The following is a 72,089-nucleotide window of genomic DNA, read 5'->3' as shown; positions in this document are numbered from 1 at the left end:
TGTGACGGGCATGAAACCGCTTCATCACGAGGTCTGTATTCAGTGGAAACATACTTTAAAGCAAAACTGTGATGTAACGAATTTGTCATAACGCATCTTTCACAAAAAAAAAATCATTTCACTTTTCCACTGAACAGAAGAAAAAATAATGTACCTATGTAAATGGCCAATGACCACATGGATGAGTTCTATCATCCTCCATGATGTGTTTGTTTAAACATTCAATAACAAATACTATGAAATATGGAACTTGCAGAAATTTGATATTTTAGGCTACTTGATGATATTTTTGGCTCAAAAAGTCATGGTTTGATTTGGACACAGAATAACCTTTTTGTTTTCAACAAAAAAGAATATCCTAGTTATGAATGACAAGTTAAGAGTGCATAATTGCTCGATTGCTCTGGGCAGACAAGTGCAACAAAACAACTCATTAAGTCTAAAAACCCAAAGTACTACTTCAGTTTACAGGACAAACTTAGCTGTAAAGATGGCAAAACATCTCGTTCAGCTCAGAGGAATTGTTCAACATTTGACAATGCGGCTTACTTTGGCATTTAGACAACAAACATTACAAGTAAGATTTAGGGAAATATAATATCAATGCCAAGCATGTATTTGCAAGTCTTGCTCGCACGTTGACCCTCAGGCTGTGTGTGGAAAAACGTGTTTTTTGACATGTTTACCTGTTTGGATCTTGCATGGGTTTTCCATTATCATATTCGTGCTTAGGAACAGATGCGTAAATTCTACAACAGGCATGAGTGACCACTAAGCCGCGTGGATCGAAATGAAGCAAGAAGCCGCTGTTTGTAGAGAACCTCGATTTGTGCATGCGGTGAGGATTTATCCTGTCCTGGTCCCTTTGCCTTTTGAGTCCTGGTGAGCCTTTTTCTACTACACCTTCGTTCGCACTGAAGTGGGTGCCGATGACTTATTATTACCTCCTGTGAATATGCAAATTGAGGCCCCTCGACAGTGTGTGTTTTTGATGGAAGAATACAAATCACAGGAGATGTGACACTTTTTTAATTTTCCTGATGAATGTAGGGCTTCAGAAAAGGGAAGGATTGATGACGGGGCGTAATGATCTCTTTAGCACGGCAAGACACACCGCCTTTTCATTACGCCGTCCCACGTGGAGACATTGTCCACAAATCTGTCCCGTCTGGAGACGTTCACTCCTGATCCGTCAGATACGGAAAGGATTAAAATTCACCTTCAGAGAAAAATATTCTCATTTATTTAGTTCCGTGAACTTAATATTTATAAATGGTTTCTTTGCAGACAATTTAAGATCTGAGCCTCTGAAGTAATATCTAACGTTCTTTGACAACTAGTATGTCAACCTTTGGTTTCCCAAAGAGAGATTATATTTGGGCAAAGAGAGAGTTTTTTTTTTTTCTCTAAATAAATATGAAAATGCATCCCTGCCATTGAATGTATGTCTGCTGCACACCAGTATTCCTGACAGCTCTGAGGGTTTACAACTAAAGCTGCTCAACCAGCTTGGTCCAGGCATTTGTGATGTTGACAAAGGCTATGTAAATGTGGCCTACATCAATTATAATATGGCTGGATACATCCAAAGGTCGAGGGCTCATGCAAAATATTTGGCAGCATCCGCCAAGTGCGATTTATCATCAGTTCTGAATTAGAGAAAGAGTCAACTTTACAGCAGGAAGATCTTGCAGTTGGGTCACAGTCTGAGTCATGTGTTGGAACAGATGAGTAATAATCTGACCAGGTTGCTAATTTAAGCCAGTCTGAGTGGGATGAGATGGAACAGATCACACACAGTTAGGTCTAAGTGTGACCCAGCAGTCCAAGTGATCAGATGGGTTCAGATGGTTGGTTCAGAAGTTGAGTGTGTTTCAAACAAGGTTCAGCGAGTGAGTCGGACTGAGTAGCCATTCAAGATTGAATATTTAACCTGTTTTAACTCAACCCTTGGACTGAGAATTACAGAACTGTTTTCCAGGACCTTTGATAGGAAACCTTTGCCTGCTGCCTGCTGTGTTTGTTTGTGTGTGTGTGTGTGTTGGTTGTGTGTGTGTGTGTGTGTGTGTGTGTGTGTGTGGCTCAAGCAGAGTAATGGCCTCCATTCATTATGAGGCCAGTTGATTTTCATTTACTCTCCGGGCTCTGACAATTAAAGGAAGCAGCTGAGGAGGTGATGGAGGGAGCGGGACGCCCAGAGGTCGCCCACCACTTTCCGTGATGAATTAAATACTATTATCAAAAGTCCTGGGTGCGAAACACAAGCACACACACACACACACACACACACACACACACACACACACACACACACACACACACGGCACTTTAGTTCATCATTGCAAAAAGAATATTTCGCCAGTTTTCCTGGGGTTCCATCAGGGTAGTCATCCCCTGAATGGATTGAAAAGCGCTCAGTGCCATACTGGGGTGTCATAGTGAGCTCCAGAGACCTGTAACAAGCCCAAGGAAACTTCAACAAAAACACTTTATTTCTCTTTTATTACAACATTGCTTTCATCCATCCTTCACAAATGTTTACCACTAATCTGAGTCAATGCTAATGTATTGCTAATTTTATTCACTTCATGCTGGATGGCCCTTCATCCCTGGATCTTGGCTTTGTGGTGGGGATCAGCCTATATGTTGACTCCACTGTGGACACTCTCCTCTTTCCTAAAACATGTCCCCACTGTAGTTTTAGACAATTTTGCCACTTCTGCTATCTCCACTGTGAATGCACTCTGTTCTTCTTGCCTGCAGTTAACATGGATGTAATCTTGTTTGATATGGTTGTAGATATCTGCTCTTAAGTTGTTCCCCTTTGGTGTTTGTGCAGTCACTCCAGTTCCATTCCACTATTGTGGTTATCATAGATGTCCCCTCTGCTGTTGTGGATTTATCCTCTTCTGTCTTTGCTTTGGCTGTTCAATCTGTGGTTGTGGACCCTCCCCTTCCTTGACATTTATGTACATTTATATTTTACATTACAGTCATTTGGCTGATGGTTTTATCCAAAGCGACTTACAAAAAGTGCAATTCAGTCACCGAAGATCAGAAGTACCAGTAGTCGGAAGTCAGAAGTGACCACTCAACCAAATAGCCATCTCAGAACCACATACATACATACATTCATTTCATCGTTAATGTTTTCTTTTTTGTTTTTTTTTTCCTGGAGGGGGGGGAGGTTGGGGGCTAAGTGCAATTAGTGGGGTAGTGCTTGGTGAAGGGGTATGTTTTCCCGCCATTGTTTTGGTTGTGCACGCCGTGGACGTCCCCTCTGCTGTCAGGACATGCCATCCGATGTCATGGCTGTGGACGTCCCCATGGTTGTGTTGCAGTTGTTGTGTATTGTCATCTCACCTCCCGGCGTGCGTCCGGTGGCGCTGCGTCCACAACAAAACACATATTAGCATTAGAGAGCAAACTAACACATTAGTGTTGAGTCGGTCTGATGGGACGGACGGCGCGGGACAATTACTCATGCGGCGGGGGGGGACAAACACAATTACTGGCAGGCAATCAGGGGGTGCAGAGGCACGACGAGGAGGAATAAACTCCTGACCTCTGCTTCTCGCCTCCATTTAAATGTTTGATGTCTCATTGAATTAGTATCACAGTGTGAAAGACAAAGCTAATGGAAATGAGTGGGTAAGGCGATACTGCTGATTGGGCCCAATATAATTAGAATAATATCACGTCCGGCGTTAATAACAAGGACAGGAAATAAATAACAGAGCATCATTTAATAGCCGCCACTGCACTAAAGCGGCCGTGTTTTAAATATGCCGAGGCCAGCGCTTCTTCCTGTTTACTCATGGGCCGCTGATCGGCTGAATATTGATGTGGCAAGCACCCAGCGATGAAGGATCCTCCACTCTTGGCGTCCAGGCAGGGAGTGTCTCTGTCTTGATTATTCATCTTGATAAACACAGCATGGCCCGCAGAATTATAGCCGTTTTTTACCGGCTGTGAATTAGCTGGGTTGATGGATGGCTGAACATCCTGGTTTGTTTTCAGCCTCAAGAGAGAGTTTAGATTTACTTCTCAAATGTCCTAGTTTAGTTTATTTTTCAGCTTTAAATCACTGGGTTTGGGATGGGAAGAATGGATTAAGAAATATAAAAAAATATCCCAGTCCCAGTCTTTGTCATCTTTGTTCTGTTTCCCTTTTAGTAGTTGTCCAAGTGATTGTTGTCCCTGCTGTCCTTGTGTTATTGTCCCACATCATCTTTATTTGTCCCTCTCATCTGAGCACATCTTCTTTTATTTCGGACCTAGTCCTCTTCTTCCCACTTCATGTTGGCCTCCCCGTCATTGCGTTGTGTTCATTTCTGCTGTCCCAGTTTTCTCATTGTGTCTTTTAGCGTTGTCATCTCCTCAAGATGCTCTGCATCAGGTTGACTTTGATTTGGTTTTAAATGCCTTGCTGTGACTCAAACTTTGCAGTCAGATAATAATCACTTCTAGGCAGATAGAAACCTGTCAAGATCATTAATCCTGTGGCGATTCGCCACCGTCACCATGACCTACTAGCAATAAATGAGGGGTGGTTGCAGAGAGTGCCTCTCTGCAACCACCAATAGTGTGGAGACGTGAATATCCATTGCACTTCAGATGTTATTAGCCAGCAGCGGCTGAAATGAGGCAGCAGCCGTGGCTTCCTTCATGTTGGAGATGTGACTCCATCAGTGCCGTTCTGATCACATGGCGTGGATTAGCAAGAGGGGCGGCGGACGTGCCCGGATACCAGCAATGCATTAATGGCAACCTGGCTGGTGGTGAAAGGGCTGGTCGAAGAATTTCTGATAATAATGCTCCCCATCTTGAATTGTTCCGCCGACAGCACCTGCACTGACCCCTTCCTCCCAAAATGACCTGCCTGGATTAAAAGAAGCCGGAACTCATATCCTGTTTCCATCCTCACTGTTTTATTATTTATATCTATTCTATTAACTCTCCTCTTGGCGAAATATTCTAAAATATCCCAATAAAAATGCACAGATTTAACATTTCATAATTCCTGTGACTTTCAACACAAAACAGTTTTTTTAGGCTCACTTGTCCGCCTAGTGGCCAGGATTATTCATGTTATCACAGAACAACTACCGGTAGTTGACTATAGTCACCTGCAGTATGACTTAGCAACAGAATTCGGGCATACAGGGGAAAATTGTAAATATAAATCATACAGGATGTAAAAGTTTGACAAAAAGTTATATATACACAATTATAGAATGACCCGATAATTTGAAAAACAGCATGAAAAATAGCTGGCAAATGACTTGTATAACAAAGAAGGACCAAGATGAGCCTTAAAAATTGACCAAATATATCTTAGCTAGATATTTTATGAATACATGTGTATTATAACTAGCTAATGTTGATAATGTGATTATTTACTTTTTTATCTTCTAATTTTATCATTCCAATAGCAAACGTTAGCAAGGGATTTGAAGATTATTTCTTGACATCCAACATGATTACCTAGAAATAAGCAAAACTAAGCAGAAGGAACTGACATTGAAATTGGACTAATGTTACTAGAAAATTTGCAAAATAACAAAATTAAATTAAATGAAAAACAGATGAATGATAATATGCAAAATATTTTATGAAATCCTTCTTTTCTTCTTCATTTTCCACATGTTGTTCATCGAACCCCCAAATATCTGATCTTTTTTTTCATCCTGTAATCCCGGGAATAAGAAAATACCCTCATAAACAACTGGACCTCCTGTGAAATATCTTTTTCTTCCTGAAATTTTATACAAATCCAAAATAGAAAGACATAATACTGGAACAAACCTGCATGTTCTCCACTCATGAGAGGAAATGAAGTGAGGCCTGCTTGAAGCAATGAAGACTCAACTTCATACCTTTAGGTCTTAAGCACTTGGCTAATTAGACAGAATACATGCGGTTAAATGGAGGAACAACTGGGATTGATAACAACAGAGCGGATGGAGGAGGCCTCAGGTGGTGTGGGAGGGTGGGAGGATTGGAAATGAAGCGAGAAGCGGGATATAATCCTCTCCGCGTAGAAACTGAGGCTGGATTCAATTAACATTTTGGTGATTAATTACTTTCTTTTGCAAACAATCAAACTGAGTCAGATTCAACAAGCTTTAATGATTTAATCATCACGATTTAACGGAAAAACAGCCAACTATCAGATCTGTCAACTTTACTCTCTTAATTTTGCTCTTCGCACAAGATGAGTTCATCACATGGAAAACTTATATCCAGCATTTTAAACTAAATTACTGACACAAACTATTTGTGACATTTCTAGTGCACCTGACAATACTACCATAAGATGTCACAGTTTAACCATCCACATGCACGCTGTTCCAGTCTCACAATGACCGCACCTCATACAGGAACTGTATCATTTTTCTCATTCCAACATCTTCATCTAATTTTTCTGATATTTTCTTTTTCCACTGGATGATTTTTAGTCTGTACTTTTTTTTTTAGGTGACTTCTTGTTGATTTAATCAAATGTAATGTTTTCTTCTTACATCATTATCACCATACCTCTCCATACCTCCTAGTTAATATAGTGGGTTCTATTGGAAGACTGGGGTTCTATTTCCCAATGGGGAGGAAACACTCTCACCCAGAGGTGCCTTTATCTTCACAGAGGGTTACAGAGGGTTAGCGCGCGGTTGTCATTAGAACCGAACATTTCTGGTTCAATTCCCAGCTCCTCAAGACATTGAACCCTTAGCTGCTTTCTGCTCATGGTTCATCAAATTTCACTGATGTTGTGCTCTATGTGACAATAAAGATAGTTCTTCTAGTTCTTCCTACAAGTACATATTAAATGTCAATTTAGAGGGAACTTTTTTATTTCATTCATTCATTATTCATACCTATTTTCTTGCACTCAGGGTCATTGGGGATCTGGAGCCCATCCCATCTGTCGTTGGGTGAGATGCGGGGTTAGTCCTGAACCGGTGACCACTCAATCTTAGGGCCACATATAGAAACATACAACCATTCACTATCTCACTCACACATTTAGGATATCTAGGTTGTCCAATTAAATGTTCTGCATGTTTTTGGACTCCAAGAGGAAACCAGAGAATCTGGAGGAAACCCTCAAAGACACAAGAACATGCAAACTCCACACAGGAAGTCTCCCTGTTAGGATTCAACCCGGGACTTTCTTGCTTATGGACAAAAGCGCTAACCACTGCGTCACCCTGCTGCCCCTTTTTATGAATCAATGTTAAATTTACATTGATCATTTAGATATTCTTCCATTATTTTAATATATTCATTTATTTCAGTTTGATCTGTTTGTCATTTCTAGCCGTTTTTAAGATAAACTCCCATCAGTTTTTACTGGTACTTTCTGGCTAATTTTTTTTCAGTCATTTCTTTTTTCAATTGTTACAGGCCATTTGAAACATAGTTGCAGACAATAAAATAGGATAGCCAGTCTCGGGCTGCAGTCTGGCTAACTGTGGGAGTGGAAGGACGGCGAAGTGAAAGTATTGTAGTGACTGGAATTCAGTGGAGTTTCACCGTGTTTCTCTGTTTCACAGCATCGACTCCAGCGCGTCATGTTTAATTCATGGTGCTCATCCCGCCACAGGCCGTGTTTATTTCTGCTTTGTACTTTTGTTTAAAGCCAGTTGTTGACAACTCTTGAACATGTCAAACTATCACCGCTAATAATTGCTTAAGGAGCTGGAACTTTCTGCAAATGTTGGTTCCAGCACGAAACCCTCCTCCTCCTTGACGCCTCCTCGCTGCCACACAAAGTCTCTCAGATGAATTTTTGATTTTCCCTCCACATCGCCCGGTGCTCAGCAGAAACATTCCTTCTTTAATTCAAAGTGAGAGGAAGAATAAAAAAGAATAATGTAGCGCCGCTGCTGCTTCTTCTTCTTCCGAGATAGCGGGAGAAAAAAAAAACTGTCAAGTACTGCTCTTTTTCTTTCTTTTTTGATTAGTTCACTTGCTTTTCTCTTGCTGCCTTTTTGTTCTTGACCCAGGAATCCTGAAGGGGCTCCTTCTTCTTCTGTGGTGAAGCTGGGAATAATAATGTAGTGCCAAGGAAGATGAATGGGAATGAGCGGCAGCCCCCGGGGCGGGACACACCTCGCTCTTTGGGGTCAACGCTGTTTCCTCTTCAGATCGTGACGCCGCTGCTCAACTGGAGCTGCCAGTTGATTAATCCCAATTAGACGGGCTGTCACTTTCCCGCCGAGAGGGAGGGTCTCCATGGCGGCAAGAAACAGGAAAGACAACGTTGGTAATAATGAGCTGCAAGGAAATCATCTTCTTCTTCGACGGTACTTTAGGTCTGTCACTGAAGAAGCAGGTGCATCTTGGTGCATTTTTAAGAGTGAACAAAATATATAATTGCTTTTTGTTGTAACCAGTAACGCAATTAATTTAATGACCTGGAAATATGGAAAACATCAGAAAATTGTCCCCAGAAGACTTGAAACATAGAAATGAATTTAAAATGATACGTCAATGAAATATTAAAAAGGATAAAAATGATCAATGGAAAATGAAATCAAAAATAAATGAAGTGAAAGTAGAATAAAATCACATGAAAACTGATAGGAAATAACCTGATATTGACGTGAACACCAAACTGGAAAATTTCTTTTGAATGAAAAAAAAAATGAAATAACATAACATAACATAACATAACATAACATAACATAACATAACATAACATAACATAACATAACATAACATAACATGACATGACATGACATGACATAACATAACATAACATAACATAACATAACATAACATAACATAACATAACATAAGGTTTCCCCTCTATTAGTCCTACCATGAGAAAACGGTGCAAACAATACTCCTGTTAAATAAATGACTAAAAACAAAACAAACATAGGAAGTGTTTAAAAGGGGATCAATATGATCAAAAAAGAATATACAAACAGCCGCGCTAAAATGTGGAGAGTACAAAAGTAATAATAAAAATGATAATGAGTCATTTGGCATGATAATTCAAATTACTTTGGGAACTTTATTTCCCAATCAAGGGAGGAGAAACTGAAAAAGACAAAACGAAAAAAAGAAGGATTTCCAGACTCTTAAAGTCTGAAAACGGAGGAAATGAAGACCTTCTTAGTTTTAGCTTTCATCAACCTTTTTTTTTTTGTCTTTGTGAGAAGAATTTAAATGGAGTGAGTTTTGACTAGAAGTTAACTAATGGTGTATAGGGTAGTTCAATCAGGTTAGTCCATGCAGGTAAGTCATCCAGGACATGGTCATCCAGGACATCATTATTAATCTATTTGCGTTAAGAAGTTTCTTGGATGAGATTTGGCAGAAATTAAACACAAGCAATTGCCACCAGTTGACACCCTTCAGTCCACTGACTGTATTAAAGTTTTGAGTGCGATAACAACTAAATTCTACTGGGTTGAAAACACCCGGTGGATAAAGTCGTTTTTAAAGTTAACAGCAGTTTGTATCGACCTCACCTGATTTTCACCTGAGGTTTGTAGCCTCACTGTTTATTTGCTGGTTGTGAAGCAACTGTGGCGTCACTCTGATCCTCCCAGTTGTTTCTGTGTTTTCCGGAGGCTGGAAACAAGCACTTTGTATTACTGCTCATCAAATATTCATGCAGCAAAACTGTCAGCAGGATTTTGACTTTCAAGCACCAAGACGACACGCAAATATTGAAATCTTAACACGCACGCTGCTAGTTTTCATGTAAGAGAATGTTTTGGTTTCGGCGGGATGAACACGTTCTCACGTTTTCACCTTCAGCAGGATTTGTTAATGGAAAAAAAACATCTTTCTGTGGACGGATATTTGATTGGATACATAGAAGAATACATCTTGGCACAACAACAATCACCATATTCAAAACCAGACAAGTTCGTAAAGAAATCAAATGTCATGGATCAAAATTGTAGCATAAATTTCAAATTCCTTGTTGTGGGACTCAGTAAGGATTACCTGTAGAACCTTCTCTTCAAAACACAAGCAATAACATTTAGCCTATAGCTATTTACACTTACATTTGTAGGTTTGTTGTTGTATATCCTCATCATGTTACTAGATAACAAGATTGAGTCCTACCTCCACCTAGAACATCTTTGTTACTCCAACAACACATCGCACCACTGTCTCACAGCAAGCTTACATGTCCTGCACCAGTCTAACACTTCTCTGCCACTCAAGATTTCCTCATACAATGCCAGTGTTCCTCTCTGGGCAGTGCCTTGTAAGGAACACTTTATACTACGAATCACTGAATAAATTTAACCATTTAATTTATTTTTTCATTTTACATTTTTTTCTATCCATGATGATAGGTGAGGCCTGGCCTCTCCTGCCTCTACTGACTGCCAGTCACAACTTGAAGCCTGCTCCTAAGCTTCTAGCCTTACTACCTTTCCACCTGGTCTCCTGGACACACACGATATCCACTTTCCTTCTTTGCATCATGTCGACCAACTCTCAACCTTTTCCTGCTATAGTCCCGATATTCAAAGTCCCTACTCTTGCCTTTCCTCTTCTCTCTCTGCTTCCGAACACGCCTTCTGCCTCTCCTCCTTTGACCTACAGTAGCCCAGTTTCCATTGGTGCCCTGTAGGTCATCGGTACCAATGGCAGTCGGTGTTAACCTGGGCCTTGACCAATCCGGTATGATCTGGTTATTATGTTTGATTCGCATGTTTGGTTTTGGCAAAAGTTTTATGCCGGATGCTCTTCCTGATGCAATCCTTTGCATTTATACAGGCTTGGGACCAGCTCAGGGAGACACCGGCCCGTGCTGCCCCGAGGCTGCATTGCTGAGAATTTGATGTGAAACTAATAAGCCAAAGTGACTCAACGTGTAGAGGCAACACTGTGCTGATTCTCCCCTGCCTGAAATTTCCAAGAACCCATGCCACTTTTGGACCTAAGTACTTTATTCTTCCTCACATTGTTTGTAATATTTGTTTCAGTCAATTAATGGTCGTCATCTAAGCTTGATTCTATTTCTGTTTTAAGATGTCTAAACCAAGCAGCTTCTTTAGTGCTTCAGTCTCTACGATAGGACTGTATACACTTGACAAGAAGTGAGAACTTCGATGTCTCAGGATGGCCAGAACAAGAACAAAATCGAAAGATTGGTTTTCCTCCTGCCTCTCTTCATGTGTACACGCCGTTGTGCATTTGTCAATTTTTTTCAAAGGTATCACCATCTTTTGCAACAGACTCTCTATGCACACATTTAAGGTTACCTCTTTGCAAAAATTACTTGTGTTACAAAACTATCCGTTGCTGTGCAGCCTTGTTTTCTTTGAAAGAGCATTTTACACAAAGACATTATTGCTAGCCGTCAGATCAAATATTAGTTCCGCAACTGAAAAGTTTGAGAATGAGGAAGAGCCATTAGACAATGTGAATCGCTTCCAAGAACAGAGGCGCTATCAACTTCATCACCGAGAATAAACAGCACTTTTGAAAAGGAGGCAGTGTCTCTGATGGATCCGGCGCAGTGTCCAGACGGCCCATTGTGGCAGCGGCGGTGTGGTGTTATGGCCGGCATCATCAGATTAATAAGATCCACTCTGGACCAGTGCGGCGATTCAGCCGCAGGTTAATTAAACATTTACATACAGATGCTGGTTATCTGTTGTCGTGGGAGATAATTTACACCATAAATATGCACTTGAAACAGACGCAACAGGAGGCGGCGTGTTAGCGTGCACCGTGCTAATTGGCATCATGCTGGCACCTGTTTTGGAGACAAACACTTTCCACTCGTTTCCACTCTAATATCTGATGTTTTTTTTCCTCTTACAGCTTGCAGATCGGCACTTTTACCCTGGCGGGACTCGTCATCCTGTCCGTGTCCCCGACATGAACCACAGCCTGTTATTTTATCTCCTAAATATCCTTAATTTTCTCATGAATTTCAAGTTAAATTCTCAGACATGTAACCACAATGGAGTCCCAGGCCTTTAAAGGGGCATTTGGTTTTCTCATCTTAATGAGTGATTTAATTGATTGTTTGTGGCTCCTAACAGTTATTATACATTCCTCTGTAGATCTAAGGGCACAGTGCATTGGAAATACAGAGGAAATGACCTGGAGAATAATTACATGATATCACCTAGAATGAACAGGGAAGCCATTAAAGCTGGCAATGTAATTGTACTTTTTGCATTTGTGCTGTCGATTCCCGGTGGGACGCTGAAGGTTTTTGCGTCGTTGTTTTTGTGTTGCTGTTGCGGCTTGTGCTGTTGTGATGGCGTCTCGTGGATTTTAGTTTTGACTTTGTTGTCATTGTAACTTGTGATCTCATTAAGGCCCTTTGGAGTTCCTCGCGCTATTGCTTTTCCCCCTCTCATTTTGTAGCAGTGTTTCGTCGCATTGCTTTCGACCGTTGCAACTTTTGACTTTCACTTATTTTCTTTTTATGCAATGACTTTTGGCCTTCATTGGATCTTTACAGGGCATCGTAGTGGCACAGTGCTTCTGCCTCACAACAACGAGGTTCCCTCTGTGTGTATGTACGCTCACCCTGTGTCTGCATGGGTGTCCTTCAGGTTCTTCAGTTTCTTCCCACAGTATACATCATCCAGGAGGTTCGTTGGAGACAATTAAATTCCCGGACGTTTGAATGAGACAGCGAGTGGTTGTATGCTTCTATGTGGCCTTGTGATGGACTGGCAAACCAGTCCAGGGTGAACCCCCCACCCCTCATCCAATGATAGCTGGGATAGGCCCCAGCACCCCTGTGACCCTGAATGCTGGATAAGCTGTATGAGTAATGAATGAATGAATTAATACTTCATATCCTCTCTTACTACGTCCATAAACCCTCTCTTTGGTCTTCCTCTAGACCTCCTGCGTGGCAACTCCAATTCCATTATCCGTCTTCCAATCTATTCACTATCCCTCCTCTGTACATGACCGAACTATCTCAGTCTGGCTTCTCTGACCATCTCTCCAAAACATCTAACATGTGCTGTCCCTCCAATGAACTCATTCCTGATCTTATCCATCCTCGTGACTCCCAAAGAGAACCTCAACATCTTCATCTCTGCGACTTCTAGCTCTGCCTCCTGTCTTTTTGTAATTGTCACTGTTTCCAGACGGTACGGCATGGCTGGTCTCACAACTGTCTTGTTCACCCATCCTTTCATTCTGTCTGATATTCTTCTATCGCATAGTAACCCTGACACTTTTCTCCACCCATTCCAACCTGCTTGAACACGTTTCTTTACCTCTTTTCCACAATGCGCTCTACTCTCTGGATCTTGTCATGATCCCTGGCAATTTGACCCAATGGGGTTGCCGTATAAATGCCCCTCCAGTATTTCGGTGCCAGTAAAGATCATCGGTGGCATCATCTTCATCCAGTAAACAGAATCTGGGAGACAAACTGCTTGAGAAGCTGCTTGTGCTAATTTATGGAGCTCGCTGGATATTTAATGTAGCATGTGATGGTACTTGAGCTTTTATTACTCGACTTAATTGCTTCTTTGTCCTTTGTTTTCTTTGCAGAGACGACAGTCAGCAGTGTTTGTCACCAACCATCAGTTCTCAGCTGATGTGCTGCCTTTTTTGCAGATGCAACATCAACTCTACTACCAGGAGAAAGCACTTACTGTCTGCTGGTTAATTTTTGTTCATTTCCCTTTGACTTTCTTTGTTTGTGTTTAATTTAGATTTTAACATACACATTTGGATTCTGACCTGTGTGTCCCTGTTAGGAGTTTGCTCTTACGCTCAGGCATAACAGCCTCCCAACACCCTGAACTGGTTGCCATTATCTCGATCATGTAAACAATGTGACACCTTTAAATCCCTTAAAGTAAAAACACGTATTGAAAACTATTTTCACAATATAACTGATTAATTTGAACCATTGTGTTGTTTTTATGTCATGTATGAGCCACAAGAAGCCCAGAGGCTGATTTATAACTGCTTTAAAATGGCATCCGGAAACAAAACGTATCAGTTAATTGTTTGTGTGTCTCCGGGGAAAATTTGGATGCTGATATTTCATTTAGCAAAAGAGAAAAAAACAGTCTTCATTAGCGAGTGTGTCTGTAACGTCAGCTTCTGCTCACACAAAAACAAAGAAGTGTGTGCATGTGTGTGCACGCCCGGTTGAATATGTGTGACACTTTGCAGTAATTAAGATTAATTGCTTACTGACTGTGTGTCTGTGTGTCGTCACAGGCCGTCAAATGTCTCGTGACGATGAACTCATTCATACGCAGAGTTTTCTGAAACTGGCAGATACAAATGTGACTTTGAATAATCTTAGACTTGAACAAAGAGCAATAAAATTTTAGAAAAGGTAATATGAGAATATATATATGACAGTATGTTCTTTCATCGATAACTACATAAGTTAAAAATTGCACTAGTTAAAGACCGTTTTCCTGTTCAAAAAATTGCATCATTACCGGAAAAAGGAAGGAAAAACAGATGCTCCTGAAAGTGACTGATTGAAGAGCACATACAAATATGTATTTTTATACATTCTATGTCAATGATTCAAGTATAAATTGCAAAAATAACTGCACAATAGAAAAACATACAAAACACACAGAAACAAGCAATCTGAATCAAACAAAAAATTAAATAGAAGTTAAGAAGCCATAAGTATTGACCTTTTTATATCAATATGAAATCTATCATGATATAGAAAAGGGCGTTTGAATGAACATAGTGAAATGATTAATTCTGTTATTATCAGATGCTAGTTGTAAGTTGCTTACTGAACTGAATACCAATAGAAATTATGAAAGGCGAATGAATGGGTAACCATCTAACTGTTATTGAAATAATTCAGTCAACATATCAATGAAAATGAATAATAACAGCATTTACTGGATTTAAAATCGTTTTCATAAATATCAATATCTAAAATAATTTGAGAATATAATGGGTGATCTTGGGTATGTTCAGTACATAAAGATAAAGTCTATCATCTAAAATATCAACCAATAAAATCAGGCATCTGAACCTTTTTTTTCTGAGCAGGCCAATTTTTAGATAAAGAATTTAGTTGAATAAAAATGAATCTCTTGGAGAAAGACATCCATCTTCCTCCTGGTGATCCGCCGTCTGAATCCGGGCTGGGAGGAAACCGGCCCGGGACATTTCCCAGGGGCCCGTGGGTCTGTCACGAGTGGACCCCCCCTTTCCCCCTTTCCCATCTTAATGCGCTGTGCATGATAAGCAGCATCTCCTCCTCCTCCTCCCCCTCTTCCTCCTCCTCAGATTGTTATAAATGCTGTTTATGGCGGTGCTATGACAAGTGTGAAGGGCACGACGCGGGATTTATCACCGGATTATCTCCGTGGCTCCGGGCGTGGGACGCTTGTAAATGACCCACGGGCTCGTAAAAGGCGGCGCTGCGGCGGCGCGACGATCAGAGGCGGAGCCGTTAATATTATCATCAATAATAGTGGCGCAGACACACACTTACCTCTGTGGACAAACTGACACCTCCCTCCGGACAGTCCCTCAAATATCATTTAACAGATTGACAATAAGTAAAATAAATACAAAACTAAATATCAATACTTGTAATAAAAACTACTTCAAAAAATAGCAATAACAGCAATGATGTCACACTACTACTACCAATAATAATGATGATGATAGAAATAATAATAATAGTGATGTAAGAGTCACAACAATATCAGCAGCAATACCACTACTTGTAATGATGATGATAATAATGATAATTATAATAAGCTCATACCTCATCAGTGATCATTTCATCTTCGGCCCACGTGTGTCCTCCTTGGTTTTAATAGTTCATAAAGACTTTTTTAATCTGTAAACAACTGTTATCTGGCTCAGATTAGTGCAGAAAGCCCAGGGAAGGAAGAGATAATTGTCTGGGAGAAATATCCCTGGAAAGGCCCAGAACAACCAGCATGTATTTAAATTAATATCATACGGGCGCTTCAAGTAATTAGAAGGGAAATTAGCATAAAAATCTTTAAGAAGTGATCAACCTCACGAAACCTAATTGAAAAAGTGTCTAAAGATCAGTTTCGTAATGTCAGATGTTACTTTCCAGCTATCAGATTCCCATTGTTTTCTTGTTAAAACCAGTTTATTACTATTTGTTCACACACTTATACAGCTCATTCTTGTTGTGATGAGACAAATGTGGGAAATATGTGAAAATATTAAAGCAGGAACAATGTTTTATTTACACCCAAAATCGCAAAGTGCCTCTGGGGCCTGACGGCCTGCACGTATCTCATCCCAACAGTCTGGCGCTGATCAAGAAAAAAAAAAACATTCATTGGCTAAGATGTATTTATTTTGTTCTTTATTTTGAAACTTAAACAGAGTGACATCACCATCATCATCACTGTCATCATCGTCGCCATCACGTTGTAAAAGCTGAAACATTGTGATGAGAGAAAATTAGGTCAAGAGAACATCGTTCACCAAATGTCAAACGTCTTAATGAGCCAAAAAAAGACCTCAGTGTTTGACTTGGTATCAGGAGCAGATGGAGGCGGGGAGGCAGAGCCCCGCGGCCCCCGAGTACTATTGGCCCCCCCAGCCCCGCCCCCATCCCCTGCCAGCACTGTTGGCCCCCTGGGTGTCAGTTTTTAGAGCCGTGCCACTACAAAGACAGCAGGACCGCCAGTCACATGTTAGACTGGGTCCTCATCCACACGTGTAAACAGACTGCTCTGCCAAGACGAGAGGGAGATGCGGGGATGGATCTTTGTTCTCCGCGTCGTTCTTGCGCCATCCTTTCACTCTCGTGACTCTTAGAACCTCCTCACATACATGCGGAACCCCTGTAATCCTGTATGACCACTTCAGATGTATGACCGATGTATGTTTAGAAACACCTCTGACACTCTTATGACACCCTCAAGAACACACCCGCCCCCGCCCCCCAGATACATGTCGCACCTCCCAATCCAGAATCAGTTTAAGAGGGATAGCGTTATAAACACTCCCCAGAAACACACACAGGAACTTTGCAAACAAGTACAGTTGGAACAAACTCAACGACAAGCAGAACATCCTCAGATACAGCTAGAAATTCCTTGGTATTGGAACCTCCTCACACACCATAATGACATCATACACAGTGAACCTCCCTGGCAACATGTAAACCTTTTAATCTCAAATGAGCTTCTTTTGAAACATGTCTGACTTATAAACTAACTAATAAAGAGCTATTTGGAACACCCAACTGCAAACAGCTGGTGGAACCTTGGCAAACATTAATGGAATGTCCGGTTAAACAAAAATGTGCACAGAAACATAAACACACTAGATCCTCCTTGGTTCGAACAGAACGTTGTGAGACACATTCAGAATTCAGCCAAAAATAGGCATGAAGAGCTGTTTGGAAAAGACAAAAATAAAAAGATCTTCCTACACCTTGTGGGTTTGGTGTGTCTCTGCAAGTACCTCAAAGTTCTCCCTGAACAGACTCCAAAGAAAATCTTTATTCCAAAGCTCTGTTTACAAAGTGACAACATGACCATAAAACAAGCACAGAAGATTGTTCTTTTTACATCTGATGGGGACCAGCAGCGACGTCTTCAAGAATGTTTTTTTGTAATGGTTTCAAAACTTGCCCCCGGAGAGCACTTGACTTCTAGAGAACATATAGAGAATGTTTAGAGAACTGACACACTGTGACACCAGCGAGAGGCAAAATGGACCGAGTGGGAACCAGCAGCTGTTTCCCAGGAGACTGACGTCTTAATCCCAGCAAACGCTTAAAAGACCCATTCAATAATTAATGATCACAAAAAGGAGGGATACTGTGTTAAAAATGTGGGAGGCGGGGGCAGGGTGGTGTCACGTGTGGGTTAGGAGATATTTAGAGAAAAGATAAGCAATGTGTTCAGTTACATGCTATTTAAACACTGCCCCCCCCCCCACACACACACATACAGTTCATCTGCAATTTTACTTCAAGGTGAAAAGTTCTACCTTTTTTGTTAATTTCCAACCAGCTACTTCACATAGGAAGTATTGTTGACCAGAAATTTGGTAGTGCCAACAGGTTAATAAAACAGCCCTCCTGTGTTCTGTGGTTGCACTGTAATTTGCGCCCTGAAGTGTTTACTGTTGAATTTATTTCCTAAAGTGTTTTATGCAGGATAAGAGGACAGTAGCGAAGACGCTGGGTTTGTATCTGTCACACGGGGATGCGCCGTTGTCTTTTGGCAACATGGGGACGTATTTCATCCTGATCTGCGGGTCCTTGTACACATCATTGGCTTTCCCTGCTCTGTTACACCATCAAGGTCAGAGTTCCTGCAGCCTTTTATGGCTGTTTAACTTTGAAGAGCGATCGTGGCAGGAGACTGCACTATTTATCCTGCCTCTGTCAGTCAGACAGCAGGATGCCTTCCTCCTTGCAGTCAGTGTTTGGGAAGTGACAGGAGGCAGAGGAAGAAAGTAGAAATTGCGAACACGTGAAGGGAAATTTCACGTGTGACGCTCCCCGATCTCTCATTATGCATCGATACGTTTTTTTGAAAATCATTTAACATCACTGTACAACCACTTTTGTTATACTCTGGACCCAAAGCTGACGGTCAAAATGCCATAGGATCTGATCGAAGTTGGTTAACTTCATGTTAACCGTGAATATCGTGATATTTCTATCCAGCATTACCAATCTGACCGGGAAGCACATCCAATTAGTCAGTGGCACTATAATTTTACCAACAAGTTCTTGTCAACTTAAAGAGGTCGCTGACCTCTTGTTGACCTTCGGGTTCAGTATTTAAATAGAAAGTGATCATGCGGTGAGCTGAAAAGTGGTTCGGAAATGAAAAGAATCAGCGGAATGGTAGTGATGCCGACATGTAGGTTGAAAGGATATTAACTTAAAGTTAAAAGAGCTGGAAAAATGACTTTAAAAACTGAAATGTTTTAAAAAGAAGTTCCGTGGTTTTATCCCCGTGGATAAAGACTGCACGAGAGGTTCTGTCATCACCAAATAATTCTGACTGTTAACCATTTTAACTAAGCTCCATCCAATATGATTTCTATTAACTGAGTGTTTTTCAGTTTCAACCGTAGGCAGAGGTGGTGCTAGTCCAGTTACCGAACTGCAATCTGGGGATGTTATATTGTGTGACGGCAGGCGACAGTTTCCACATTGAGGTCTCAGCTGAAGAGGGTGAAATATAAGAGGAGGAAGAAGAAGAAGAACAATGAGCTCATGGCAAGGATGTGTGTGGTCCCTTCACTTTTGGCGGGGAAGCTGTCAGCTGGCCGGACGGCGGCTGAATCCCGGCGAGCGGCGGGGAGGAGTACATTGTTCGGTGCTGACAGTGTGAATGAAACAGGGGCTGAATGGAAGTGAAGGTTTATTTGGTGGAAACAAACGTCAGGACCAGTCAGACAGAGTCTGGACTGAAGGGTCTTTGTGTGCACTGAAGTGTGTTAGTTTTACTGACCAGGACTTTCCTGCATCCTGAGCCGGGATGTCACATGGTGACTTAACATCTTTTATCAATGATATTCAATGGGTTTTACAACATTTGAATAATGCTTCAATGAGAAATAAGGTCACATATCACTAACAATATTTTATAAACAACTGCGGGGGTTAGGACAGAATAGAGAGAATTTACACAAGCGAAACAAGTGTACAATCATTTCTCATAAACTATTTTTTTGGTATGGTATTTTGCCAAAAGAAAACTTTTAGAAGTGTAAGAAATACATTAGAAAGTTGCGTATGGTTATAAAATGTGTGTTCGAAATATCTGTTAAAACCTGGGTACTAAAGGTAGTACTCCTATTTAAAGGTTCTTTACAAGTACAGGTATATTATGACAGAAAGTTGAACTTGTTTATGATTTACCTTAAAGGTTCAATAAGTACAATGGGAAGTATTATTTTTATGAAAAGTACCTCTGAAACAACAAAAGCAAGAATCCAATAGGTAGTTAGAAAAAAACATTCCGCTTTTTAATGTTTAGAGAATGTTTGATCAGCAGCTTCACATCCAAAGACATGAAAGGCAGTTAGCATCGCAGTTCAGAGTTCCATCAACAATTGTTAGTATCATTAAGACACAAACGAGCAAAAAACATCTATTTATCGATGAAATTCAAGCAGGAGGGAAAATGCTGTGCTGCCGGAAAACGGTTTGTTTACCATTTGTCGGTTGTGTTCTTGGGCTTGTCGTGTGAAAGATGGTGGGCATTACATTGGAACTTTATGCGAAGGTTGACCATTGAGTTTCTCTGGACAGAAGCAGACATTCACAGACGACATGGAGGCAGTTGAAATTGTGAAGATAAGCAGCTCCCAGAGAAGGTGAGGAAAATAATTCTTCTTTCCGTTCTACCGCCTATGGAGGCAATGTTGTCTTGTCAGAAGTCAAGTTAAACGTTACATTAGAATTGATATTATTATGATATTGATACTGATATCGTTATTATTTTTTTTGTAAATTTCAGGAAATTCATCAGTTATTGTGTAATGCAATTTTTTCCCCCACTATTTTTACTTTTCACTATCTTTAAAGTGTCTTAACAGAGCTGATTTTAACAAGATTCAACAAGAGAGGCTGCTTTTGTAACAGACTTACATCCTATTACAGGGCTTATCTGAACCTTTGTCAGCATCTTATTTTTTTATTCTCCCTTACTTTCCTAAGCAATGTTTTCCAAATTTTGAGATACATTTCCCACAGTTCTTCTCATAGCAACATGGAAACATTTTCATCTCTTTGTTGCTGTTATGGCTGGGGTATAAATGTATTTGTTTTTGATGGTTTCACATGTGAAACTCAGAAGAAAAAACACAGAACCTGACAAACGGCAGAAAGTCCATTCTGTGACTAAAATTTTTACAACATAAAAATCTATATCATAAAGGTGCAAAAAACTTGGTTTGGATAAGTTCTTTTTCCCGATGAACATACCCAGCTGCGTAGCAACCTTTTTGCCCACTTGAGAGTTTTTAAACAAAAATGTACAATTGTGGTTCTAAAATTGATCCTAGGGGGATGCCACTTGTTTTTGGACATCATACCACTTGAATGATGTGTAAGATATATCATAACAAGATCCATCCGTTAAATTCTGACGTGCAATTAGAAGGTAGCACGTTAGAATTTAAACTTTTAATTTTTTGATGAATCATCTGAAGGTAGTGACACTTTTGTCAAACAGACATGTTACCAGAAAATAAAGAAATAATTCCTTAGAAGGGATTTATAAATTGCGAGATTCTGCAACAACTTCACATAGTTACCTCACAAGCATACATTGATATCATCTGTGCAGCGGGACATTTTTATTATTTAATTTCATGCTTCGATCAAGTATTTCTAAATACCATGCATTTTACAATAACACAAAACTGAAATAACCGTTTTTGTTCATAACCAGATTCTCAAAAGAGAGAACCACCCCTCCGTTCAGGAAGGCCAGAAGAACATGGTGCTGGCGATGGCGTTGGCGCTGGTTAAAGGTACATTTGAGTTCAGCTGTAGCAGCAAAAATATATGAGCTATTTCCAGGCAACTTGACATGAATCAAACATTGTTGTTGTTGTTGTTGTTGGTGTTGTTTTGTTTTCTATTACTATCCCCAGCACAGAAGATGTCGTGCCTCAGCAGCTCAGATCCACAACTCCTTCCACCAGCAGAAGGCAGTGCAGTTTAAAAACATCAAGGATGCCGAGGGGGAATCGGGGGACAAGGATGACATAACTACAGCTGAGCAGCCGTTCTGGTTTCCACAGGTCAGATGTCGAGGGTGAGTCACAAAGTGCACTTGAAATCATATGGAGGCAACAAAACTTCCAAAGGAGCGGGAGCAGATCCCTTGGCTGAGAAGCCAAATGTAACAAAAGCTAAGATGGACAAAGACAAGCTAAAAAATCATGAGCTAAGCAACAAATGTCAGCTAAACAAAATGGAATAAACAATAATTTAAAAAATCAACAGGTACCAATATGAAGAGTACAAGAACATTCTTACAAACTAAAATTTGGCATGAAAAAATATAATTACGACAAAAAGGCTTCAGAGGGTTAAAAGCTAAAAAAATGCATGGACCTTTTAATAAATCAAAACATGAGCTTAATGGTAAGAAAAAACAAATGGTGACAAACAGAAACATTAGGAAGCTAAATGCCAATCGAAAGAAGGCACAAAGAACCAGACAAGCCTAACAAAAAGGCAAATGGTATATTCGGTATGCATACTAAAATGTAAACGAAGGAAAGGAAAGTCAAAGCCAAAAGTGACAGCCTATTATTAACAACCATGAGTTGAAAATGCATGATAAGTTAACAGAATCTAGAATATTTTAGTAGACACGCAATTTGAAAATCTATGCCTTTGACCATGTTTGTTTCAGATTTCCAAACCCAGCACAGATCTGCTATATGAACTCAACTCTGCAGAGCCTCTTGACACTGCAGGACTTCTTCAGAGACATCAGCCGCCAGGAGGACATTTGGCGTTCGAGTCCCAATGCTACACTTTACAGGTGCAACACACTGCAACACACCCCTCCACCTGGTTTGAAAGCGCACCAGCTCCTGCTTGCATCTGCCTTTGGGCCTCATCGTGAATTAGTCACAGTATTTCTCAGGAGTAAAAGATGCAAAATAACACCACGCTTTTTTTCTATCATTGTGTTGTCATTCACTCTGGAAAGCAAGAGAAAGCACAGAATTCTGAGCCCAGTGTTTGCTGTCAGTAGATAAACCATTACTTTTCTGAGCAGCTTTTTACCGGTATTTAAACATCCCATTTATTGCTGGCATTCAGGCAGTTCATTTATTGGAGGACCAGGTTGGTCGCCAGGGAGTTGCTGTGAGGCTCCACTCAGACTCGGAGCACTTAGTCATACATCCCTGAATAGCAGTGGGGGGTTTTAAATGTAGCTGCTGCAGATCGAAAACAAATTAGTGAATCGCAGAGGTGAATTTTACTAATCTAAAGCTGTTGCCCCAACCCAGACCACCGTCATACTTTAGTTTGACTGTCATTAAAGTCCGAACAACAGAGCTTTCTTCCTCTCATTCTCAAGAGCCTTGATGGACATCAGGGAATTCCACAACTCCAGTAACATTCTCCTCAAGATTCAGCTTCTCCTGAGATTCAAGCAGACAGTCTCAGACTCTGCTCCTGAGTTCAGTGATCTCCAACAGAAGGTCAGTCCATCATCTGTTGTTTAATCTCCATGTGATTGTTCCTGATAGCTACCCTAGATTTACTTGTTTTGTCCTTCTGCAGGATGCGCATGAATTCCTCACCTCAGTCCTGGCTCAGATGAGGGGTCTTGGCCCTTCACTTCAGACGGCAGCAGCCAACATAGGCCAATCCTTCAGCTGCCCTGTGGAAGAGCACCTGGTGTTTAAAATGGAGAGCACAAGGACTTGTAAAAGGTACAATATGCCAACTCTTTATGTTCACACTTCAAGATGGTTGCCAGTATTCCATGGTGGCTGTGATGAATACTATTTTGTTCTTCGCCGAGTGATCAGTGTCACGGTCATGGTGCCAAAATTTAGACGTTTGTGTGGTGTGGACAAGTCTGAGGAGCTAAAGCAGTCTGTTCAGCTATCATGTAAATATATAAAAGCAAGTGAAAACCCAGAACATTAGACTAGACTAGAACTTATATATAAGCTAAAACAAATACAGGCATAAATGAAAGCTATAAAAAAACAACAGGATATTCAATTAAATGTATACATCAAAATGAAAAAAACAAACAAAACCAAGGAGCTCAAATCTAGCCTCATTATTTTGGACTTGTACTTGGACTTTGTGGAAGGAACTTGGTCCCTTCCACAAAATAAATAGACTAAAACCTGCAATGTTAGACAGAGTTAGGTGCTTCACTGCAAACAACAAAACAAAGCCAGATGCTTGAATATAAGGTTCAGCACCAAACGTGAAGTTTGAAGGTAAGGAAAAATGAGCAACGACATCAACCACAAGCCAAAACGTAACCTTGGACACAACAAACAGATTGTGTGTTGATGATGCCCACCTGTTTGTTTGTCCGTAGCTGTGGTTCTGAATCCAGCAGACAGGAGGACTTCACCAGTCTGTCCCTGGACTTGGTACCACTCGGTGGGACCGTGGAGCAGATGTTGCAGGACTACCTGAAGGTCACAGGCGCACTCTATTTGTTTGTTGTGTATTGGTTTTTTATTGTGCAAATGGTGGCATGGCTGAAGTGACAACATGTGAGCTCCGTTCCCCGTTGCAGGAGAAACCATTGGAGTTTACCTGCAAGTGTGGAGGAGATGTGTCGAGCCTGCGCTTGACCTTCAGCACCCTGCCAAGGTCAATGAAGTCGCATTCCCCAATACCGGACATAATCTGAGTTCCTCCAGTGTAGTTAATGTGTTTGTTTTGTCGTTGTTTTTTCAAAGAGTGCTGGTCCTCCATCTAAAGCGCTTCAGGTTCACATCGTCCAACCAGCTAATGAAGCTCCATGACAACGTGTCCATCCTCAGGAACCTAGACGTGCCCTCCAATCAGGTGACAGTAAAAAGCATCTCTGGCTCATTGCTTCATGGAAAAGAGCAGATAGGATATGAAAATTTCCTATCTGGGGAGGAGGGTGTGCATATGCATTTTTCTATAAAAAATGCATATACTGGTGTTTCTTTCAGCTTTAATTTTTTTTACGCACTTACATTTTTTCTCTTTCAATTAATCTCTACTTGTCTCTAGTTATATAAAGGCTCCAAGTAATTGTTTGCAATTTTGATGCTGTCTGTTACCGATGATTTCCACCTTTAGTCTGGATGGGTAGTTGATTAGGGTGAATGTATACAATTTTGTCACGTGTCACTTCAGGGCAGCGCCAGCTACAACCTTGTGAGCATCATCAACCACATGGGCTGCACCACCACAAGCGGTGAGACCAACCTCCATTCGATCTGTAGCAATATGGTTTCTTCATTTGAGTTTCAAAATAGCACAGCACGTTCTCCTGTCAGGCCACTACATCAGTGATGGGATCAATGCCGAACGTCAACTCAACAACCGCTGGTTAACCTACGATGACGCACTTGTGTTTGAGAGCAGAGGCTCTCGTGTGGTCAGGCAGCGTCAGCACACTGCCTACATCCTGTTTCTCAAGCGACAGGTAGGAGGACAACATGTTCTCGCCTGCCCTGAAGCCGAGGATCCACTTTTTAAACACCATGTGATAGAGCGTTACTAATCTGACCAATATAGATAAAAGTCATCCACACTATAAATGGTCAGTCAAATCATCCAGGGTCAAAGTCTGACAGGACTTAATAGTCAAGCCAATGTTTATAAATGCGAATCTCATATTGCAGTGGCTAAATTTCAAAAATTTGTGTGGCTTTCTGTTCCCTCTGTTGGTCAATGCGGTGAAATAATTTGTGTATATTCAGAAAAAGTCCCCATTTCCATAACATTGGTTTCGTTAAACTGTTAGTCCAAAGTATTTGTGTTAATTTCACGGTTACTTTCCAATATTTTTTACTCAATTTTTCAGCCAATTTCATTTATATTCGGGTTAAAGTTTTGAAACAGACATCAAATAATCCAAAACATTTTTGACAGTTTTTAAAACATATTCTCAGGTGGTTGTTACTGATCTGTCTGATAAGGTTTTGATGCCATTTGTTGGTACAAAAGAATGACACATTAGGTGCAGAGAAGTCAAAATATATTGTTGTAATATGAAGAGTCAGGGATTCAAGCTGTTATAAAGGATACTCTAAACTTAAAGTGACCTCAAATGTTTATATTTTAGAGTTTTGAGACTTAAAGAAATTATGTCAATGCTCATATTTGATTTTAATTTGTTGTTTTTTGTATAACAAGTTATTTTTGTAAAATAGGTAAATAAGGATTTTTACAATCCATTTACGTCCATAACCCCAAAAGATCCTGAGAGCATCTGTATCTACTAGCTGTAGAGACTAACTTAATTTGTAACATCCTCAGAGGAAGTTTAAGCATCACATTGAAAGACGCTCAAAGGTCCATCCATCCATTATATACCACTCATCCTGAACAAAGGATCATGGGGATGATGGAGTCTGTTCCAGCTGTCATTGTGCAAGAGGCAGGGTACACCCTGGATCAGTTGCCTGTCGATCACAGGGCAGTCACTCAAAAGTGAAAATGATATTAAATGTTAATATTTCATTTGTTTGAGACATTTAAAACTCATGCCGCAAGGCCCCTTAAATATGAAATATATAAATGTATGATGACAGAAATATTATTTTCAGTGTTGCAGGGCATTTCTTACCTTTTTTACTTTGTTTTAATGTCTTGATAATTTTCTATTGCACACTGAATCACCTTGATCCTTCTTTGCTAGGTTTTAGGTAACTCTAGTACTATTACAGTGTGTGTGTGGGTATGTGTGTCTCAGGTAGCCAAAATCCGCAATGTGTGCATGGTCCTTCCTTTTCAAATTTCTCATTATGTTAGAAATATATTCTTAAGCTAGTGACAGAGATTTGCTTTATCATGTCAGTTAAATACATTGTTAAATAAGACGTAGCGGCATTTTCAGATGAAACAACAATTACAGGGTTTAATATCTCGAATCCATATCGCATAGTATCGCATTTCTAAAGGTTAACATTTTCTCTCTCACCTGTCATGTCATTTCTACATAAACCAATTTTGTTCTTGTGTGAAAGCTGCAAATAAAGTGTACCACTACTACTTCAACTACTATAAGTATTGTCTTTCATTGTTTTTCAGTCTCTATTATTCATTCTCCAAACTGGTTGTTGGAGCCTATACCAGCTATTATTATTTTTGTGTTCACAAATGACAATGGGGCTTGTAAGCAAAGCAATAATATCAACAGTACTTCAGCTTCATCAAATATTGCCAAATTGTTGCCTTATGTAAATTGAGGACATCACAGAGAGACATTAAACACTAATTAAACCCACAGTATTTTCCAAAAAGCCATTTACTAGTAGCTTCGATCATCCTCTCCACTTGGACGGGTCACAGAAAACACCCCATGTTTGTGTGTGCAAGACATGAGTCTTGACGCTGAGTTGTGTTTACGTATATCCAAACACACACGTTTCCTCCCATCACTGCAAAACCAGACACACACAACTTATTTGGGTCACACATGAAATCAAACAGATTCACCTCCAGCAGAGATGGATGATTTATTCAGGCGCTGGCAGCCGGTCGGCACGGCAACAGATTGTGTTCTTGGTGATCTGCCTGACGGCGCCGAAGGGGAACTGACGGAGGGGGGTAAGGTTCGGGGGGAGGGGGGCGGGTTTAGCCTAGCTTAGCACAAGCACTGGTGGCTCGTCACATTGCATATTTCTGTTTGTGCTTGTGAAAAGACACATGGAAGGTTTTAGCTGGCCCAGCAGGCTCAAGAAATACAACCATGAATACCTGGTTGTTAATTCAGGTGGTGATAAAGTAACACCAATCCATGAAAGAAAAAAGTTTGGCTGAAGAAAGTTTAAAGTAGCTTACAGTATAGTTTTGTTTGCTGTCATCAGTGAAATGGCGAAAACTACTAGTGTTCCAGCAGACCTCATTTCTCCCAGTGACTGATATTAAAAATGTTTGTCCTCCAACAAACTCTTTTGTTCTTTTGGTAATGTAAATCTGTTCAGATACAGAGCTTTTACCCAAATACTGCAGTTTAAATAGACTAGTTGAAAACTACAACTTTGAAAACATCAAAATTTTTGTTGCAAAAGTGGATGGCTAGCTGCCATAAGGCTAACTGGTTTTACATGCAGAATTGTTAGTTCATGTTATTCAAGATGATAAGCCAAAAACCCATCAAAAAATACAGAATATTTATTTCACAGAATTCACTTTTCTTAGTCCATTAATTCTGAATAGTAATTTTAAATGCATTCAAAAAGTCCTCATTTGGCTAATTGGATGAAAAACTTTATTACATTTTTATATTTTCTCAAACATAAAGAAATACATCTGTAAATTGTAATTGGACCGCACTTTTCACACAAACCAGTTTATCAATATGACCAATATATGATCCTTTCATGAATATCATGAAGTCAAAATCATTCAGCATTGGAATATTACACTACAATAATCTGAATAATGTGAAATGTATATCAGAAAAACACCACAGCTATGCTAAAACATCACTTGTATTACTCTTTGTATTTAATTTACTTTTTTTCATTGATAATTTGTTGCCTCTTTGGACAGTGTTTTTCAATGAAGATGTTTAAAGACCCCCCAACAACCACATAATCTCACACACACTCACAATTAGTTTGGCGTTGGTGCTCCGCCTGGGAACGGGGGAGGGTTGGATTTTATTGCCAATGAATTAGTGTCGTTTTCATCTCGCACGCCTACTAACTAGCCCCCCACCATTCCCCCCTACTGCCCCCACTGTTCTCTAAATGCTTTGTGGCAGCGTCTCCGCCCTCCATAACGCACCTGTGCATTGGGAGGCAATCCGGGGAGTTGTCCCTAAAGGCATCAGGTGGCTTCAGCTACCATAAATGTCCTGCTGAACCTAGAGACTGAAATAACTGGGCATCAGTGATTTTTTTTTTTCTTTTTTCTTTATTTTTTTCCATTTTTCAGCACATTTTGAATGCAAAAATACAGTGATTGTCCATAAGAACAGTGGATGAACAGCATGAGAAAGAAATGCCTATAGTTATATAGAAATTACAATTAAAAATAAACAAGTAACCTAAAATGAACCTGAAATAATATAGCAATATCTTCCCCAAAAAAAAATGTAAAAAATTCTTTCTTATCATTCTGGAATTAAAAATAAAATCAATGAACATTCCCGCCAAATCTTGCAAAAGTATATATTTAAAGTGAACACAGTGTATCTGGACCCTAAGAGTCAGGGTGTCCAGGGCTATGACCCATTAAGCTACATATTGCCTCCAGCTTGGTGTGTTATGTATTGACCTTAATTTACGGTGCGTTCAGGGTCTTATCAGCAAAAGCAGCCATAAACTAACACCTCGGAGTGACACTTCAAACAGCAGCAATGGCAGCTGCAGTGATGAGACTCGCAGGGTGAGAAGCACGTTGGTGGAAGGAAACTAAAACTAAAACCAGGTGAAAACCCCAGAACACTGATACTATGGTAACAGGTTTTTCGACCATCAGCTCAGCTAATTCATGCGTTCATATATCAGGTGCAAAGCCCTTCTCATGTATTTATATATTCCATATCAATAATTTTCTTCTGACAACTTCAATTTTTCCATATTGATAGATCAAAAGATTCATAATTTTTCAATTACCCAGCGATAACTCAAATTGTAGTTGTGGCACCGTGGTTTATGCTTCTGCCTCAACGCATGAAGGACCCTGCTCCGAATCCGACAGGGTCTGCGTGTTTGCGTCTTCTCCCCATGTCTGCATGGGTTTCTGAGAAAATTTCCCAGATGTGTGAATGACCGAGTTTGTCTGTGTCCATATGTGCCCTTGCAATTAACTAGCGACCAGTCCAGGGTATACCCTGCTGGATGGATGGATGGATGGATAATTCAAATTGTAAGAAAAAATGAATTAGTTTATATATCATTGTGGCAAAAAAAAACAAAATTTCCATCTCCATCAAAACATCCTTTTTCTTACTTTTAAAGATAAGTAAGAAAAAGGTTATATATATTATATATTATATCTGTATATAATACATAATATATATTGCATATATTAAATTATATATTATATATATTATAATATATTGTATATATTATAACTTTCATAATAGAAAAACATGACGGAATAACTGAAAAATCCACCAGACATTGCCTTTACATTGCTTTGTTGAATTCTACATTTAAATAATCCAGAAATCCCAAATTTAGCGAGAGTAAATAATAAACAAACCAAAAAATAAGTAAATTAACAATTAATACTTTAAATATTGAAGAGAAATATCCTCAAGTCAAGAGCAAGGAGCAATCAAAGCACAGCTTGTTTGTTCTCTTTAGTAGTTTTGACATGTTGGTCCTCCTCTTCCTTCTCTTCACTGTTAAGCTTCAGCCGCATTTCAGAAAACAGCCAAGCAGACTCTGTCGGAAACACGGCTGGTTAATTTGCTGCTGGAAGGTTTTGGTTGGGGGGAAACCCGCTGATTGTTCATCCTGATAAGAAAGCATTCAAACCCCCTCAGAGGTTTGAAGGCGTTTGAACAGGAAAACCAGCTTCCACGTCGGCAGGTGGGGGGGTCGACCTGCACCCGAGGGAAGGGAAGGAAGATGTGCTGATAGCTGACAGGAATATGACATCTGCCAAATATACAAGTAATGGTCAGGTTTAAATCAATCAATCTATCTATCTATCTATCTATCTATCTATCTATCTATCTATCTATCTATCTATCTATCTATCTATCTATCTATCTATCTATCTATCTATCTATCTATCTATCTATCTATCTATCTATCTATCTATCTATCTATCTATCTATCTATCTATCTATCTATCTATCTATCTATCTATCTATCTTACCTCTTCTTGACTTCAAACTTCTTTGACACTTTGAAAAGTTCCCTGATATTAATTTTTGTGTAACGCACTACATTGACAATATATTTTCTGTCTTATTATTGGTATTTTCCCCGGTTAAATGGTTTATTCGTTTATCAATGGCTGATTGGTCAATAACTTACTATTTACAACTTCAGTGCTGGTGAAGGTATCAGTAAATGCCTCTTCCTTGTTGTCCCTGGTCCTGCCAGTCACCAACTTCCTTTCTGATTGTCATGTCTTACTGAGCCTCTGCTTTCACTTGGTTTCATCACCTTACAAGTGGATTGAACGCTGCGTTGCGTCTGTCAGGGCAGGATGTTCTCGTTCTCATCCTCTTTCTTCTCGCCGCCAATAACTTGCACGGTAATTAGCGCATATTCTGGCTGCCACCCCACAAACCATCACCTCCCCCACCTTCCCCAGGTCCCTAATTAACGAACACGTACGGCAGCGAAAGAACCCGTGATTAATTACCAAAGTTGGACGTCCAGCTGATTTTTAATTGTTTTTGCGACATGCAGGCCCGGATTCCGTATCCATGTGAAAGCGTGACATCACTGTGACATCATGTCACTCAGGATTGCCATGCTTTGGTCTTTGTAGAGGAGATGGATTGAGCCTCATCCGTCACGTCTCACTACCTTCTGTGATTCTCTCATGGATCCTTAAGGTCCAGCCGCTTCCTGTGGCAGGATAGGGATCTTCACAGTAATTCATAATCCCATGTCGCTTGCCATAGAGGTGATCGAAGCTCTGCTTCTAATGCTGCAACCAATTCAGTTAAGCACCAACGATGTGTACGGATTTTTTTTGCATTTGCACTTGGACTTCACCTCTGTGTGTTTTCACAGCTACGTCACCTGCCGTGTAATCCGTGAATCATGGGATGTTTAGCTTCTCTCCAGTCCGGACACACCACATCAAACACGTTTTCAACTGCTGCCACTTCATGCTGGAACACTTCAGAACTTTACCCTCATAAATATGTGAATCTTTTTTTTTCTGCTGCGAGCAGGAGAGTTTCCCCGCTTTACCCTCATCTGTTCCTCTTGTGTGTGGTCGTACGCACTGTGTGTGTGTGTGTGTGTGTGTGCATGTATACATGTGTCTGTCAGACATTGCTGCGGTAACACTTGGCGTCTCCGGGCGACGCTCTCAAAGAGCTGAAGGCATTGACGGTGCTGGATTGTGTTTGGCAGCAGGAAAGTGTTAGCAGGCTAATCCCTCGCGGCCGCCCAAAAGCTGCCTTGCCATTTACATGGCCAACCCCCCACCACTCCAAACCCCCCCTCCCCAACCCGCCCAGCCACAGCAACCAACCTGAACCAACTGTCAAGGAAATACACATTAAACTCTTCAAACTCCAGACATTATATTCAATGCTAAACATCCAGCTGTGTGCATGACTTACAGGTTTCTTATTGTTCTGCTGGTTAATATTTAACTAAAGGCAACAGCCAGTAATAAAAAAGTCATTGAGTTACTCCTCAGCAATGCAATTAGCAGTTTTGCTCCGATTTAAGTGTCAGAGAAAGACTTGAGAACCGTATGACTAAAACTGTGCTGAGCTAAAACGATAACCAAAAGAAACTGAGAGTCAAAAGGTATGATCAACACATTCTCACTCCCAGGCCTGCGTCAGATATCGACGCGTTAGGGACCCCTTTCTCGTCATTTTTCGACAAACAGGTGCTGCGTCAGTGGAGGGATGCGATTTGTCATTTACGACAGAGAATGTGGAAAATAAAAATCTCTTCTTTTATTTAGGTTAGGTTTAGATATAGATACAGATGTTGATGTAGACATGACGCTCCAGGTTCGTCTTTTTGTAAGTCGCTTTGGATAAAAGCATCTGCCAAATGACTGTATTGTAATGTGATGTCGAAAAAAATTACGACATTATCGGTATGTGACGCTGAAGGAACCTTCAGGGTTTTGATACAGTGGGAGGGAGAATGTGTTAATCCATACTATTCAAGATGAAATATTGAATTCTAGTACAATCCCCCATCAGGAGACTTGTTAACTTGAAATTCTGGAACCCTGTTCCAGTTTCATCACTTGACGCCACATCACTGCGGCCCTCCGTGTGCAAAAAAAAAGCAAAAAAAATGCAAAAAAAAGACTTTTTTTTTTTTTCAACATTTGAAACGCTTCGACACCTTGTGCTTTCAAAGTGCTTTACACTAGATTGCACCCATTCCCTCACAACTGATGGTGTGAGAGCTGCTGTGCAGGTTGCTAACCAGACCATTAGGAACAACTGGAGGGGTGAAGAATTTTCCTCAAGGACACTTGGGGAATCAAACCCCTGACCTCCCAATCAAAGTGGAGACCCACTTTACCAACTGAGCCACAGCTGCCCTTTTTCCACCAAAGCTTTTCAAGCTTTTGTCCAATAAGCATAAGAAGTCATGTCATGCGGATATTGTTAAATAACATGAATGTTTGTTAGCTCATGTCTCTATTTGACATCAGTTTTTTTTGTTGATTTTTTTTTATTTTTAAACAGAGCTTAATTTCTCGTATAATGCAGAAAATGTATTGAATTTTGTTGAGATGGAAGAGATATAACTTTTTTGACTTGCTGTTTTTTATAACTGACGAAGCAAAGGTGCACAGAAGTCTGCTTTCTGTGAAAAATAGAGTTTAATTATTTCTCCTTTTTCAGCTGATAACATCCTTGATGTGGGGTTCAACTTGCGGAAAACCATGTTGCCATAGCAACAATTCATTCTGTCAACACACATACAAAAACTGATGTATAAAGCCATTCCTGACCAATCCCAGACACTCCTGGGATTTCTGCACTGAAGATTGGCCCCACAGGATGGAACCCCACCTGCTCTGTGGATGTCAGGATGATTTGGTATGATTGGAAAGGAAACAGACTTGCCGGTCTGGAGCAGGTGCCAGGAGTTCTCAGACTTCTCTGATGTGGAGGTCTGAAGGCTGGACAGTCAATATTCCCTGCTCCGTGGTGTCTGGAAAACCATAGGTATGAGCAGGGTTGATTTGCACTGGATATGAATTGAAGTTTTACACAGGTCATAATGCAAAGGTGATCAGTGTCAGAAGTACAGCCGGAGGTGGAGATCTCTCATCTATGCAGGGCAAACAGTAAGGTACGAAGAAATACGAGCCAGCACTAAGAGGTTGTTCATCTGGAGGGAAATATAAATGTGGGTATTGTCACTGTATTAGTGATAAAAAATACTATGTAGGATGAATGAATCTGTTCAGGGGGTGCATACTGAGAAGAAAAGCGGGCCAAGCAGTGATGCTTGGTGGCCGTGCTTTTAATGACCTGCATTGTTTTGAGGCCTGAAATCCAGCGGAGATGTGACCTAAGGTCCTTGTAACTACCAAGCTCAGTGAGGACGGGCTGGAAGGATACTACATGTTGAAAGCAGCCAACACATCCAGTAGCCACAGGTCACCACTGATTTGAGGCTGTAGACTGATTCAGGTTTAGAGGTTTTGACATTTACATTAATTTAATCTACTTCATGTTCAGGTAACCACCCTCACATTTCCCAGTAATTCCAGTTTTAAATTTGACATTTATTGTCTTTTAATGAGTATCTTGTCAGTTTTTTTCCATGATGTCGTAGAATTATGATTAATTTGCAGTCATTTCCAAGTAGTTTTTCGGCGTTTCTTCAGAGGGGTGAAAATTTAAATTGAATAGCAATTTATATGGAAGCTCAGTAAAGAAAAGTCTCCATCAACATTCAGGTCTTTCACTTCATAATGAAAAGAATTCAAAGAATAGATGACATCTTTTCAGAAACTGACGCGTTGCAGCATTAGTTTGCACGTTTTCCCTGTGTTTTCCTGTGTTATCTCTGTGTGAAGTCTCCAGGTTTATCAGGTTCTCGTACCTCGGTTTCTCTCCAGGTTCTTTTGCTTGGGTTCTCCTCAGGTTCTCTCTCTTCCCAGTCAGGTTCACTGAAGATTCTAAACTGAAATTGGCTCCTTACACAGGACGAAGGATAAGCGGTACATTTATTTATTTATTTATTTTGCAGTGTTTTGTTTTAATCACCTACTTAGTATTGATTCATTTGGATTTGACTAACAAATCAGATATCCAAAAGTAAACTGTAACTCTCTGACAGAAATGTTCCTAACACATACGTACATATTAGTGATTCAAGCGCTGAGCAGAAAACACTGATCCTTACCTCTGAATTCCAGGACCTTCCACAAATTCCAGAACCTTTCAGGAGAGACTGCCTGAAAGCCTCGACTTTTTATTTTGAGACATCCCTGGAGGATATTCCCCCAACACACGAACTCACACGCACACACGCGCGCACACACACACGCACACACACACACACACACACACACACACACACACACACACACACACACACACACACACAATTTTCCTGCCAAAATACTCCAATAGGGTGATCAAACTTATACATTTAAATTGATTATAAGGTCAATATTAATACACTTTTTTAAAACTTTTCATTATATTTGACCTCTATGAAATGTCTTTCTAACTACCTGCCCTCCCCAACCCCACATCCCATTACTTGTCCAAACACTGTGTCAGCAACACAGAGAGAAGTCAGACAAAAGGCATCTATACAATATCTATAATCAACTGTAAATGACTTAACCAATAAATATAAAATGAGAGATACCATTAATGAGTCGAGAATAATTAATATTGTTTCTATAACATAACAAAAAAGGAATTACAATATATATATTTGTCTTGTTGCAAAGAAAAATAGCAACTGTGTAATCAACTCAAGAAATGTAATCCTGATAGAATCAGGTCCATTTGAATAATTGATCAATTAAAATATTAATTCAGTAAATTTTTTAAAAAACGGGTGACACATAACATGAATTTAATTGAGGCAACATCAAGTATCAGTAAACCTGTGACCCATTCAGATGTTTGTTCAATGAATAGAATTTTAAATAGAATTTAAATTTGACACAGCTCTTATAAAAGAGGTGGTTGCTTTTTCCACTGTGGAGAGAGAAAACAATCCAATTTAAATGTGGAACCTGTTAGACTCTGACTAAATTACATCAAATTCATACTGTAATTAAGTTACTGAATAGCTTTTGACATGCAAGGGAATATTTACCCTTTTTTCAACTTAATTTTAATTTGTTGCCTTTTGAGTGATACATAAAACAATATCTGGCAATATCAGACATCGGCTTTTTGCCGGTTCCAATGTTCTGATTCCTATTAACCAGAAAAGGTGTTTTATATCTTTTAAGGAACAAAATCAATGACACCAGAAGATGAAGTGAGAGATGCCAAAACATTTTTTCGGTTAATCATTTATGAAAAAAAAAAAAAAAATTCTCTTTTGAAACAGTTTCAAACAGGGAAAAAAAATGTAAATAAATAATTTAATCTGTGCTTTTCGCATCATTCCAAAACATAACAATTTCAATTACTTATTAAAATCTGGCATATCACTTTCAATAATTTTTTCTAAATAGCCTACAACCTAATTTTGTCACTATAATAATATAAAGCACAAGTAATTCCTGGGTTTAATAAGACTGAATCAAAAAGCAGGTGATGTTCAGGGACGAGTCAGGATTGCAAGCTAAAAACCAAATGTGTTTGTTAAAACGCAGCAGATATGACAAAAAAGACCTAAAAGTGAAAAACGATCACAAACACTCATTAAGGTGACCAACCTCCTAATTGTGAATATGTGCATGTGTGTTTGTGTGTGTGTGAATAACTGCATCCTGACAGCAATTAACATGTGCGAAAGTTTGTTATTTTTTTTAATGGAAATGGACGGGCAGAGTTCAGGGAACAGAAGATCCGTGTTCATGCTTTTAGCCTAAAAATAAAAATAAAAAACAGATAGAAATCAGACTACAGACACTAAACAGGGTCATGCAGCAGGACAAATCCATACACAGCAGCTGCTTTTTTACACCACGGCTTTAGTTTTTTTTTGTATAAAAAAAAAGTTAAATTATGCAGGCTGAAAAAAATGAAAACATCTATTAGTGTCGAAAGTGCATCAGAGACAGTAGATCCTTACAGTTCTTTAAATGTGCTGAACATAAATAAATGTTTCAAGTCTCTCTTGTGATTGTTCTTATTGATCATTCGGGGAAAAAAATGAGGGGGGAAATATTGATTATTTGGTTTATAGTGAGAAACTCGTGATTTTTTTGTCGGAAGAGAAAACCCTACAGCCAGACAGAGGGGAAGAAACAAGATTCATTTCTTCTTTTTTTTGAAGTGGAGAGAAAAGTAATTAATCTGAAGAGGCTTCTTTCTTTCCGCCCCGAGAAAATGCTGCAGTCACAAAGATCCAGAGATGGTGGGTTTACAAGAGCCCCACTGGGAGGGGGAGAAGAGGTGGGGTGGCAGGATAGGGATCTTCACAGCAGAGGTCAGAGGTCAACCTGCTGCTTCTTGACCTAATAGATCATGACGGAATCTACATTTAAAAAAAATGTATTTTCTGTTTTTTTTTCTCCTCACCTGACCAACGTTCAGGAGGAGCCATCCTCCAGAAACAGCTTTGGGTGGAAGTTTGCTTAGTTTTCCCTTTTTCTGTTTTTGAGTGTCTTGAAATAGAAAGGAGTCACTTCAATGCACCGCCACCGCTGAGTGGAGCGTGGAAGAGGCCGATAAGGGCAGCGCCTCACCCGGCGCGGCCGGGCTGCTCTGGCCGGTGGCGGTCTGCGGGGACGTGGGGCTTGCGGATCGGGGCGAGCTGCCGAGGAAACCCGGGATGTGCGTGTGCAGCCCCTGCAGGCCCGGCACCGACGCCGGGGTGGGTTTGATAGGCACCGGGATGGCGGGCAGCGTCTGCCCTCCGTGGCACAGGGACTTCAGCGGCATCCCGTAGGCGGGGTAGTCCCCGGGGCCCACGGGGAGCGGCGCCGGGGGGTCCACCATCCCGGGCCCGTACACGTGCGGCCACGCCGGGCCGAGCTGGTTGTGGAGCGGGTACCCGCTGGCGGAGAAGGCCGCCAACCCGCCGGGCATCTTGTACTCGCGTGCGATGATGTTCTCGATGGCGAACGGGTGCTTGAAGCCGGACGGCTGCGGGGCCGAGCCCGCGTAGCCGCCCGGCATCTGCGGCAGGTGTGCGGCGGCGGCGGCGGCGGCTGCGGCGGCGTGCAGCGCGCTCAACCGCAGCTTGGCCTGCTGCTGCTGCAAATAGTGCGCCGCGTCCTGCGGCTTGCTGGCCGCCAGCGGGTCCGCGGCCTGCAGGCTGCCCACCTTGAAGCGCTTTCGGCGCCGCAGAAAGCTGCCGTTCTCGAACATGTCGCCGCAGTTGGGGTGCAGCGCCCAGAAGCTGCCCTTCCCGGGCTGGTCCGGTCGCCGCGGGATCTTGATGAAGCAGTCGTTGAAGGACAGGTTGTGGCGCAGGGAGTTCTGCCAGCGCTGCGTGTTCTCGCGATAATACGGGAAGCGGTCCATGATAAACTTGTAGATCTCGCTCAGCGGCAACATCTTCTCCGGGCAGCTCTGGATGGCCATGGCCGTCAGGGAGATGTACGAGTAGGGGGGCTTCTGGTCGCTGTACGTGTTCCTCCCCGGGCGGGGCATCCTGTCGGCACCGGCACCGGCACCGCAAACGCTCTCGACAAAACTTTTTTTTAGCGTGTCAGCCGAAGGAAGTTGGGCTCACATGGCCGCGGAGCTCCGCTCCTCAAAGTTTGAGGGAAAGTTAGGGGGGCCCGTCGCTCCTCTTCCTCTTCCTCTCCTCTCCTCTCCTCTCCTCCCCCGCCGGTGCTACGCGACTCCTGATGCCGCCGCCTCCATGTCGTGTCTGAGCCGGGCGGCGGTGGCGGGGGCAGAAAAGACCCCCGGAGAGGAGCCTCATTAACGGGGGGGGGGAACCTTCTTCTTCGTCACGTGACCGTGGAAGCGGGGGCGGGGGGGTACCGGAGTGGGTCCGGGCCGGAGGAGGGCGGGGGGAGTGGGCTTGTTTTCATCACCTCCACGGATCGCACCGACACGAGTCACTTCCGCGTGGAGTGGCGTGGGGAGAAGCTGCGGAGAGGACGCTGCTTCCCGGGAAGGAGAGCCGGGGGAGGGGGGGGCGGGGTGGAGGTAAGTGTGTGTGTGTGTGTGTGTGTGTGTGTGTGTGTGTGTGTGTTTAGGTCAGGAGGGGGGCGGGGTCCTTCAATTAGCCCTGAATTACGACGCTACTTTATTGTGACATTGTACACTTTTGTTTCATTCAGAGGTTTATTTATTCCCAATTTCGGAAGTAAACATCTAAATAATTAATAAGCGGCATTAGAAATTTTGTTAACATGTTTAAAAAAAAACAATTAGTTTTACTGTTCCTGTGTGAATCAAGGGCGATCTTTAACTTGTCATCTTTTATAATAATAATAACAATAATAATGCGTTTTATTTAAGGCGCCTTACTCGATACTCAAGGAGTATCGTCCACTCACGTCTGTTCGATGTTTAAAATTCTAACACTGAGGACTTTTTATTATTCAAAAATTCGCTTACTTTTTCGTTTTTATTTAGAAAAAGAATGTTTTTTGAATGTATGGAAAATTGAATGAGATTCGAATTTTGATGGTCGTGGCGGAAAATCCGTGTCTAGATTCTTAAGCACCATCGACTGAAATGTTTTATAATTGTTTTCATTTTATTCCTGGTTTCTTTATAGACGCCTATGTCTAATAACCCATGGATTTTTTTCTGTCGGATATCTGAGTTATCTAATAAAAACCTTAAAGAAGAGATCATTTCCGATCATATATAAAGCGCGTAAGTTCATTCATTTTTAACAAATGAAAATGAATCTCCTTGTGTGTTAAACGTGCTCATTAATATATCAGCCTTAATCGTCGTTATTATAGTGTTGTAATCAGAATCAATAATCAGAAGCGCAAATTAACGAACGGTGACGTTTTAACGGAACCAATTAAGTGTCGATCCGTCGGTTAATTGATTCCACCAATTAACGCGCGTTCAAGTTCACCACCTTCAGACGTCGTTAAATCGCCGTCGAAGTGACGTCACTTCATTTGACCCCCCACCTCCAAGTATGTGTGAGCGTGTGTGTGTGTGTGTGTGTGTGTGTGTGTGTGTGTGTGTGTGTCGGCAAATTGCCACTTTCACACGTCTGACCTTTGAACCCCCGAGCTGGCGAACCGATGCGGCGACACGTGCGGGATCATCCGGGGGATTTGCGTTCTTCATCAGCGCTCTCTCTCTCTCTCTCATCCTTATCGTCTTACTCTCCCGCCACTGACACTGATATTTTGTAAAAAAATTAAATAAATGAAATTAAAAGATTTACTGCAACTGCATATATTACTGCGTGCATTTCTGCATATATTACTGTGTGTATTACTTTGCATGTATTTCTGCAAAAACCAGGCCACTGCATGTATTTCTGAATTAAATATTTGAGTGTAATTACCAGAGGTTTGTTTTTCATCGAATGTTTTTAAATGTTATATTTCTCTGGAATCTAAAAAGATTGAACAAATTAAATAAGGTATAATTAAAGCACCTTTAAGTTGAGATGTTAAGGGTTTCCCTGCTGGGTTCTTTCAAAGATTTTTCTGAAACAGAAGAAGAAAAGCAGAAATGAGAGAAATTAAAACGAATGAAAGACCCCTACATTTTACATATATATATTTGATATTGTGAAACACGGTCCTTGAATCATTAGGGGTTCCTATTTTTTTCTATTGTTACTTTTTCATTTTTAATTGCTTATTTTTCTCATGCAATTTTTTCAGTTTTTTTCAAACCTAAATTCTATCCATCAATCGTCTGCCGCTTTTCCTGTATTCTGTGTCAGGGCGGATGCTGGAGCCTATCCCTGCTGTCATCAGACAAAAGGAAAAGTAGAGGGAAGAAAGGATCAGAATGATCAAATGCATGTTCCGTAACTTCATATCATCATTCTCTTAAAATAATCCCCTATGTCATTTTTTCAGATTTTTCAGGAAACACAAAAAACTGAACCATTTGACATACTCTTGACATAGGCAATTTCTACTGAAGAGGTAGAATGGCAGAATCTTTTTAACTGAGGATGTAAGCAATTGTCAGCATCATGAGGAGATGATTAAGGCAAAAAAAAGCATTTTTATCAAAAAATGAATTAGGTGGTTAATTTATGAGGGTGACGATATGCTAATTAAACTTTTACTTAAACCATCCCCGGAAGGAAGTATCTACATGTGAAATAGCCCTCTATTTAATCTGACTCTGCTCAAGATATATCTGGGAGTCCAGCTCTTTTAACAGGGTAAAAAAAAATTAAAAAAGATAATTTATTTATTCTTTATTAAAAAATTATGGTTATTATTATTTATTGTTTCTTATCATCTCCTACAAGTAACAAGTCAGTCACTACTAATATACCAATTCCTGTTTTCACACTTCAGCTGCTGATTTGTTTGTCATGAATACATATATAAATATATATGTATATCAACGCATATATAATTTGTATTTATGTATATACAAATAGTTTGTCACCATTTATTGACAATCAGTAAATGATGTTGCTGTGCTTGATTTCCAGTAAAGAGAAATTAGAGGGAAACACGCTCAAATTGAGACCAAGATAAATCCAGCTTTATCTTCACCTCTTGTACATTTTCTTATTTACTTTAGGTTTTTGACATATTATAAATGGTTATAACTATTTAATTTCAAACAGCTATGTATTTAATCTTTAAGAATATGCATTTTCAGTCTTTATGTATCTAATTTTGGCATTTAATTATTTTACTTTAGACTCACACAGTCAAAGGGCCGATGCCTTGTCCGGCCTTCAGAATTTCAAAACAATTAAAATGCGAACACCAACACTTCATTGATGATTGGAAAATGCAAAATATTCAGATATTTAATGTTCTATTTTATGAAGAAGGTTAGATAGATAGATAGATAGATAGATAGATAGATAGATAGATAGATAGATAGATAGATAGATAGATAGATAGATAGATAGATGGATAGATAGATAGATGGATGGATGGATGGATGGATGGATGGATGGATGGATGGATGGATGGATAGATAGATAGATAGATAGATAGATAGATAGATAGATAGATAGATAGATAGATAGATAGATAGATAGATTCATTATCTGACTGTTTATATTATTGATTTCTATATTGTCAAAAAAGTGCATATAAAGGTATTAATGATTGGATATTGTTCCGTTTTAATTTTTTTAAAGAACCCTCCAGTCTGTTTGGACTTCCTGATCTCTCTGTTGTCAGGAATAAAGAAGTTTTGTATTAAGCATTTCTAAAAATGATTCATTTATAATCACATAAAGTCTGGAACCTGAGGGTTTATTTGCATATGCATCTAGACATGTCAGTCAAAGAAACATTTACAATTGCCTCTTGAAGCTTGCACTCACAAACACACATGCACGCACACTCTCACTCACACACACTTACACACATTGTCTGATTCGTTCACTCGTACACACATGCACACGCACACATGCACACACACACACACACACACACACACACACACTCATACATGCAGTCTCTCTCACGCATAAAATGAGCTCTCAAATATACATAAACAACCACAAAGACACACACACACCACGTGCATAATCTATTTCTGTCTCACACGCTCATGTACACGGAGAGATCATCTCATATACACACACACACCCACATAGATACAAGCAAATACAGATAAATTGCTCACATACACATGCACACTCACAGACAGACACACACATTCTCTCTTAGATATGCAGCAGAAATATGCACACACACACCCACAAAAGCACACGCAAAAGTCAAAGAAATACAGGACACACATTCAGAAAAACTCAGATGTGCACACATACTTACACTAACACAAACACTCATTCACACAGAAACACACACACACACATAAAGCACATTTGTTTCTGTGAAGTCTATTTATGCATTGTCAATGTGTTGCTGTGTGCACAAGTCAACTCATGCGTGTTGTTGAGAGGGCAAGATGGCCGTGGTTCACCTGTGCCAGAATACAACTTCGGGTTCCGATATTGTTGGCCCATCCTTGATGGACAAAACCTGATAGGAAATGAGGACGTGAATGGATGGTGCCTCTGCATCGACACAGACGGGAAACACCTGGTTCTCTGAGAAACTCCATCAGGTGGCTTTTCTGTGACTGTCCTGTCAGATACGCTCATTCGGCCCCCTAGTGGTTGCAGACGGAACTACATGTAGGGAACAGGAAAGGTGTACAAACCAGCTGCTCTCCAACATTCCAGGATGTGACCTTCAAAAGAGAATAGCTATGTTGTGTATCCTTTTCATTCATTCATTCAAAATCTATGCCGCTAAGCATTCTCTCAGGGCTGTGGGGGGACTGGAGCCTTTCTCAGCTGTCATTGGGCAATGGGCAGGGTTCACCCTGGACTCATAGGACCACATATGGAGACATAGAAACATTAATCTCCCATTTACACATCTCAGTAATTTGAGGTCTCCAATGATCCATCACCATGTTTTTAGATTGTTGGAGGAAACTAGGACCTGGGGAGGAACCCTGATGAATCCCATGCTAGAGAACTCTGCAAACTCTGTACAAAAAAGTCTTAAGTTGGAATCAAACCAGGAACCCTCTTGCTGTGCAGCGGAAGCACTAACTTCTGGCCTCCGTGCAGCCTGCTTATCCATCTATATGTTGGGATTTCTTTTAGAAGGTTTTCGTTATTCATTGGAAACCATTAAAGTAGAAAGGCAAATTTTGAGGTAATGGTTGTACATGTTGAAATAACTTCTTGCTACTTTTCAGATAATATCACACCTTCCTGTATGTATCATATTTGTTAATATAAGTGTTGTTGCTCATTTTATTGGTAATTTACAACTGTTTTAGTCATTGATTTCTATTGTATTTATGATGGCATTTGATATGAAAACAATAATGTTTGCTGTGGATTTGATTTAATTATATTTGATCATAAGTAGGAACCTATTATCTTCTTGATACGCTTTGAAAACTGGTTGCAGGTGCAGCAAAAAGACTGGTGCAGTTGGGAATCTTTTATCTGAGACATGTGATGACTGACGTTTAGAAGAAGAGGTTGTGCTGTAAAAGATCTCAAAGCAGATGTATACCTTTTACAATTGATATGTATAAAACAATCTGACAAGTCATTGAGGCAAATGTTCTTATAGGTTTTATTTTACAACAGTTGTCTATTAATCTTTAAAGCAGATCATTATGATGAACTGCATATCTGTGGGAAAACACACTCCTGGGTGGGGGGCACCATGCTCCTACCTACAGCGATATCAGTAATGAAAACAATACTATGTCATTACTTTCTTTTTTGTATATAAACTGTAATAGTTTTACACTTAAATGTATATTTGTCATGATGTTTCCAACAATTCTGCTTTTTTTTTTTAAAAAAAAAAAGGTATTTGTGATAATCAATATCAACCAGTTTACTATCAAGGCAATTATGTAACAATTATTTGTTTACAACAATCGGTGAGAGGCTATAAAGGAATAAAACAGAGTCCAACTCCTTCATCCACAGTGTGCCTGCTAAGTTCAGATCTGAAAAGAAAAATGATTCATAGATTTCAAGGGATACCAAGAGGAGGCATTAATTGTACATTTTTTTGCAGTACAGAGAAGCTACGGGATGCAATGAGCCGTCTCTGGTTTGCCTTCAGTGTCTCTCAGCTTCACCAGAAAACGGGTTTTATCTTAACGGTGGAACTCGTAGGTATGGATTATAACCTGTGAACTAGAGCTCAGTGTCACTCCGACACGCTTGATTTATCTCAAACATGATGAGCGTTTTTTTTTTTTAAAGTTGCTATTTTTGAAACTTCCTGTTTGTTTCCCAGTAAAGCAGAAGAGTGTGTCACATCTGGCTCATCCCGCCTTGGCCTCGTTATCCTTCAACTGGCCGCCGCACGGGACGCCGGCATGTAATAATTCCTACTGCCCAGATCTGGACGGCATTTAAACACCGGGCAATCTAGAGCGATCCGAGGCCATTAGCCTCCCGACTGGGATTCGCGAACCCCAACGGCTCCTCGTGTCGACCAATCACCCGGTCCTCCTAACGCTGCGCTTCTGGTGCTCCACGGCCCCACGGTCCTCACCTTGAAATTAACTGCTAAAAATGGCCTCAGTCAGTCACGTAGAATAAAAGCAGTTGATTAGACTTTCTGCTAGTTTATTCCCACTTAATAGCCGATATAATGAAACGATCACTTTATTTTAAAAACTGCAGAGATTGTACCTCAATCAGAGGGGGATTCAACCCCAGGACAGTGCGTATCTTTGTCAAAATGAAAGCTCTTAAGTGGAAATAACTGTCACAGAGGAAAATAAAGATGACCTTGGCCTTGAAAAACTTTCTTTTTAATGTCAGAGATTTTTATACATATATATATACATACATATCTATACATTGATGATAACCAAATTTGTCGGCAATGTCCGAACGATTTCTTGTAAATCTTATTTCTTGCTGCTTCTTGAGCAATTTACCTTCATTTTTAGTCTTTTTTTCAAATTCTTCTGTTCCTGTTTTGCGACCATGCTTTAATAATTTCGCATTTCTTAATTTTCATCATCAGGTGATTTATCGCTCATTTTCAAGTGATTTCTTGCCTATTCACTTTCGGCTGGTGCCTCCTCGGGAGTTATTATCCCTCAAAGTGGTTTGTGAATTTAATTATTAACAGCCTTTTTGTTTCCGTGTCGCCCCCATTACTGTCAGGATTGATGCAACGCAAACTTCATTAAAAATTAAAGTGGGCTTCTTTAATTACAAGGCCGCCCAGAATTAGCCAAGTCAGTGATGTGCAAATGAGCGCATTATTTCAGAAACATGCTGGAAGTAGTTATGCTAATGCGGCGGGTTCACAGTGGCAAACCTCCATTCATTAACGCTCCATGCAAATGTAACGCCTTGTTAATTTATCCAGATTTATCGGGAGCGACCGGCTTTAATTAGCCGGTCTCTCTCCATTGCCGTGCGACGCCTTGTGTTTTACGGCTCAGAGGAGATGTTTGCCAGAAGAGCTTAGGCAGAAATAGGCTCTGCCCCGAAAGAGGGGAAAAAGCGACACAAGAGGTCAGGAGGTCAGTGGGTCAGGAGGTGACGAGGGGGAGAGAAAAACAGGTGAACGAGGGAAAAGAGAGGAAACTAAATAAGAACAAAACGGGGAAAGTAAAAAAAAAAAATGGGTGAGGAAGAGAAATAAGAGGGAATGATGAAAAGATGACAAGCTCTTAAGAAAATGGCGGAGTGTAAAGAAGAGGTAAAATAAAATAACTGATAGGGAAAAATTAAAAGATAAGGGAGGGCATAAAAAGAGTGGAAGAGCTGAAAAGAGAAGAGGAGAGATGAATGGAGAGAAAAAGGAGGGGAAATCAATGGCGAGAACTAAAAAGACTGGAAGAGAACGGGGAAAAGGAGAAGTATCGAAAACAAAGAAAGTGACTGAAGGAAAGTAAAAACAGCTTGGAAAAGAAGGAGAATAACTAAAAAACAAACAGGAGATACAAGACAGGGGGCATGAGAAAAGAGATAAAGTCAAAGAAGTGAAAGGTGGGGAGACATAAAGGGGAGAAGAACATGAGGAAGAACGCAAAAGAAGGGAGGGAAGGAACATATAAAAAAGGGAAGTAAAGGGAGGGGGAAGGATTGAAGACACTGAGACGAAAGACAACAAGAAAAGGGGCATTAAATGGGTGATCAGAAGGAGGAGGACAAGAAACAAGTGAAAATGAGAGCAGAGAAGAAAAATAAAAGTGGTGGAAGAGGAAGATAGAAGGTTGAAAGAATGGATGACAAGACAAAGAAAAGCAGACTACAAGGGGTGAGATAAGAAAGGGAAAGATGGGAGAGGAAGACAACAATGAACAAAAGAAGAGTGAGGATAAGAGATGGCATGACAAAGAAAGACAAGTTGAGAAAGAAGAAAGAAAGATAAACATCATGCAGAAAATTATAAAACCAAAAGGAAAATATAGAAGGGGATGAATGAGGAAGAGGGATTTGAAGGAAGAGCAAGGAGCGAAAATAAGAGAAAAGAATATAGAGAAAGTAGTGAAAAACCAGGGATGAAGGATATACAAAAGACTAAGCAGAGAAGGGCAGACCAAAAAAAAGACAAAAAGATGAAAAGAGAAGTAAAAAAGGAGGGATTAAATTACCAGTTAGAAAAGGAAAGAAAAAGAAGGAAAGAGAGGACATAGAAAGAGGGGAAGAGGATGACAGGACAGGAGGTATGAAACTCAATTTTCAGAAAATGATATAAAAAATAAATAGATAAATAAATAAATAAAGTTTTGGAACACACCAGACCCCATTATGAAGTACACAACATGAAGTAAACAGTTAAGTGCAGAATGGAGGTCCCTGTGAAGTACGCAACATGAAGCAGACAGGGAAGTTCACAGCAAGATGGATACAATGAAATACTCAATGGAGTTTAAGTCTGAGGCTATGTCTAACAATGAAGGACACTGCAAAGTCTACAATATGAAGTACACAATGATGGACACTGAATTACACAACATGTTGTATACATTATTATAATTCATCAGTCCCTCATCAGGAAATTAATTCTATGCAATTAACCAATCATGGAGGGACAGGGTCTTGCTCAACAACACTCAACATGCTAGAAGGAACACGGAATCGAACCAGGAATGTTCGATTCCAAAGACAATTGTGCTACCACCTGTGCCACACCGCCCCATAAAAAGCAAAACATAACACGTACACAGCATATGATGAATTGCAATCTAAAGCTCACAACAGTTATGAGCGATTAAAAGGTGTATGTGTGTGTGTATGTGTGTGTGTGTGTGTGTGTGTGTGTGTGTGCGTGTATTCTACTGTCTCTTTGTGGTGAAATAGCAGCTGTTCCATCCTGTCAATCATGTCATCAACTTGTTTTCCTCCTCAAGCTGACAGACAAAAAATGACAACAAAATTGATGCTTCCCTTTGTATGTATATTTTGAAAAATCAGTCTTGCTTCTTGCTTTTTACTGACAAAAGAACCCAAAAAGATTTGGGGTCATTTGGGGTCAAGTTCTACTTATTTTTAGGGAGTGTTTTTTGTCATTCACAAAGTTAAACATGTCAAATATACTGATATTCCTTCAGAAGCAGCGGCAGTTTTCAGATTCTCCTGTTTGTGTCGGATATATCTTATCGACCGGTATTTGCTCTGAAAACCAGGGCTTGCCGTGTCCCTGCTACATCAGGACCAAACTGATGGGCTCATCAGTGGATTAAACCCACACACCTCCTGCAGGAAATCCCTGCCGGGCACTACTCCTCCCAGGAGTCATCTGGAAAGAAAAATGGCTTCTTTACGGTCAAGATTCGCAGGGCTCGGCAGGCTCAGACATAAACGCTGGGTAATGGCAGCACCGGTGATTGCTTCGTTCTCCAGTCGTAGGCAATTTTTGCTGAAGGAGCTGCGGCGACGCTCGGCATTAAGGCGGACGCGGGTGGAGGGCCCTCATGGGCGGCGGGTGGCGCGGCAGCTCTATTACCGGGCGATCCCAGAGGAACGGTGCGTTAATGACGTCCAATCTTCCGACGATGTCTCTCTAACCCTCGGCACAGCCTCGCCACATCCATCACGGTGGCATGGCGAGGAAATCATTAGACAGGATGGATCTGTTGTATTTACTCCTCTGTTATGCAATAATAGAGACAGAGGATGAGTGGCTCTAAAGGAAATAATGGTCTTTACACAGAAGAGACGCTGTCGCTGTCGGTTACCGGATACTAACAGCTTCTGTTCATTCTTATTTTTCTGCCCGACTAATGGCAAAAGACACAACTTTCAAAATGGTTTACATGTTCTGTGTGTGTGTGTGTGTGCTATTCAAATTCGTCCTTGATTCACTTTCAACAAACACTTGTATTGTCTTACCGAAATAAATTGTTAAAATAAATGGTTAACACAATACTGTAGCATTGTAATGTTAGCTTGATGACATTAGTAATGACATATCAAAATGGCGATGTTACCATGATGATGCTTTTGCATCAGACTTAGTGTGACATAGCTGATGTAAGCTCAATTATGCTGTGATAATTATTATTGTTTTAGCTTTTACAGCTCCAATGTTTCATCACAGACCTACTAGCTTTGCCATAGATTTTGAATCCGAAGCCTGACTGTAAAAAGAAAATAATTACTTATTAAAATAGAGATGTGTTTGACTACTGAAATTAGTTTGACTGGAAGTTTACTCACTTTTTAAACTTTGTGTGGTCATGTTTTATTTCTCAGTGACTTAAACAACATGATCCTTTGTCTCTGCATACATTTGGCACCACATTTAATTTCCATAGATGGCGATTAAACAAATAAAAGTTGTCTGATAAATAAGGACTCAATTATGAAAAGATTAGCCAGTGCGTTTGTTTTGATATTAATGTTGTCTTGAAATAAGCACTGATCCTTTGTGTGCAAGATAATTAAATCAAATCCTCCACAAACATATCACTGGACGTCTCGGCCGTCAGACTCAGATTTGGGAATCTGGATGTTCATCTGGTAAGTAGTCCGAGACTCAGTGTTGGAAAGTGTTTTTCAAGGGCTTTAAGACACAAACTTCCAATTAACTTCAAGGAAAACTGCACCAAGGAAACAATCTGCACCTCTAATCCACCCATCACAGAGTCTGAATGCAGCGCGGCTTCCCTGGACTAACAGCTTACTGTTTATCTGCCATCAAAACCTCGGGATTCGCCCTCTTCAGCTGTATGATCGGGGAAAACAACAACAGCTCACAAATAATTCAGAGTTTCACCAAACACGGCAACCTTCCTCCGCCTCACATATAATCTTCATTTAACAAAACAAAACAAAACAAAACAAAACAAAACAAAACAAAACAAAACAAAACAAAACAAAACAAAACAAAACAAAACAAAACAAAACAAAACAAAACAAAACAAAACAAAACAAAACAAAACAAAACAAAACAAAACAAAACAAAACAGTGAATCACCTAGATAGGCAAAAGATTCAGTGAATGTTAATAAAATTAAAATGAGTATTGCAGTGGGTTTACACAAATATATCAGAAAGACATGACATAATTGTGTGCCAGAAAAGAGCTAAGACACAAAAAGGAATAAAGCTAACCTAAACCTCAGGAGGTAAAAGGAAAATAAATGAAAAAAAAAAAAAAAAAATGATGGCAAAATCTTTGAGACAGTTGTTTTACAAAGGTTGTATGGTTTGATGAAAATACATGCTGAAAGGTCAAAGGTCAGCCATGTGTGTAAATGTTTATGAAGGAGCAGAAATGGGTAAATTGAAGTGAAATGAAATGACTGTTCATGTTGCCTGGAAACTATGAAAGGGCAGGATGGGGCCCGTCAGTTTGAGGCTTCCTCCCGCTTTATTTGCTGCAATTTCTTCTTGTATTTGGGGCGACGGTATGATGAAATAGTGAGCGTTAACCTTCCTGCTACTACACGTCAATCCGTCACGCGTCACAAATCAATAATCCGCGCTTTTATCATCGTTTGAAAAGTGCGAGAGGATCCATCCCGCTCTGAATGCCTGCCGGCCCGGGACTCGCCATGTGGACGTAAAGCCGAATAAGCAGAATCAAGATGGATGCCGCACAAAGACGATGGCGCCACTTCATCTTAAACATGGCCGCTACCCATCTTATGATTCCTTATCATTAGTGTGTGTGACAGTGACAGAATGGCGCTGTGAGCCGTGTATAAATGTAACCTTCTTTCCATAATAATGGCTATTCGTCACATCTTTAAGTGTCAAACGGAGGCGCTTAGCCGCTTAGCGATGCAAACGGACGCCATTACGGCTCTGATGTGTTCAGGGAACCTGGGAACAGACTAGGGGGAGGCGCTACATCATTCTGGTCCCCAGGTCCCAGACCTCTGCCACTTTATACTAGAAGATAGGGGTGCTCAATGCAAGGATTTGAGACCTTAAGGGAGGCCATTAGGGGCCTCTAGAGGGGCCTCAGTGTCACGTTCTTTCACATTACTGATCCTACTTTCATAGAAAGTGCACTGTAGTCTGAAAATTTCATAATCAATTGCGTGGAAACTGTAGATAATGCATATCTTAAATAATAAACTCTGTTCCCGCCTCTGCATATAACTTTCCAATCATTACAAAAAGGGTCCTCTTCTTACCAGTCACACGAAATAAGCAGTCAGAAAATTACATTTAAATCAGGATATTGAAAATGTTCATGTCAGCCACACCAAGACATTCTTAGACAAGAAATGCAAATTTCCTTCAGAGAGAACTAATACAAATTAGCAATGGTCATACATGAAATTGCAAAAAAAACAATGAAAGGGTTGATTTAAAGGTCAATATATGAATGAAAAGTCCAATGTGAGTCAAACTTCATCAGAACTAAGTATTTTTAAGATTCATCTTGGGGTTCAGAAGTAGAAGACCCTCTGGAAGAATTACAGCTAATAAAACCACTACTGTCTGTCATCAGGCTTTGAATATTCAGTCAAAGGACGATGACATAGTCTGGTGTGTGTATGTCTGTCTATGTGTGTATATGGGTGTGTATGTGTGTGTGTGTGTGTGTGTGTGTGTGTGTGTGTGTATTTGTGACACGTTGGTCGATACAGTATCGACGTTCCAGTTAAGCTGTCAAACGAGCAGATTACTGTGTCGTCTCCTGTTAGTGAGCAGATAGTTCAACATTGTGTTGCGCAATCAATCAACCCACGCACACACGTGCGCACGTATAGATACACACACAACCTCACACACACCAACAAACACAAATACCCCCCATAGAAGATACACAGATATGTATCAAACATTTGGACGCTGCTCACAACTCTCCCAGTGGCCTTCAGGAGTACTGCACTTACTGCCTATAGGAACTCAGAGGATTCCCTCTCATTTGCATACTTTGATGTCTTCTGAATTCTTTCATTTTTTCAAAATTTAAATTGAACCGAAACAACGGCCACCCATCCATAAATTGCACTGTTGCAAAGATGTGCAGTTTTAGCAGTTACCGTTTTCACTCGTGATCTACAGCTAAAGCTGAAATAGTCTCCCTCCTCTGATTCCAGTAATACATTTGATTTTTTTTTGAGTGATGCAAGAGTTTCAATTGATTTTATAATGATTTGAAAAAACGGAAAACTGTCAGTAGGAGACTGTTACTGATAATAAATTATTAGAACAAAAAAGGAAACCCACATAATATGAGACATAGAGAACACCTCTGCACTGAAATGTCCTGCAAGATTGGGAAAGAAGCTACCATTGTTGTCCGGAATCCTGAATTTGAACCTGAATTACTGTTTTACTTTGAAAATCCAGTAAGAACAGTCGTGTTTTTCTGCTGGACTCCCCCTGTCCTTTAGAATTTTTTATTCAGTTTGTGTTCCTTACTTCCACTTGGTAGTGACTGGTAGTATTTGATTTTTATGACACCAAAACACTCATACAAAACCAGCGATTGTTTTCTTGTTTCCTAATATTGTAAGATCATTTGCAAGGGCTCTCCCCGATGGCTAGCAGTGAAAATACTGACTGTAAGGACATGGGTGAAACGAAAATTAAGAGAATTTTAAGTGTATTTTCCATTGAATATGGGAACGTATTAGCATGGATCCATTCCCTGGATTAAAGGGGATAAGACTCATGCAAGTACGTATGGTGGTTATGTCCTTGTGTGTGTGTGTGTGTGTGTGTGTGTGTGTGTGTGTGTGTGTATGTGTGTGTGTTTCTTCCTCCCATCTATCATGTTTTTATGTTTTAAATTTCAAGGTCATGACTGCAAAATTTAATTATGTCACCGATCTTATTAACTGGAACAAAAGCTAGATTGACGTAATTAATTTTTTTAAGACGCGCATGTGCACACGTACATGCACAGGCACACGCATTAAAGCGCACAATACACTGTGACCCACACACACAAGTGTAGGTTACTATAAGATTTATCTTGAGTCAGAAACCAAAAAAATTAGTAAAAAGTCAAACAGTATTAGAACCACACTATGACAATAAAAATATATGAAATTATAAGCATAAATTGGAAGACTTTATTGTGAGATTTATTTTACACTCCTAAAAATCACCACTTCATTCTCATCAAAGATATTCCTTCAGTATTCTATGAAACAATTCTTTTCAGGGTTGAACACTTTGTTTTGGCTTATAAAAATCAAGCTATAAAATCATATTAAGGCTAAATCTCTTTAAAATTCTTGATTTAAATGCAATTTTCTCACCCCTTTTGGACTTCATTGAAACATTACATCTTTCTTCTATTGGCTTTAACACAATGTCTTTCAGAGTATTAAAGCTTTACACTCCCAATGTAAAGGAATTTAAAAATAATCTTTCTTTCTAGCCAAACAAGTTAAAAAGCATCATTGAAACACTCTGAAGACATTCATTGAAATGTGTTTCGCCTTTAGGATATGTGGAATCGATCAGCGGTCCCCAACCTTTTTTGTACTAGGGACCAGTTTAATGCATGAAAACAATGAAAATGTTTCTGCTAAATGGTTACTGGTGTGGAAGTTCAAATAATAAAACCTTTTGTCACTTCACAGTATTTGTTCTGAATACAACAATTACACTTTATATCAGGCAATTACAATATTAAGTGCGGCAATAAAAATGGACACAAAAATTCATCAAGTTTTGCAGTCATTTCTTTTGACCTTGTTACACTCGCTAATGGTTGCTGTATAATATACGGTTGAATTTTTAAGCATATTTCCAATTTCAATGCGTGACGGCAGCTACAAATGCATGACATCTAACACTCCTGTAAAAATACTTTATGTACTGCTGAGTGGGAAACAGAAGAAACCACAACTGCAGGGCATTTCCCAGAAGATAAACATTGGTTTGACCAATGGAAACAATCATTTGTCTCTAAGATCACATTTCCTGTTCAAAGCTAGTGGTCAGTGGGTTCAACACAAGTCAAAATACATTGATTAACATCTTTTATTTAGTCATTCCAATGGAAGAGTCTCAGTTTCATATGATGAATGGGGCCCGTTGGGTATAGAAATCAGCAACATTTATAAAAAGCAGCTGTGAAATAACAAATTTGAAAATAAATGTGACTTGAAAAATATAAGATATGACTCAAACATTTGCAAGCTATTAACCTCTATATTTGCTGGAAATGAAAAAACAGGGTGATAAATGAATTTGTGTTCTTTGATGTATTTGAGCAAGCTGTTTTTCATCATTTCAAATGTCTGTGTGAAGAAAATGTTCAATTTCAGGCTCTAGGAGCAGGGAAGAAATAAAATCCCCCACATTATAACTATACACGTGCAATATATATATTTGTTTATCATGAACAAGCATTTCGCTAAGAAACAGCTTTAATTTTTTTTTTATTTTTACTTTTATCTGAGACACTCATAAACCTTTTCATTTTTCTTATAATGGGCCACTGATTCAAAAGATGCAGATTTGTTCTTCAAACAGTGTTTGACTACAGCAAATATACAGGACCAAATGTTTCACAGCTGCAGGTGTTTCTTATGTAATGCCCATGCACATGCATACACACATACACACACATTCACACGCACATGAATACACACAGGCACATGCATATACACATGCACATACACATGCACATACACATGCACACAAGCAAACACACTTGATTCTTTCATCATTGATATTTTCTTAATCTCCACATTAAATCAGCTAACAATTAATTACTGAAGTCAACAAGAACAATTAATGGCCTCTGAATACTAAATCTGCATATCCAATGAGCTCATTATCATAATGGAAGGAGGTGAAGAGGAAGCTTGTCCTACACATGCACACACAGACATACGCACAGAGACAGAAACAGAGAGAGCAAGACTAATGCATGAACACGTACTTGACAAATTATTTCAAAATAGGGAGAAATTGCAGAATATGTGATGAAAATCACTTGAAAATGAGCATGAACTTGAAAGAAATTTGAAGGAAAAAGGTCTTGAATTTATTTGCGCCAAACATTCTGACAGAAAACCAAGAAAGTATATGTATTTTGAAAAAAAAAATGGAAATCCCTAAAAAAGGGCGGAAAATCATTGATCTTTCAAAATGAGCAAGAACTCAAATAATAATAATAATATGATCACCATTTTTATCATTAAAACCTGCCATATTTAAGTCTAAAGTACTGAGATATTACCTTGGACTGAGCCACGAATTACCTTAAAGAAACCATCTTTTTCATTTAGGGTTTGGACCAGAAATGGACCGTCATGAAATGTCATGAGGCAGCAACATCTTTATATGATGTGAAAGGATGTTTTTTCTTCTCCTGTTTTACAGTATGTGTGTGTCTGTCAGAGCTCATTGCGCTAGGGCGATGCCAGTCACCTCCAGAGAGGAATGCAGTTATTAAAAGTGAGGCGGTGAATCGAAGACAAGGCGGATGGATGGTTCCATCCGTCACACTCCTCTGAAGTAGTGAGCTGAAGGGGTGGCCCGGCAGGTCAGAGGTCATTACACTGCTGACTGATGGACCTACTTCCTGTCTGCTTGTTTATGGCTGCAGATGCTCCACTTCCAATAACATTGCTTCACCTCTCTTAATGTCATGACTTTGACCCCAAAAATCATTTTTCAGCCCAAAATGTAGTCGGCTCCTGGAGAGATGTGACATCAGATTTGTGTCTTTATTTATATAATCACCTGCTGTCTCTTTAAACATTCAATATAAAGTTATTTCAATCATAAAATCCCCTTATGTTTATGAATAAATCCATTTAAGAAGAAAGGCTTTGCTTCACGCTTACTGCTGGATTCACTTTTTGTTTTTCTTAATTTTTTTTCTTATTGTATTTTACACATTCTACTTGAACATTGTCCCAACTCACTTTAGATATTCAAAAGACAGAGAAATATATATTTAAACAAATCACACACACATGGCATGAAATCTTTTGTATTAACATTGCCTTAACCCTCTCCAGGCAGATGTTGCAGATTTGCGACAGCTAAATGCTACTTAGCTAATTACGCCACAACTTAATTTGAGCCTGAGAGGGTTAACAGTTATAACGGACTTCAGCATATGCTGTATGAAATAATTACAATTTAGTGCACTCATTAATACTTTCACTATATGTTCTTAGTACTTATTCTAATATTTTTGTAGGCTTGTTTTGCTCTCTCTTTCTCTCTCTCTTTCTCTCATTAAGTGAAAAACCACTTCCTGTTTGGTGTATCCATCATCATCAGTCTTTCCTGTTGGAAACTCTTACATCATCATACATCACTTTGAATCATTCCGCTTAGCGTCATACAGACACTCCGTCCCAATAATTGCATTTCCCCTGGTACATATTTAGTTTGGAGTGTGCGGTGCGGGGTCGGAGGTCACATGACGACAGGCTAAACAGATCTGTTCATTAGCAAACGGCTCGCCGGCACCATCAATCAACCAGAAATGCTTACAGCAGCTGATGCTTCCACACAGTAAGAATCAGTCAGATGTTAAAACACCGCTCCTCATCCAAACATCCCTTTCACTACATTCAGAGGTAAACACCCTGCATAAGTAATGCCTCTGCTCCCACGTAAAGATACTGTGGCCAGAACACTTGTATGCATCGTCTGTGTGCACAAAATCCGTGCCCTGGGTAAGGCGAACTCTGTACGATCTGGGAAGACATAAGAGTCCAGCAGGGGTTCCAGGATGTCCTTAGCAAATTGAGGAATAAATGAGTTGTCATTCAATTAGGAAATTAAATTCAGTCACTGCTCTGACATTTAAATATATTATCTAAATACAGGAAATATAACGATGATTTTTACCTACTTGTTGCTTATTTGTTCATATCTGTGTAAAATGTTCCTGTTTTTGTGTTAATTTGTTTGTATGTATGGTTATTTTTGCTGTCTCCCTTTCTTGCTTTATTATGCCTTTTTATCTAATTATCTGTCTCTGTCTCTCTTTTCTCTATTCTATCCTACACACTTTTTTCTGCATATTTCTTAGAAAATTGAATAGAGCATATTTGAAGAGGGATTCATTTGCTCATTTGCTCAGAAGAAAACAATTCAAAAGACAAATTATTCTTTTAAGCCATTGTTGGCAAATATGTTTTTAGAGATGCAAATCAAAGGTAAAATAAAAATATTACATTTAGAAATAGCTAAATTGAATATCATATTTATGACACATTTCTTGCAGCTTCAGTTCATTTCCATGTTTTAAATGTGTTACAGATAAGTGACAAAAATATATACAGATCAGTCAAACATATACATATATATGTATATATTCATGCGTGTAAGTGCACGCTTCCTCATTTAGTTTACATTCAACAGACAATGATTAATACATGAGACTTAAATAGCCCCCTGATGAGCAGTCACTACAGACTGACCGTAACAGATGCTTCATTGTTGATACAATGCTGCCATCTAGCGGAAGCATTTACATTATTTTCTTTGCAGGTGTTGAGATTTGCCCGCTTGAACACATGACCGTGTCAAAATAAAAGCCTCAATTTTGAGTACTGTTAGTTTTTCCTTCTCTTCAGGAATTCTTCCTCATTTATAATGACGAATATATAGTACATTTTTAGATCAATTTTAATACGTAGAGCTGCCTCGAATGTTATGGTCAAAAGGTTTCAAGGATTTCAGTGGTCAGTCACGTCCACTTGAATTACTGAACTGTTCTCAGATGTATTGAAACTTCTGCATGAATAGGTTGAGTAACGGGTGGAGCATATAAATATGTGAATGTGGGAGAAATTTAAATACATTTATAATAAATGTGCACTAGCTGCTGTGTTATTAATTTGTCTGTTCGTGTGGACCTTATTTTGTTGACATATATTTCACTTGAAAATATCAGTATGCATCCGAATTCTTGAAGAAAGGTGGACAGCATAGCCACAGCTTGAAGTTGTTGTGGATTGTTATTTCTATTTACATGAAAATCTTTCTAGGGATCAATAGGCAAATCTATCTATTAACAGTGCACTGTGGTAACCGTGATGCCCGGGGACAGCTGTGTTGTCACACGGAGGGTCATGATGTCACTTAGAGGCCCCATGGTACAAAGGAAGCAAGCGTATATATTGCAAAAGTGGAAGCACTCTGGACAAGGACACTGTCAAAGAGGACAGACCTGAGACAGATGTGATGTCAGGATACAGCGGTAACTTCACAGGTCAAGTTGGAAAAAGAAGACGACACAGGACGCGCCGGAAACACGCTGCGTGTGGCGCCTTTATAAATAGAAAACTACGGTAATGTGATCCGTAGCGGAAGCGGTTTTTCAAAAACGCGGGACGGGTATTATTTTGAAATTGTATACCGGAAACACAGTCGTTCGGCTCGCTTGTGGAGGGAAGCTGTTAGCCGTAATAGATCCGTGTATATCTTCACGTAGCTGGATAGATCCCAGTTTGTTACAAGTGTATTTTGCAGAAGCGTCCGTCATGGCGTATCAGCTGTACAGAAACACGACTCTGGGAAACAGCCTGCAGGAAAGTCTGGACGAGCTCATACAGGTAGCTCTCTCATCACAGCTACCATACCGTACCCGAGCCCAGCTTAGCTTAGCTTAGCCTAGCCTAGCCTAGCCTAGCTTAGCTTTAGCCTAGCCTACAAACGCTTGCCCGGCTCAGATTGTTGGCGTCTTCAAGCCGCCGAGTTCAGTCTCAAAAACAGAATCAGTGTTTTTTCTTCTCTTGGACTGGAAGTCAATCGTTTTAGGGCTCCGTAGCATCTCAAAATTCAGGTCGTTTAAGTCCCTAAAAGTGATGTTAGATGATTAGCATAACCGACATGTTAGTCGCAAACTTAATAGAACCTAAGTCAGTAGCTGCCTGGCCTCAAGCCTGTCCTTGTCTCGTGACTGTACTCATCTAACTATTATTTTGAATATCCTCTTAAAAATTTTGCTGGAACCCGCAGTTAGACATGTGAAAGAGATGGTTGTGATTTAACTCGCCAGTGTTTTAGTCAAACAGCACGGAACAAAAGACATTTGTTTGACTGTACTTTTGAACGATAAATATCCACCAAAGCGTCGGCTGTGTTTAATAAGCAAGTTGATTGACAAATCATTTTTACACAGATTAATTCATCGCCGTGAAACTGAAGGGGCTCAGTAATATGAAGAGCATGTTCTTCGTACTAAACAAGTTAAAACAATAAACATAATTAAGACTAGAGAATAAACAATGCATCCTTGCTGAAACAGGCATGTGGTAGATGTGAGTGTGACGAATAACAAGATATGAATGAAGTAAATTTGAAATTAACAACTATTTTGCTGCGCACTTCCAAGATGTTTGGGTATAGTTACCAATTTGAAAGAGAAATCGTTTCAGAAGGGGAAATTCTGAATGAAATGACCAGTTAAATCCATGATTTGCTATATATAAATCATCAAAAAATTGTTTTTTTTTTTTTTTTTTTTGTTAAAACAAATGGATGCATATCAGTATAATGGTCTTTGACAAGGGGTGTGTGTGTGTGTGTGTGTGTGTGTGTGTGTGTGTGTGTGTGTGTGTGTGTGTGTGTGTGTGTGTGTGTGTGTGTGTATGTGTGTGTGTGTGTGTGTGCGTGCGCGCGCGCGCGCGCGTGGACGCACTCAGACCCAGCAGATTACCCCTCAGCTGGCTCTCCAGGTCCTTCTACAGTTCGATAAAGCCATCAACACAGCACTCGCCAACCGAGTCCGCAATAGGGTCAACTTCAAGGTGAGTCCATAGGCCTATGGCCTTGATATCTCAGGGCAGTGATTGACACTTGATGCAAACTTTGATGTATAAAGAGATTCTGGAGGTCATGTGCATTTCCACCAGTTTTGATGGAACTTAAACCATTGACCACTAGATGGTGCTATAAAAATACAATGACGGTCACTGTCTTGACCAGGGGTCGGTAACCTGCGGCTCTTTCATCCTTACGTTGTGGCTCCGAGCGGCTCGGGAAAATAAATTCTAAGTATTTAATTGAAGTGTGTTTATAAGCGTTAGTCCCTTTTTTAAATTTTAGTCCTAAATTGAAAGATTAGCGATCTTTAAATATTAGAATAAAATTATATTTATTATTTTGCGACGCTCAAAATAAACGTCACACTTGTGGAAGCCAGTTTATTTTTAAAATTCAGGTCAAGGCTCCGCTTCATGCTCTGAAAGCCCAAAGCTCAAAATGTGTTCATTACATAAATAAAATGTTATTTTCTCTGTAGCACTTAGCAGATTTCATAATCAACACCCTACATACTTGTTTGTACAAAGTGAAAAGGTAATAAAAAGCAATTTTACAGTGGTACCTTTATTTTAGACGTCAAAAAGTGATATCGGCTCCCAGTGTTTTCTTTTTCATGGAAACCGGGTCCAAATGGCTCTTTGGGTGTTAAAGGTTGCCGACCCCTGGTCTACTCCTGGACTCTGTGTTTGTGATTAGGTCAAGAAGAATGGAGGTGATCTGTTATAAAGGTGCAACACCTAGAATAGGACTGTTTTAACAGATAGCTGTTTGGTGACTAGCGGTTTTCAGCTGTGCTAAAGTCTCAATAGCCCCATCAGATTCTGGTCTCAGGGACCCGTCGGTATTGATGTCAGGGTGTAAAAAATTGATTTGTCATCAGTAAAAAAAAAAAAAATGTATATAGTGACCTGCACGATTGTCCTTCCACAGGGTTCTCTGAACACCTATCGATTCTGCGACAATGTCTGGACGTTTGTTCTCAACGATGTGGAGTTCAGGGAGGTTACCGACCTGGTGAAGGTAGACAAGGTCAAGATCGTTGCCTGTGACGGAAAGAGTGAGTTGACCACAGCGTCACCAAACTTTAAATAGACACTCAAACACACTGTCACTAACTGGATTAAAACTGACTGTGGAGACATTCGGAATCACCGTTTAATGTATAGAGATGTCTATCACTTAATAGACATGAAATTAATTTGATCTTTGCTTTAAAGAAAAATCATCACACAATTTCACCGTCAGACATTTGACATCAGTATAATTCAAACAGTTTTCATGACTGCTTTAATTTTGTTATCCATCACTCCCCTTCCTCCTCCACCTCTCTCTGTAGATTCTGGTAACAACGCCACTGAGTGATGCCTCCGATGTCACACAGACCCAGACTGTACATATAATTTATTACTGCAGACTCCCAGCTGAGTGCGTGAGTGTGCGTGCGTGTGTGCATGAAAGGGGCATAGATGTTTGTCACTGGACTCTGCAGCAATTTTGCTTTGTTTTTTACTCAGTTTACATGAGGTTTGTTTCTTTTGTTGTCATTACTGAGCTGGATGATCTTTAATAAAAAATGTTATTTAAACACATGACAATTCTTCAAATATGATGTGATTTAGCCTTTCGTATATCTAGATGTTATGCAGTATATCTACTCATCAGGGGTTAAGCAGATCATTGAAAACTTTTTAGGGTACTTGGATTTTAAAAAAGTTTTTAGAAATTTTTCCAGAATCTGCTGCAAATATCTGCCTGAAATGACCTTTGAGTCCCAGCAAAATCATTAGAAATTTGATCTTAGTATGACTAAAATGAAAGTTCTGTTTATCCCTTTCATCAAATTTCTGGAAGTTTCCACCTGATTCAGAAAAAGAATAAATGACACCTTGAACAGAGAACGGTTTTTTAAGAGTTCCGCTTTCGAATTTATTATGAATTTCACATTTTGTATAAAAGAAGTGCATCTTTAAAAAAAAAAAATGGACATTTCAGTAACAACAGAAAATACATGTTCTACTGCATGGAGACATGAGTTCTAGATATTAAGCATCATGAATCTGAGGGTTAAAGCAGAACTATGTACAGAAGACATAACGACTGATGGTCGACATACTGCATGTGGTTTCCATGGCGACGCCTGGAATTAAATGGCTTCGGTTTTTCAAACAAATCCCCAAGTCTTCATGAAGTGGATTTAGAGAAGGCTGATGGAGGTAAAACACGGTGAGGCATTCAAATACTCAGGACAGGTGTGGCAAGTAAGCAACTGATGGCTTCAAAGTATCTTTAGTGTCATCGCAAGCAGGTAAGACTTTCGACCGGCGGTGATACACACATTAAAGCTGCATTTGAACACAACGTGACAGACATTACAGACCGACAGTTTGTCCGAGGGAAGAGCCAAACATTGATTTTATAGATGGTAAATATGTCGGAGGGGTTATGGAAGCCTGATGCTAGCAAGCGTAAAAACATTGAAGTGACGTACTTTTATCTGATATTGACAAATCTATTTACCACATTTTATAATGTGAAAATTGTATTTTTTCACATCACAAAATGATCAATTCCTATAAAAGGTATAAGATTTTCAAACCTGGGGAGATGCAAGGGGCAGATGAAGTATTGTGCTGGCGGAGGTATGGAGCAGGGACGAGGAGAAACGGCTAGCCAGGGCAGTGGAACAAGGTTCCCAGAGGGCCTGAACAAAATGGGTTTTGCCTGGGCACAAGGTCACGTGGAGAGACCAGTGGCAACTAGAACCTTACTGTATCTCTTTCCTCATAAGGTCCGTCTATGACACTCTTCCTTCGCCATCACATCTGCACATTTAGGGGCTAAGAGAAGATCCAATTTTTAAGCTCTGCAGCCAGAAAGGGGCACTGGTGTACATGCGGTCTGGGTGTAAAACAGCTTTAACCCAGGGGCAGTATGGATGGCGCCATGATAAAATTCTCCACTCATTGGCTGACACCATAGAGCGGGAGAGAGGCAGGAAGAGGCAAACTGATACAGCCTCTGAGAAAGCAATCGCCTTCCATAAGGAAGAAGCAAGGCCTGTCCTTAGTGCAAAAAGGAAAAAGCCTAGCATCCTTCAAACTGCGAGCTCCAGGGAGATAAACGTCGATCTTAGGAGGAGGCTGCAGTTTCTCGAAGTCCAAACAACCCTCCACTCAGACATCGGGCTACGGTCAACCAAAGACTAGAAGATAATTCTGGTTGAGCTCACTGTGCCATGGGAGGAGGGTTGTGAGGAAGCCTGTGAAAGGAAGGCCTTGAGGTACCAACATCCAGTCCAGGACTGCAGATACAAATGCTGGCAGGCGTGGCTGTTCCTCGTGGAGATAGGGTGCAGGGGCTTCCCGGCTAAGTCGGCACGGCATTTACTTTCTGCTCTAGGTCTGGACGAGCGAAGCAAAAAGCAAGCTGCTCGTAGGATGGGGGATGAGGCAGAATGTGCCTCGTGTTGGATATGGAGTAAAAGGAGGAATGCCGGAGGAGGATGGGCAGTGAGCTGGCCACTAACTGCCAGCCCACCAAATGGAGGGTGTTGTGGTTGAGGGCGGAAACACCCTGTGAAGGTTGTACACCACCTGATGACATCTGCTCTTGGCTAAAGGCTACAACTTCATGCTAAGGTAGCTGAGGAAGGCACCCACAGGTGTATGCAACAAGCTTTTAATGCCATACAGAAACTGGTCAGTTTCTTTCGCAGCAATGAAGATGCAGGAAGGACCCTGGTAACATTCCCATGGGGAGCCTTTCTGTGTGGAGTTTGCATGTTCTCACTGTCTGCATGGGTTTTCTCTGGGTTTCCTACCACAGTTCAAAAAACATGCATAAGGTAAATTGCGATTTGCAGTTAACGCAATTAACGCGAATGACCGGCTATCGGTCCAGGGTGTACCCTGCCTCTCGCCCAATGACAACTGGGATAGGCTCCCGCATCTCCCACAGCCCTAAGTATAGGATAAACGGTAGATAATGGATGGATATTTATACAAAGATTGACTAACCTCGAAATCACAAATCTAAAACTTAATTCCCTTTTTTGTCATTTTTTATGAACATCCTAATAAATGATAAATATAAAATTTATTTCCTAATCATTGTACATTTTCAGTTTGTATCTGATTGTGTGAATTTGAATTAAAAAAAAAAAAACTTTACAGAAAACATTTAGGAAGATCGCTTAAAATCAACAAAATCAGGAAAAGCAAAGATGCTGAATGCTGAATGACGACCATATAAAGGTCAGATCAGTTTCAAAAAGTGAACTGATCACTTCATTTGCTTAAAGAGCTTCTAGGATTTTTTCAGCTCCACTGACTAAGTACTCGGACCCCCCCGACCATACCTCATTCAAAACGTCCAACTGGGTTACGTGTACAACATTAATGTTTGGCTGAAAGTGGTCAATGGCAATGGTGCAATCTAGATCCCAATGTAGATGTTGGATTGTTTTAAAGCAAAAACCAACCGCCCGGACAATGTTACAACATTTCTACTTCATATAACATTTGGCAACTTGTTGGTTTAACATGATCTTCATTTTCAGGGATGGTGTTTCATCTGTCTGTTGCACAATCCCTGCGTTTACAAGGTTGCGTCGTCACAGTGCAGGCCGGGGCTGTTAGGCAACCCTAACATAACGTTCCTGTAACCTGTTGGTTTTCAGATGATCCCCCTCCCCCGTCCTGTGCTGTAGTGGTACTTGCAATTACGGCATGTCGATGTGAGATTTGACCATCTTTCAACATTCAAATGGCACATGGTTCATCCATGATGAGTTAAATGCAGAGAAGGAATTTCCAAGGGATTAATAAGTATAAATAAATTAATTAACCAATTTACAAGGTTACGTAACATTAAAAATGATTTTATGACTGGATCTGGAACTCCCAAGTTTTCTCCCAAGTCAATCGAACATCATTTCATGTAGCAAGATCTAGTTCAACAGAACTATGACGGGGGATTCTCTGACCCACTGGTCGATAGGACGTTTCTATGGTAATAGAAGCCCTGGACACTGGTTTTGATAAGAGCACCTGAGGGGATCTTGGCTGGATATATCAAGGTAAAAGGTCACATGGTAGCTGCCCCAGTTTGTTCACTTGAAAAAAAAGCACCGACGACATTTAAGTACAAAATACACATACAAAGTAATAAAGGCAATTCTAGCGAATGTAGAAAAGAGTATAAAAGATGTTGTGGTACAAAACATCGAGCCCATCACCCTTGTCATCCCGTCTTCAGTCCAGGAAGCGCTGGCAGGCTTTCTTCCAACGGCATGCTGTGCACCACTGGTCCCGTTGCTCGATGCCATAGACTTTACGGCATTTCTTGGCGTCACCACGAATCCTCCTGACGCACAAAGACGCCCCGTCAGTGTCTTTGACGTCATTTAATTTAATTTGATTTTTATTTTCAATTCGATAACTTCATATTGACCTCTGAACATTGCCTCCACATTAAATCTACACATCCAATGTTTTTGCCTTGCTGAGCTTGACATCTTTTAGCCTTAGATAAACACAAAGGCCTCACTGATTGAATTTCCACTGAGCCCTCTGAGGTCGGTTTGTGTTGGACATTGCTTTTTAGCTGTAAAAACCACAGGTGAGCTGCCCAGTGGAAGATTGAAATCAATAAATACTGTGAGATTGAATCATACCAAGCTACAACTTATCTCCTGATCACACACACACACACAGAAACATGGCACTAGAGTGCACACTGACCGGCAGGGGGCACTCTGGTTCTGAAGCCACTGCTCTCCCACGCTGACTGAGCGCACCCGGAACATCTGAGAAAGGGGAGTGGGAGGAGGACAAGGAGAAGAAGAGAATGGGACTTAAGTTTCAGCAGCAGGCAAACATGCACGCAGTAACGGTCGTCAGCCAGCAGGGGGTGAACTGGGCCAACCGCCCCGAGAGGGAAACCAGTTTGAACAGGAAGTGAACAAAAGGCTGCTGTTCAGAGGAAAACATTAAAATGAAGCCAAATCCTCCCTCAGAGGCTCGGGGTTTGTCTGACTATTTGCACTCAGGGTTTACTTTTACTGCGTAAGATGTTAAAGTGGATGTTTTTTTAAAGTTTGAAAACATCTGCTTGCAAGTAAGGGATGATTCAGGTCTCACCTGTCTGTGGCAGGTGGGAGGTGGGGCCATCGAGTGACAGTGGGCCTCCAGGTGGCTGGGGGGCGGAGCCTAAGACAATTTGAAGGAGCATATGTCAAAGTCAAGGCCCACGGCAGGATCCAGCCCGTGAACAAATTATCTCTGGCCCCTGGGATGAAATTGATTATTATTAGAACAGGGCCGCAGCCGCTTGCTGGAGTTTTAAACGCACCAATACTACATTCCCCGGAACGCAACGGTACCCTGCGAACTCACTGCAGCGCAGCGAGCCCGCTTTGGTTTCATTCTTCATCATCAGTCAGAGCAGATGTAAAATTTCAGCTACTTCCGCCCCAAAAATGGCTAACCAAAGGTGGATGCTGAGAACAGGGGATTTCAAGGCAGGTGGGAGGCAGAGTACATGCTCACGGAGGTAAAACGCAAACCTGTGTGTCTTTTATGTGGAGAAAATTTGGCTGCAGATACGGATAGAAAACTTGAGCCACTTTCCCAGCTGCCAGACCATGAAAGAGAAGCTCTCTACCGCTGTGTTCCCAAGTGGACAGTTTGCCGATAAACTCAACATGCTTGCCGTCAACTTCCGACGCCGATTTTCTGACTTTAAAGCCCAAAAAAGCAGGTTTGCACTGCTTTGCAATCCTTTTGCAGTTGACTTGGAAAGCGCACCATCAAACCTACAAATGGAGTTGATTGAGCTCCAGTGCAATGATACACTGAAGGAAAAATATGAGAGAGTGGGTGCTGCTGAGTTTGCACGTTTCATCCCCGACACAATGCCCCAGCTGCGCATCCAAGCTGCTCGGATGCTCTCTATGTTTGGCAGCACATACCTGTGTGAACAACTGTTCTTTTTGATGAAGCTGAACAAAACATCACACAGGAGCCATCTTAGTGATAAGCACCTTCACTCAATCCTGAGGATTTCCTCATCTTAGAGCCTGACCCCGAACACTGATGAACTTGTACAAAAGATGAGACACCACCAAATATCAAGCTCAGCCTCAGAAAAGTGATCATCACAGAGCGTGAACTATTTTTAGTCCTTAAGTCAGTTAAATTTTTACATTTTTTTTCTCCAAGATATGTGATTTTTCTTTGAAGAAAGTACTGTTTTGTCTGTATGCCATAGATTTTTGTATTTTAATTTATTGTATTTTGTTTAAAAATTATTATTATTTATTTAATTATTTCATTAACAATTTGTTTTTTTGGCCCTCTGTGTATTTGACTTTAACATCCCTGATTTAAGGAGTCAGTGCACAAAGCCAAACTTTGTAAAAAAGCCTGTTGCATCCCATCAGAAGCAGTAGTGGACACATTCAAAATGTGATTTACTTGCATCTAGTCATGGACCACTCTGATTTTTTAAAACAGTTAAGATCAGTCAATTAATAGTTAATCATGCAAGTTCCGATGTTTTAAAGGTGTTAATAGTTGCTTCACTAAACCTGACTTTTAAGAATAACCACCTGAGGCATGAAAAATTTTATCCATTGTAAGCCAAGACACAAGGTACCAATTACAAATTCGTAGTCAACATGTCATAAAAATAGGCATGTATAAAGCTGTCAAAAGGCAAAATTACATTATACATACTGTAATAGTTGAAGTTGCAACTATGCAAGCTACAATATAACGGACCAAGAAAAAAAAGGTGTAAGTGAGTATCTTAGGATGCATTGTTATACACTCACTACCTATTTACAAACATTTCTTACAAAGTCTAATGCAAACCTGTTATTTATGTGAACCCCTTCTTCTTTTCCTTTCAGCTTTTCCCTTCAGGGGTCGCCACAGCGAATCAACCTTCTCAATCTAACCCTATTCTCTGTATCCTCCTCTCCTACAACAGCTAACTTCATATCCTCTCTCGCTACGTCCATAAATCTTCTCTTTGGTCTTCCTCTAGACCTACTGCCTGCTTGCTCTAATTCCAGCATCTGTCTACCAATATATTCACGATACCTCCTCTGTACATGACCCAACCATCTCAGTCTTGCTTCTCTGAACTTCTTTCCAAAACATCTAACTGAGCTGTCCCTCTGATGGACTGAAATTCCTGAAACTCCACACCATTCATTTGCCTTTGCAATGAAAATAAGGAGGTTGTATTTTTTGTGTTATTACATGGAATTTCAATTTCACAATTCACTTTTACACCCTCACCTGATAGGAGTGCTCTGATTGGACCTGCCAGAAACTGCCAGTCGGCGGGGCAGAGCAGCTCAGGGGATGTGGGGAAGGAGAGGTCGGGGAGGAGGGGAGTGGAGGGGACGGCGGCTGCTGGTCCCGCTGTTTGATCTCCGTGTAGTAAAAGTCCTCCTCGCTGCGAGAGCAGCGCTCGTGCTCACCACCGCGGCTGTGAGGGGACCGAGGGAGGTGGAAAATGGTGCCATTACAGTACCGTAAGTCAAACGTGTGTTTACGTCACAAAGGCAATATATCAGATAGCCTTTAAGCCTAAGACGGATGTTGGAGAGACATTAGCAACAAAATTGAACAACGGATTAAACCAGCATCAAGCGTCTTTAAGAGTCAGGATGTGCAGATGACTTCCTTCATGAATTTCATTTATACTTAGAGGCTTAAGAAAACAAATTTAGGTGAAAGGTCAAAATGATTCAATGCACTGAGAAGTACATTTAGATTTGTTTTGTAGGTTTGATAATTCCCCTGATATACAGGTGAGTCTCACCTCAGGTGTGTTGTCCGAATGTGACGTTTGATTCCCACCACCGATATCAGCACCTTTTCGCAGTTCGGCCACAGACACCTGAACGCCACCTTCCCCGAGTTCTGTGGGGAAAAGGGGAACGTCAGACAACAAACTTGCATCTTTACAATCCACCCCTGACGCCGTCCAACCTGCTCACCCTTCGTCGCCGTGGTGCAGGTTCATCAAACAGCACCTGTTCGAGTTCCATGTCCAACACCTCTTCAGGGGGTGAGGTCGGGCTAGTATCGGGCTCCGCCCTCGGTGGAGAGGGGGCGGGGCTCTGATTGCAATGGCCGATGCTCCAGTAGCCACTGCTGCCGCTGTCAGAGAGCTCACTGCCACCACAGTCCACAAGTGGCACTGAAATTTGCATGATGGCATTTAATGTTACTTCTCTTGCTTAGAATGAATTTTTCTTTTTTATAATTTGATTTTCTTGTGGCTGATAATTCATCACAAATCTTCAGATTACTGTTTCTTTAGGTGTTCACTTGTGTGCTTGTTATTCCGCCTTTCTGTCCTACCTGTAGGGTCTGGCTGTGCAGGGCTTTGTAGCAGGGGGCTACAGGATAAGCTGCTGAGCACCATGGCTGCCATCATCTGGTCCATGTCAACCTCATCCGTGTTTGTCCGCCTGGAGATCAAAAGTTGTTAGACTAGAAAAGGCGGGACTAACAACTTAAAAAAAACACAGACTTATGACAACATGTCGAACCTCCCAGGGACATCGATGTATGAAGAGGCAGATCTGCTGCTGACTGGGGGCGAGGACGGGATCCAAAGGGAACCTGGACCTGATGTGAGGTCCAACTTATCCATAAGGCATGTAGACTCACACTGGAAAAGAAAAGACACACACATACAATGTTGTTCAACAGTGGTAGAGAGTTCCAGATAGCCAAAAAACAATGAGCACAAAGCTTCCAGCAAGTTTTCCCCTCAATTCTGATGTTACGAACTTAATGTGTAGTTCTGTCGTTCTGAACTCCTAAAATAGTTGTACATCTAAACCCAACAGTTGCAACATCAATACCTCTTGAGGAGTTTATTTCATCTAGACAGGTCGACTAGTTTTCTCGTTTAAATTTAACTTAGTAAAGACAACATCAAAGCAATGCTGGGAAATAACAAAGGGAATGACAAATGAACTAAAAATAAACAGGTCTCTTTGCAATCCAATGACTATCTTACTATTTGAATCCTATCATCTGACCTACTCTCTTTATCAATTAACATTTCTGACCTTTAGCCCACGATGACCTTTGACCCTGCTAGCAAAGTGTATCACTCCAGCTGTTCCCATGGCGATTCTGGTCTCCTGGTCTGTGCGTGGTTCCGGTGTGGCGCACAGCAGCGCCCCCAGGGGAGAACGCTTCCCAAGACGGGTCTTTGGCAACATAATTCAAACCTGGAACAACAGAGCAGAAACATTATTCCAGAAAAAACTCACAGTATAATCAGGGATCTACAGTGTTTTCTCTAGAATACATTTTAATATATTTGACAAGACCGATCTCGGCTCAGACCGGAGCACACAGATCTGTTTGTCAGACAGTAAGTTCACAATCTGAGTGGGTGGAAAAAAACAAGCTATGCTTATTTTGGCTCATATTTTGAGCTTTTTAAAGTTTCAGAAAGACATTCTTCCCTGGGTTAAACTTCCTCTGCGGTTGTACCTCTCAGTTTAATTCTGGGCCTCCATTACTTTTAATATAAAATACTCTGCACTGTAATAGATGTGATGTGTGTAAGATGTATATCCTAACGCATCCATGCTTTGGACACTTTTCCAACCCCTGGAAGAGGTTTTGGATTATTATTGGAAAGTTACAAGCCAAATGTGAGTTGACAAGTTTTAATCTTCAGTCTGATGGATAAGATACAGGGTGTAACTGTGACCCTGCCCCATACAACATTATGGTTAGGATAAGGTTGGTCAATATGAAATTAAATGAATACAACCATATTTTCCTACCCTTTTTTGGCCGCAAAAAATTACAACAGAACAGAAATTAACTTAAAGTAGCACCAATAGCTGAATTTAAAAAATACCTGAAACTTTGCAAACCAATAAATCAAAAATGACAAGACACAACTGATAAATTGAAGGAAGTGCTACAAGCCATATAAATCTATAAATAGTTGCAGGAAGTGACAAAAAAGTTGCAAAAGAAGTGTCAGGAGCAAAACGTTGTTGTTTTCCTAAACACGTCAAACAAAGTTTTAAACCAATTATTACAATTATCAGCATTTAAAGAACCTTTATACAATATCACAGTTCAATGCTAGTCAATAAATAAACAGTAAGTGTTATCAGCCAGCTGTATTCAGTCTCATGTTTGCTTTCACACAGATCTGAGTAATGTTACGATGCTATTTACTGTGTGGTGTGTGTGTGTGTGTGTGTGTGTGTGTGTGTGTGTGTGTGTGTGTGTGTATGTGTGTGTGTGTGTGTGTGGGTGTGTGTGTGGGTGTGTGTGTGGGTGTGTGTGTGTGCTTGCACGTGTATAAATGGATAACGGTAGCAAACTGAAAAGGGGATTAAACAACAGATGGGTACAACCGTTCATTGATTACATCACATCCCCTGGCAATGATGATAATTACAACATTTTCATTACCAAAAAGTCACCATGGTAAAAGGATGAAACTTGCCCTTTGCTGTGGGTCAAATAATTTGGGTTAACACACAGATGAACTCACCATGAATGAAATTCCATCATTGGCTAAATATTTAGTTTTCAGACCTTTACTAATATCATTACTTTATGGATTGACAAACTTTGTCAAATACGTGGAAAAAAAATCAAAGGCCAAAAGTTTCAGCATTGTCTAAACTTTACATCTTGACAAAATAAATGTACCCAGAATCATTGCTTAACAATAATGTAAAAATATTCATATTATATTGCCATTATGTTGCATTATATTAATTAGAGAAGCTGCAGAAGATATGAGAATAAAAAACTAGAATACATATTTAGAATACATATTTTCAACATCTAGTGCTTTGAAACTGGAAAAATTAATATATATATATGTGTGTGTGGGTGTGTGTGTGTGTGTGTGTGTGTGTGTGTGTGTGTATCTTTTGGATCAGAACATAAATATACAGTTTAATACGTTTTATAAGTAGAATAAACTAGCTTTTCTGTAGTATACAAAGTTTATATACAGCATGTGTTTATATTATAAACACATGCTGTATATGTTATGTGCACAAACACACCCTCGATTGCTCGTGCACGCACACCACGCACACCACGCAGGCACACTGTACCGACACGCCCCTTGTGTGTGTTGCAGCTTCGGACCAATCAGATTCATCGAGTTCACACCCTCCACAATAAGAGTCTGAGAGTTAAAAAAAAAGAAGGAAAAAAAAAGAAAAACAAGTCCAACTCCGACCAACGCCGTCAGTAATAACACATCGATTTTATGCACTAAAGTTCTAATATTCTATCGAACCGCATTTGAAGCTCGAACCGCAGAGGAGAGTGGACACGATGCAGCTTAAAGCCGAAAGAAAAAAAAATAAAGCTCGAACATCGATGTCGATAGTTGGAACAGTAACTTTCACCGGGCGAACTGCGATTCACGAAGGCAGCGAGAATTCAGGCAAGCTCCGCGGAGTACCGACCTGTACAGGCTGAGGCTCCGGCCGAGGCAGAGAAGGGGAAAAGCTTCACGCAGGACACGGGTGCCCCTCCGCGCTTCAATGAGGAGGCGAGCTGCTGCGGGCGCTCCGCTCCGCTCCCGACGACCGCCGGAAAACACGGACACCGGAGCCGCTGGGCGGGACCGAGCCGGCAGTGACGTATATTTCCAGAAAGGCCTCCCCCCCCTCCCCTTTCCCATTATCCGCTGACTCATCTACCTAAACCTTCTGGCAAAATAAATAAATAATACAATTAAATGGATAAATAAATTAATAAATCCTCACTTGCGACAATCTCATATTTTTTTTTTGAAAAACA

The 72,089-nt window shown here is 40.4% G+C and overlaps 4 protein-coding genes across 5 annotated transcripts; 2 read left to right on the top strand and 2 right to left on the bottom strand.

Annotated features, from left to right (window-relative positions):
- Positions 1-23,503: 23,503 nt before the first annotated feature.
- On the top strand, positions 23,504-25,772 carry LOC147235618 (ubiquitin carboxyl-terminal hydrolase 10-A-like). The gene is made up of 7 exons (XM_086140247.1): positions 23,504-23,559; positions 24,024-24,126; positions 24,228-24,304; positions 24,394-24,502; positions 24,824-24,884; positions 24,967-25,115; positions 25,758-25,772. Exons 1-7 carry the CDS (start codon positions 23,504-23,506, stop codon positions 25,770-25,772), a joined length of 570 nt encoding a protein of 189 aa, XP_085996373.1.
- A 9,984-nt stretch (positions 25,773-35,756) lies between these two features.
- foxb1b (forkhead box B1b) lies at positions 35,757-38,290 on the bottom strand. Its single transcript, XM_086139414.1, has one exon. The coding sequence runs from the start codon at positions 38,073-38,075 to the stop codon at positions 37,107-37,109; it is 969 nt and encodes a 322-aa protein (XP_085995540.1). The 5' UTR covers positions 38,076-38,290; the 3' UTR covers positions 35,757-37,106.
- A 19,563-nt stretch (positions 38,291-57,853) lies between these two features.
- gtf2a2 (general transcription factor IIA, 2) lies at positions 57,854-60,843 on the top strand. The gene is made up of 4 exons (XM_086139401.1): positions 57,854-58,043; positions 59,136-59,240; positions 60,187-60,313; positions 60,593-60,843. Exons 1-4 carry the CDS (start codon positions 57,972-57,974, stop codon positions 60,616-60,618), a joined length of 330 nt encoding a protein of 109 aa, XP_085995527.1. The 5' UTR covers positions 57,854-57,971; the 3' UTR covers positions 60,619-60,843.
- Positions 60,844-61,157: 314 nt separating this feature from the next.
- Positions 61,158-71,883, bottom strand: znf395a (zinc finger protein 395a). Of its 2 annotated transcripts, none has more exons than XM_086143735.1 (10): positions 71,753-71,883; positions 69,356-69,520; positions 68,828-68,949; positions 68,637-68,746; positions 68,270-68,472; positions 68,092-68,192; positions 67,563-67,755; positions 65,397-65,465; positions 64,998-65,062; positions 61,158-64,620 (listed from the first exon to the last, which is right to left on the bottom strand). In XM_086143735.1, exons 2-10 carry the CDS (start codon positions 69,509-69,511, stop codon positions 64,509-64,511), a joined length of 1,131 nt encoding a protein of 376 aa, XP_085999861.1. In that variant the 5' UTR covers positions 69,512-69,520; positions 71,753-71,883; the 3' UTR covers positions 61,158-64,508. The 2 variants fall into 2 exon arrangements, with proteins under 2 accessions (XP_085999861.1, XP_085999862.1); XM_086143736.1 differs by lacking the exon at positions 71,753-71,883 and adding an exon at positions 71,393-71,442.
- Positions 71,884-72,089: the final 206 nt, after the last annotated feature.

Source organism: Fistularia commersonii, chromosome 3 (assembly GCF_037954325.1).
Source record: "Fistularia commersonii isolate RoL2024-O1a breed Wild chromosome 3, RoL_Fcom_v1.0, whole genome shotgun sequence".
NCBI lineage: Eukaryota > Metazoa > Chordata > Actinopteri > Syngnathiformes > Fistulariidae > Fistularia > Fistularia commersonii.
Note: the sequence above shows the minus strand (reverse complement) of the source record. Positions and strands in the feature narration are given on the sequence as shown.

Excerpts from the sequence above, each read along its gene's own strand:
- gtf2a2 (XM_086139401.1), top strand. The coding sequence starts at position 57,972 with ATGGCGTATCAGCTGTACAGAAACACGACTCTGGGAAACAGCCTGCAG. Across the intron at positions 58,044-59,135 it reads GTCTGGACGAGCTCATACAG|ACCCAGCAGATTACCCCTCA; the intron begins GTAGCTCTCTCA and ends GGACGCACTCAG. Across the intron at positions 59,241-60,186 it reads GCAATAGGGTCAACTTCAAG|GGTTCTCTGAACACCTATCG; the intron begins GTGAGTCCATAG and ends GTCCTTCCACAG.
- LOC147235618 (XM_086140247.1), top strand. The coding sequence starts at position 23,504 with ATGGTGCCAAAATTTAGACGTTTGTGTGGTGTGGACAAGTCTGAGGAG. Across the intron at positions 23,560-24,023 it reads AAGTCTGAGGAGCTAAAGCA|CTGTGGTTCTGAATCCAGCA; the intron begins GTCTGTTCAGCT and ends GTTTGTCCGTAG. Across the intron at positions 24,305-24,393 it reads ACCTTCAGCACCCTGCCAAG|AGTGCTGGTCCTCCATCTAA; the intron begins GTCAATGAAGTC and ends GTTTTTTCAAAG.
- foxb1b (XM_086139414.1), bottom strand. The coding sequence starts at position 38,075 with ATGCCCCGCCCGGGGAGGAACACGTACAGCGACCAGAAGCCCCCCTAC.
- znf395a (XM_086143735.1), bottom strand. The coding sequence starts at position 69,511 with ATGTTGCCAAAGACCCGTCTTGGGAAGCGTTCTCCCCTGGGGGCGCTG. Across the intron at positions 68,193-68,269 it reads CTGCACCACGGCGACGAAGG|AACTCGGGGAAGGTGGCGTT; the intron begins GTGAGCAGGTTG and ends TTTTCCCCACAG. Across the intron at positions 65,063-65,396 it reads CTCCCACCTGCCACAGACAG|ATGTTCCGGGTGCGCTCAGT; the intron begins GTGAGACCTGAA and ends CCCCTTTCTCAG.